General features: G+C 40.8%; 1 protein-coding gene and 1 long non-coding RNA gene across 3 annotated transcripts; both read left to right on the forward strand.

Moving 5' to 3' along the window:
- Window positions 1–1,254: 1,254 nt before the first annotated feature.
- Window positions 1,255–1,938, forward strand: LOC126202880 (uncharacterized). Its single transcript, XR_007540194.1, has 3 exons — window positions 1,255–1,313; window positions 1,468–1,579; window positions 1,740–1,938. It is a non-coding gene; the product is annotated as an uncharacterized LOC126202880 (long non-coding RNA).
- A 4,353-nt stretch (window positions 1,939–6,291) lies between these two features.
- On the forward strand, window positions 6,292–36,743 carry LOC126203058 (uncharacterized). 2 transcript variants are annotated; one of them, XM_049937296.1, is made up of 3 exons: window positions 6,292–6,427; window positions 33,637–33,792; window positions 34,630–36,743. In XM_049937296.1, the coding sequence occupies exons 1-3, from the start codon at window positions 6,422–6,424 to the stop codon at window positions 34,867–34,869; spliced, it is 402 nt and encodes a 133-aa protein (XP_049793253.1). In that variant the 5' UTR covers window positions 6,292–6,421; the 3' UTR covers window positions 34,870–36,743. The 2 variants fall into 2 exon arrangements, 1 of the variants encoding a protein (XP_049793253.1); XR_007540222.1 differs by having other exon boundaries at window positions 6,314–6,455.
- The last annotated feature ends 35,346 nt before the right edge of the window (window positions 36,744–72,089 follow it).

Raw genomic sequence — 72,089 nt, forward strand, 5'->3', positions numbered from 1 at the left:
AAAACGCGACTGCAAAACTTGCATTCATAAATATTCGTGCTCATGTGCCGATTCGAGCGTAAAATGGAACATGTGCAGGCATGTACACAGCGTATGCCAAATGAGGGGCCAGTCGTTCTCAGCCTCTGACGTTCAAGAAAAATGACGAAACACATGCTGTAGCAAGCAACTATCTTTCCGCTCTGAACGAATGAGATACAACACTGGTGGATGTCAGCAAACATCACACCAGTAGTAAGGATGTGATCGTGAAGGAACGAAAAGACAAAATCGCTTCTGAGCTATTAGGCTTAACCAGCGAAACGTAAATGCAATCGAAAAACATGCAGCTTCCATAAAAGTAACGTTAACTGCTCTTCATTCCGAAACATGATAAGCACTTCATTCCGAAACATGTCAGACGAGAAAAATCATTCCTCAACGAAGACTGTTTTCATCAAAACAGAAAACAGCTATCCTGCACATCCCGTTCGCAAGGCCTAATACAACGGAGAGTCTATGTTGAATTATCGGAATGAAGCAACAGATGTTTCGCCGGATCACAACACGGAGTCGATGACTTTGTTTTGTACACTATCCATTTTCTCATAAACTTTAGTTGTGATAAAACAGCCTGGAGCAGTATTATCAAGTGTTTCCTATTTTACTTCTGTATTATTTACATTATAGTTAGGCATGGATGTTGGCGGGGGGACAGGGGGGGGGGGGGTGTCTGTGCCAGGCGTCAATTTCGGGGAGGGCCAAATTAATATTTTTGAAGAAGAAAACTTTGTTTCACGAAGCGCCTAGCACCCAGCGCACGTTGGTCTATCGATCATTCATATGATTTTGAAATGCATCCCATTGGGTTTGAAGACATTGTGAGTTGATTTCTCAACGATTCAAAAGTTACTTTTTGAATGTGTGCATAGTGTACGTGATGTCTCTGCCGGGGGAACCCCTGTCACATCTAGGAATACAAAGTAGTGATGGGCTAAACTGCGATTATCCGATATCAGTGATTTCAGTGAATGCTACTTTTCAGTATCTGTTATTCTTAACTGCGATTTGTCGCAGTTAAGAGTCGCAGTTAAGGAACATAGGTCGTGTATCCCTCCGCCACTGCTATTTCTGCGATTTCTGCTACTTCCGCGATTTCTGCTACTTCTGTGACTTCTCCTACTTCTGTGACTTCTGCGATTTCTGCTACTTCTGCGATTTCAGTGACTTCTGCTACTTCTGCGATTTCTGTGACTTCTGCGACTTACCACCATATGAAAAAGTTACATCTGTCAACACAGAAAATTGCATCGCAACAAACCTGTCATTGGCAAGTATGTTTTACGTTTTTTCTTCTGTTGGCTTTAATTTTGTATTAAAGAAACAACTGTGAAAATATTAATAGTGTAATTAATATGTAAGTAGCCGTACAGTACCGTAATAGTTCGTGTTTAGAAAATGAATTCTAACGTATTGTTATGTTCACAGGTACCTGAACTACATTTCAGTCACTCAGTAAAGTGATAACTCAAAATATCATTGTCAGCAGATCTGAAGAAATTTGCCACTGCGTCTTTAGACCGTTTTCGTCAGACGAGAGGTTAGTTTCTAAGCGTTTCGATGGACTTAAATTACTTCAGTGAGATCGTTCTTGCAAACGTGACATTCATTATAGCAAATATTAGCAATCTACTCTGTCAACTATATTGCTAGTAATTAGTGACAGCAAAAATTGTTTAATAATCCTTGTGTTTTTGCAGACGCAGTTCTGACTCTGATTACTGGTTGCTGTACGTATCTATCCACATCAAGGCTGTTGAGAGAGATTCGTGAAGATTCAAGACAGCTCTTAGAGGATTTGCTGTTTAAAAGTGAAATAATTGTGAAATAAGTGTGTGAATGATTAAACTGTGTTTTATTGAAGTTGTTGTGCGATTTTAAAGGCATAATAAATGTTAAATACAGTGAGTGAATAATAAAAATCTCATTTTCCACATGTTAAGCCGTCCAATACCCGTAATTTTCCGCCACTTACTTATTGGTAAACACTTGTTGGAGAGTGACATGCCGCCCCCCCCTCCCCTTTCTCCACAATCTTGGTGTGACATTGACCTGTAACATATCCCGAAGTCTACAATATGCATTTTGAGGCTTTTGATGTGTAAGTGGGAAGTACAGATCTTCCAGTTAAATCGGGAATAGCTTAAGTGCATTACTAGAAAGTAACACAGGAAAAGCTTACTTATGTAGGTGGTAGTAGTGTCGGCAAAAAGTTCTTGTGTGTGAAGTTGCCATGTAGAACACCAGGTGTAAAACTTTTCTGCCGAGTCTTGAACTGTGTCGGAACAAAAGTGAGGCATTCATATGACTGTTTTCATTTCACTACACTTATACAGATGTCTGAGTTCTGCTGTGTTAACATTGCAAAGTCCTGTAGGCATGTGGAGTATTAACCAAAACTGTTATTGGAAGCAGAATCAAACACATTTGTTACGTTACTTGATATTTTCAGGAGAAAAAGGCAATGTTGCTTCTTATTAATATAATACATTCAGAGTCACAGCAGTATTTGACCAACCATAACTGATGCTGAATGTGCATGTCGTCATATAATATGAAAGGCTTATTTCAATAGTGGTACAAGTCCATTACCTCCACTTTTCTGTCTATAATGCTTCTGAAATTAATGATCCAAGCAAACATAAATAAAGGTTCATCTCTAGCAAGAAGCCATATGCTTGAATATTTCTGGTATCTCAACTGCAGATTTTTCAGTGCTCATTTAACTTTACGACTCTGTATCTCAAAATGAACAAAAATGGACTTGCACCACTATTGAAATAAGCCCTTCATATGCACACATAGCACATCGATCTCGTGAGGCACAAGGCTCTCATTACGAAGTACGTCCGTCGGTCAATAGATGACACTAGGAAAAGTATGTTAACTGCGCTTTTTAGTTGCTACTTGCGACTCTTAGTTGCGACTTGTCACGGAAATCGCAGTGTATCGCAGAGATGGGCGTAGTACGAACTTTGACCCACAGATGGCACTGTTAACCGCGCTTTCTAGTTGCTACTTGCGACTCTTAGTTGCGACTTGTCACGGAAATCGCAGTTAGACTCGATACCGTATCGCAGAGATGGACGTAGTACGAACTTCGGCCAACAGATGGCACTGTTAACTGCGCTTTTTAGTTGCTACTTGCGGCTCTTAGTTGCGACTTGTCACGGAAATCGCAGTTGGACTCCATCGCGTACCGCAGAGATGGACGTAGTACGAACTTTGGCCAACAGATGCCACTGTTAGCCGCGCTTTTTAGATGCTACTTGCGACTCTTAGTTGCGACTTGTCACTGAAAACGCAGAAAGCAGTGCTAAATTCGACCAATAGATGTCTCACGTCTTTGAATGTGAAATACTACTTGCGACTGCTAACTGTGACTGAAATCGCAGTTAGATTCTGTAAAGTTGCTACTGTGATATCTGTGACTTCTCAGTCACTGTGATTTCTAACAGATACGCGATTTCCTGCCCACCACTAATACAAAGCATTACCGTAGACAAAAAGGGGATGGGACTATACGAACTGAACCGAATAAACCGAACGTGTGAATGCCAATCGCTGTTTGTCTCTATGGTTAAGTGGGTGTGCGAATGATCATCGTCGTTATAATTATTAGTGATATCGATAAATTCAGACTACCAGGATGGAAATAAACGACTAATAGGAATAACGGGTAAGAAAGATTACATGTTATCTTCTCGGTGTATTCAACACAATGAAAGCCTGTCCTTTTTTTCCAGATCGCTACACTATCAGTTGTACAGTCCCTGGTTAGCAGCCGCTAGGTTCTGTTCTCGGAATAGCGAACACGGAAAAACGCCCTACCGGAGAATAAACGAGGGATACCTGTGATTCTGGTGGGGTTAGTGAAATTAACTGGAGCATAAGTTTTGACAATGGCAGGAATAGTTACAGAATTAGAGATGCAAGGATTCACGGTAAATGATAAAGAATTTTTTGTTCTTTATTGAGTTTCGATTCCCACCGAAGGGGGCTGGCTGGCAGCGGCATGCTCTTCAGCCTACAGACTTTGTTTTAAAAAGATGAAGATAATAAATAATAAAAACAGGCGATAAAATAGGAGACTTAAATGGTGGAACTTAAATCGTGGAACTTAAAACATAGAACAAAGGGATGATGATGCTAATAAAATACATATGAAGCAGAGAGGTAAAATAATAGACAGACAATTAAAAAACACAGCGCCAGACAGGTTTCTGTTGGCAAAAGACATAAAATTCACACCCGGCGACAGCATGGTGTCTGTTCACAACACTTTGAAAAGACGAAAAACATTGAACATTCACTTGAACACTGCACTAAAAAGTTGGCAAATATGACATACCACAGCCGAGAGCAGGTGGGGGTAAACTGGACAGATGATGGGAAAATAAAAAGGGGGGAGGAGAGGAAAAACGAAGGGGGGAGGGGGGAAAGGAGCCGATGGAGGATGAGGACCCAGATGATAAAGAAAAAACACTATAGCTTGAGTAACTGTAAAATTACCAGAGTATTACATGCATAAAAACTTTTAGTCACTTACTAAAATCACATCCTGCAGTGGAGATACATAAAACAATTGTGCCAAAGGCATCGTCGTAGTTAAAACATCATCTCCATTTATACAACATAATTATGGACAGAAGGTTGATGCGAACACAGCATAGCATCATTACCTCGCCTGTGAACTAGCGTGAAGAGGGTGTGAAAGCCCTAGGGCAGACAGTTTCAACGAGAGAGGGCACTTGTGGTTCTTTCTCAGTTCCGATGCTAAGTTTTTGCTAATGAAGGTGTCTTCCTGTTCAGGTGTATTTTACTTCTGATGAAGGTATATTTAGATATACCGAAACCGTGGTCAAGAATTTTAATAAATCTTTATCCTGCAACTGTTTGGCTGTTATTATTTACTGTTAAGAATGTCAACAGTTGCTGTTTCAGCCATGTTTAAAATCTTGATAGATGCAAAGATTGTTTGTTAGAACGAGGTAGGAGAAGAAACGGAGACATCACACAAATTATGTGGAAGAATATAACGATTACAAATTTTTGTGAAAATTTCGGACTATTACTACTTTTCGATCTCATGTTTCAGAGAATGGAGTTTATGAACGAAATGTGAACTATTTCCTAACGTAAAACTTTTTGCTTGTAGTAGGCCTAATAGGCATTTCATGTTGGTACTTTATGAATTGTATTCTCTCGTGTTATTTATGTAAATGAGGTAGTTAAAATGACCTGTGCCAAAAAAAGTCTCTCTTATTTGGCATGTGTTACAACTGCTGCGATATTAGAAAGACCTGTTTCGTTTTATCTAGCAGACAGTGACAAAATAGACGTAATCATATCGAGAAACCACATTAGTTCAAATGGTTCTGAGCACTATGGGACTTAACATCTGAGGTCATCAGTCCCATAGAACTTAGAACTACTTAAACCCAACTACCCTAAGGACATCACACACATCCATGCCCGAGGCAAGTTCCAACCTGCGACCGTAGCTTTCGCGCGGTTGTAGACTGACACGCCTAGAACTGCTCGGCCACATCGGCCGGCACTGCACTTCTCTTGGGTACGGTTTGTATTAACAGCTTTTACACTACTGGACAACGACCTAAAGATTGAAGAAATGTGTACTGTCTTGCTTGTCTCTTGTCTTTACTGGTTTTATGTTTCTTATATTTAATTTTATGTCACACAAAAGAGATTAGCTAACAGACAATAAAGAGTGATCGTGAGGTTTCTTTTTTTATTATTTTTTTAAAGGGGTGGTAGGATGTCAAACCGGTTGACTGGCAGCAGGAGAGGCACCACAGAGGATATTTTAATTTCCACTGTCCTGAATGTAGGTTTGATGGCTTCCATTACGAAATATGAACGTTTGAATTCCACAGAGCGAAATAAGAGTGTCGTGCGATAGAAGAATATCGTGTGAAGAGCCGTGGCACTGCACTTTGGCACACTTAAGACCAAATGACATGACTAACATTTCCTCGATCATAGCTGTTTTATACAGCAAACTCTTCAGAAAGATGTGCGCAATAAAACGAAAATATTTTGAAAAAATCGATTTTTAAAATAATTTTTGATGTACCATCTCAAACGCTCCGTTTCGGAAATATCGTAGATCTGGGACTGAATATAGTATGGAAACCCATGAACGTCTCTCCACACGCATTAGGTATGGTACAACATCGCAGGCCAGCTACATTGATTCCAGGTGCGCTGTCGCCACCAGACTGCGCGACTCGTAACTCTTCGGCTGTCTTCGGTGAGGTTCGCGAGCGGAGCCCAGGACGCCGTCCCGTCTGTCAGTAATCAATAGTGATACCCTGCTGCTATGTAATGATACACGTCCGGCTTAATTCGACAGTGAAATATGGAGGTGTGGCTCTAATCCATATGTCTTCTTTGTAAGTGAACAAATATGTTCTTGTAATCGGTGGGACAGGCAATCGCTCGCATGCAATACCGCCCGTTTGTATGTTATATTATGTTCGATCGATAGCCACACCAAGCGGACTTGCACCTGTTGTGCATCAAGACTTTACGTCGTTTTTGTAAAATGGGTGTTGAATACATATACTGAAGCTGTAAGGCTTTTCTTTAGCGTGGTGGTGTAAAAAGGGGCCACGAAATCAGCTGTTTAGAAATATTGGGTACAATATCCTTGATCACAACTAACAGTTCCCAAATTTCGCTGTATATTTACTTGGAAGAGATATATTTGAACTGTAGCCCGAAAATCGCTGCAAACGTACGAAGCGTTTCAAAGTATGCCCATTACACTAAAATGTGTAACGAAATTTGGGAACTGTTAGTTGTGAACGATGATATTGTGGCCAATAATTCTACAAAGCTTAGCCTTACAGCTGCCGATACAACACTGCACAATATAACACATTCCCGAAAACCTCAGTTTATGTTTACAATTCACGTGTATTATATATGAACTGAGAAAGAGATTTATATGGACAAATAATTAAAATTTACTACTACTACTACTACTACTACTACTACTACACAGTATATCTCGACACTTGCTCAGATTAGATTAGATTTACTTTCATTCCAATTGATCCGTAGTAAGGAGGTCCTCCAGGATGTGGAACATGTCAGAAAAACAACAATACATGACAAATATTTACAACTAAAACAAATAAGCTAATGTACCATTCCACAGGTCCCAAGTGGAATGATCGTCATTTTTTAATGAACACTAAGAGTCATTTTACAAATACTAATGCACTGAATTTAAAATAAAGTTTTTTATTTATTTATAAGGTAATACAACTACTGTGATACTTATTTTCAATGAACACATTACTGCACTGAAATTGTGCAGAAGTTATGTTGTACTTATATACAAATCAGTTGGTTTTACTAATAAATTCATCAATGGAGTAGAAGGAGTTGGCCACCAATAAATCCTTTAGGCTTCTCTTAAACTGAATTTCATTGGTTGTTAAGCTTTTTATGGCTGCTGGCAAGTTATTGAAAATGTGTGTTCCTGAATAATGCACACCTTTTTGTACAAGACTAAGTGACTTTAAATCCTTGTGAAGATTATTCTTATTTCTAGTACTGATTCCATGAATTGAGCTGTTGGTTTGAAAAAGTGATATATTTTTAATGACAAATTTCATTAAGGAATAAATATATTGGGAAGCAGTAGTTAGTATCCCTAGTTCCCTAAACAGACTCCTGCAGGATGTTCTTGAGTTCACACCACATATAACTCTCACTGCACGTTTTTGTGCCCGGAAAACTTTAGCTTGGCTTGATGAATTACCCCAAAAAATAATCCCATATGACATTATGGAATGAAAGTAAGCATAGTATGCCAGCTTTTTCATTTTTATATCCCCTATGTCTGACAAAATTCGCATTGCAAACAGAGATTTGTTAAGGCGCTTCAGCAGTTCTGTGGTGTGCTCCTCCCAGTTGAATTTATTATCAAGCTGTAATCCCAAGAATTTAACACTGTCCACTTCTTCTATCTTCTTGTCATCGTATGTTAGACATATACTCTTGGGACACCCCTTACAAGTTCTGAACTGCATGTAGTGTGTTTTTCAAAGTTTAGTGACAAAGAATTGGCTAGGAACCAGTGATTAATGTCCACAAATATTTTATTGGCTGATCTTTCTAAGACTACATTTGACTTGCTATTTATTGCAATGTTTGTATCATCGGCAAACAAAACAAACTTGGCATCTGGTAATGTTACTGATGAAAGGTCATTGATATACACAAGAAAAAGTAAGGGGCCCAAAATGGAACCTTGTGGGACCCCCACATGTAATTAGTTCCCAGTTGGATGAGGCCTGATAGCTTGATACATGTCTCTTTCCTAATAACACCCTTTGTTTCCTGCCAGAGATATAAGATTTGAACCATTTTGCAGCATTTCCTGTTATACTATAATATTATAGTTTACTTAAAAGGATATTGTGATTTACACAGTCAAATGCCTTTGACAGATCACAAAATATACCAGTTGCCTGCAATTTTTTGTCTAATGAATTAAGCACATTTTCACTGTAAGTGTAGATAGCCTTCTGAATATCAGAACCTTTTAGAAATCCAAACTGTGACTTTGACAGTATGTTAATTGAGATAAGATGGTTATAAAGACGACTGTACATTACTTTTTCGAAAATTTTTGAGAATGCTGGCAACAGTGAAATTGGACGGAAATTTGATGCTATTTCTTTATCTCCCTTCTTAAACAGTGGGTTAACTTCAGCATATTTCAGCCATTCAGGAAATATTCCACTAATAAACGACTGGTTACACAGATAGCTTAATATGTTACTTAGCTCAGAATCACATTCTTTAATTAACTTTGTTGATATTTCATCATACCCACTAGATGTTTTTGATTTTAAAGATTTTATGATGGACATTATTTCTGTTGGGGTAGTGAGGGTCAAATTCATATTAAGGAAGTTACTTGAAATGTCTGGTCTAAGGTAATCCATAGCAGCATCTACCGAACCTGACAACCCCATCTTTTCAGTAACAGTTATAAAATGCTTGTTAAAAAGTTCTGCAACACTATACACATCTGTCACCAATGTATCATTTACTCTTAATGCTATTTGTTCCTCTTCATGTCTGGTTCTACCGGTCTCCTCCTTCACTATATCCCATATTGTCTTTATTTTGTTATCTGATATGACTATCTTTTCCTTGTAATATATTTGCTTTGACATCCGTATTACAGTCTTTAATATTTTGCAGTATTTCTTATAATGTGCTATAGCATCAACATTGGAAATGTTTCGGAGTGACAGATACAGTTTTCTTTTTGTTTTACAAGATACCCCTATTCCTCGAGTAATCCATGGCTTCTTTGTAGACTTTGCTCTAACCTTGGTAAGTTTTGGGGGAAAGCAGTGTTCGAATAAGGTAAGCACTTTATTAGCAAAAATGTTATATTTTTCATTCATGCCATGAACGCTGTAAACATCAGTCCAGTGAATGTCTCTGAGGAGTGTCCTAAAATAATCAATTTTTGTCTTACTGATTACCCTTTTGAGCTCAGATTTAACAGATTTTATATCCTGTTCAGTATTAACATTTAACAGAAGGAACTGCATGTCATGGTGTGAGAGGCCATTGACTATTGGTTTTGTAATATAATTTTGTTCATTGGACTTTTCTATAAAGATATTATCTATGGCTGTTTGTGAGCAAGTGGCTATCCTAGTGGGGAACTTTACTGTGGGAATTAAGTTGAATGATAGTGTTACTAACTCAAACAAGTTCTTATTGGGAGAGTCTTTAAGGAAATCTACATTGAAATCACCAGCAACCACTATTTCTTTGTTTTTGGTTGTTAAATGGGCCAGTACAGCTTCAAGGTGGTTGACAAACAGATTAAAGTTACCTGCAGGTGCTCGATATACACTTAATATGATGAAGGATTTTTTGTGAAATTCTAATTCTGTTGCACATGCTTCCATATGCTGTTCTAGGCAAAATTTATGAATGTCTATGTTCTTAAATTTATGACAGTTCCTGATGAATGTGGCAACTCCTCCTTTCTCCATTTCTGATCTACAAAAGTGAGATGCTAACCTAAACCCTGCAACACTTAAAAGTTCTATACCAGTGGTCACATGATGTTCAGAGAGGCAGATTATGTCAGCTGGGTTTGAAGACTCTAATTCATCTATGCAGATAGTTAATTCATTAATTTTATTTCTCAGTCCTCGAATATTTTGATGCAATAAAGATAGCTGACATTTCTCATTGACTGAGTTAAAATTGGGTGGAGTTAAAATATCTGCTGACAGTTGAAAATTCTTAACCAATGGCTGTTTATGCTGATGTAATAATCTGGAATTATGTTTTTTGATTTCTTTCTCAAACTGAAGATTTGTCTCAGTTCTAACCTCTCTTAAAATTTGCTTTCTTTCTGTCCTCCCTACCCTAAAAAAGGGTCTTTTCTGAATCCTATAACCACTGGTATTTTACCACTCATGACAGTGCCTCCCCCCTTGAATTTTCCTGCTATTTCCCCAGCCAATTTACCCTTCCCCTTCCTGTTGAGGTGAAGGCCATGCCTAGTATAATCCCACCTACTGAGAGAATCAACAGGAACCACACCAATGTGTGACCCCGCACCCCACATGAGCAGCCGTTCCAGCTCCAAATTAACTCTCTTGACAGAAGAGTTCAAATGAGGTCGGTCATGGCGCCCAAGAACAGATACAAACTCAACACTAGTATGCTTTGATGCTGATGCAATCTTCGCCAGGTCACACTCTATACTGTACCCAGGATCTCTGTCAATACTGTTACCTGCCCCACCCACTATAACCACGGTGTCTTCCTTAGTGAAATCTTTGCAAAGTGATCCTAAATCCTCTGTCACCTGCTCCAGACCAGCACTAGGTTTAAAAAAATTGGTGACCTGGTATTCTGATCCTAGTTCATCCTGCAAAAGTTGGCCAACACCTCTTCCATGGGAACTACCTAACAACAACACTTTCTTTCTCTTTACTGATTTCCCTACATTCTTACTTTTCAATTTGCTGCTGAAAGTTTGTTGTGCCCTGTCTACACCTGCAACTGCTTGAGGCTCACCAGCTTCTAACTGAAGCAACAGGTCAAATCTATTTTCCACATTCACCATAAAGCTGTCAGACAAAGTTCTAGGCCTGTTCCTCCTGTTGCCTGTTGCCACTTCCCACCTCTCTTTACCCTTCTCCCTCCTTAACCTGTCAAGATCTCCCCTGGCCTTGTCTAACTCAGCCTGAAGGGCGGCAATTTTCCCCTCCTGTTCTAGTATCTTCCTATCTCTACTACAAATCCTACAAAACCACTGATGAGTCTCATTTACTTCCCCTATCCCCACGCCACTACAGTCACCCACATGGAAAAAACTACAGCACCCATCACACCAAAGCCCCGACCTAACAATTCTACGGCAAGTCAAGCACTTTTCACTCATGATAAACGTAATAGTTTATTAAGAATAAGTCAGTTAAATTACAGATAAACACGAAAATATGGTTACACAAATTTGGCCTATACGCAACTGTTTACACAACTGTGTGTGAACAAAAACAAAAGTGCAAAGTTTCTGAAACAACAACTTAAACTTTACGCTACTTTCCGGAAATGCTAGTTAAATAATGAAGAGGTACGCTAAGTTAAATTGCTGGAGAGAGCAAGGAACAACTAAACGAAATTCTATAGATTTGCTTCAGCAGAACGTAAACAGAAAATACGACTGTACGGTCTTTTCGTGTTTTCTGCTATATTACGTAAAGAAAAATGAAACCTTTAATGGTAGACTTAAACGGCACACTAATACAATTATTTACCACGTATTCAGTACTAATCTATATGTTTTATAATCTAAAATGACTTATCTTTACGAGAACACCAAAACTCGCGCTAGTCGCCTGGCTGCAGGGCTCAGACTAAAGTTATGTATTGGACCCCCCCCCCCCCCCCCCCCCCGACTGAAATTTTTGTTTTATCTCGGTTTTGGCCATAAATGCCAAAAGACTGCTGATAGTATTTGGGATCAAGCGGAAACTAGTATTGAACATTCCTGTGTATCCAATATTTGTTTCTAAACAAACCCATAAACCGAAAGAGAATCAGCAGGCTTAGCATAAAGTTATTTGTTTACTGTTCTGTCTTGTATAACAACTTGAACGTTGGCAAATAACATCGTGTTAATATATTTATTCATCCCATTATTTATACCTGATAAGTCTGCCCAGTTAGCCATGCAGTCTAACGCACGGCTTTCCGGACTTCGAAGAAGCGCCTGGTCCCGGACACGAATCCGCCCAGCGGGCTTATGTCAAGGTCCGGTGAGCCAGCCAGTCTGTGGATGGTTTTTAGGCGGTTTTCCATCTGCCTTGGCGAATGCAGGCTGGTTCCCCTTATTCCGCCTCAGCTACACAATGTCAGAGGTTGCTGCGCAAACAAGTTCTCCACGTATGCGTACTCCACCATTACTCTACCACACAAGCATAGGGGTTACACTTGTTTCATGTGATACGTTCCCCAAGGGGGGGGGGGGGTCCGAAATGCACAATAACCCTGAAGGAGTGGTCGGTGTGGGGTGGCGGAAGGGTGAAATGGACTGCGGTAGTCGCTGTGGGGTTGTGGACTACTGTGGCTGCAGTGGGAACAGAAAATATATATATATATATATATATATATATATATATATATATATATATATATATATAAAAACAAAGATGAAGTGACTTACCAAATGAAAGTGCTGGCAGGTCGACAGACACCTGTCGACCTGCCAGCACTTTCATTTGGTAAGTCACATCGTCTTTGTTTTTAGATATATTTTTCCCACGTGGAATGTTTCCCTCTATTATAATCATATATATATATGCTAGATACTGAATAATTTTGGTGACAAGCTACACCATAATTGTACTCTTCAATTTGTTTGTATTTCAGATGTTATCACTTTACTCGTGTCAGTGCTAATTCTGATGTTCACATACAGGCTTTTTGCGACTTGGATCATGTGTTTAGGGTTTCCCATTATTGCTCATAGCTTGTCTCTGTAAATTCTGTCACATGCTTTTTCATAATACACAAATGCAGTTCAGTTTGGAACCGCGCGACCGCTACGGTCGCAGGTTTGAATCCTGTCTCGGCCATGGATGTGTGTGATATCCTTAGGTTAGTTAGGTTTAAGTAGTTCTAAGTTCTAGGGGACTGATGACCTCAGATGTTAAGTCCCATAGTGCTCAGAGCCATTTGAACCATTTTTGAACAAATTCAAGGTGAATTTCCAGATTAAATTCTCATCTCTCTTCAATTACCTTTTTCAGTGCAAAAATGTCCTGTATACATGATCTCCCCATCTAGAAACCTGCGTGTTCCTCCACTAAGATCACACCAGTGATACTTTAGAATGTTTCATTTATTATTTTGCTGTATAGATTTTATAAGCAATGTTCTGATTACTTGTGCCCCTGTTGGTGGCTGAGTTACTTCTTTCATCTTTCTTACATATTGAAATGACCTTAGCTATTTTCTATTCTTTTGATACCTCATATTTTACCCAGCACCTGTCAGAGGTGTAGTATACTTAATTCTATGAGACATTCTCTGTGTTTTTAATCGGTTTGGTATTTATTCCATCTAGTCCTGGTAATTTTTGGTTTTTCATTTATTTTAAATTGTCTTCCACCCTGTCAGATCAGTGTAGTCTGTTCCTTGCAGTTGTTCGTTTTTATTTGCTTCTTTAATTTCTGGTTTGTACCAGAGTTCTTTATAATGTGAAACATAGTCAGACGGTTGTATTACATTTAGATTTACAGTATCTCTTTCTTCTTTGTTGAAATGTTTCATTAGTTTGTATGCTGTTTCTTTTCTCCCATGGATGTCGTGTTCAGCTCTGCTTGCCGATGTGTCCCACAATCTCCTTTTTTTGTTCGTTTATATATTTAAATTTGTTCGTTTGTCTGTAGACAAATTTCTTTATATGGACATTGTCATTACACACACACTTATATGCATCATTTATAACAGAGGCGTGTAAGATAATGGATAAAACAGAATATACATGAGAAATTCATTATACAAAAAAATAAACATGATTGATCACTGAATTATATAAGGCAGAAAGAATGGGCTTCAAACAAGAGAAATGAATCATAATACTCCTCCGATAAAATACTTTGGCTTTAGATTGTGGGGAGTAAATTACAAATTAAAATTTTTTGTGTTGCTTATGCATTTACTCAGTCGTCTTTGTCTACATTGTAATTGGTCAATTTAATTATTTATTTGTAATAATTTTATGATACATAAATTCTTTAATGGATTAAAAACTATTTTTAGTAAGTATCCTTTAAGATATGTTTTAAATTTGTAGAGTTCCTTTTGTCTTTGTTCACTGTTGATAGTTTATTATATATCTTGAATCCTTGGTAAAACAGAGTGGTTTGACCCTTTGCTCCATTCATTCTGTCTAGGTAAAAGCAATCACTTTATCTGGTTTGATGATCATGTATGGAGCTGTTGCTGCATATTGCTTCTATTAAAAAAACTTCGGTTTGAAATATGTATTCACTTGGAACTGCCAGAATACCCCATTTTTTGAATAGCTCAATTCAGTGGGCCCTTTTTTGACTCTTGCTTATTGTTCTGATGGCTCATTTTTGCAGTTTGAGCACATTTTCCACATTCATAGCATTTGCACCTCAATCCCATGAGCCATTATTTTGTGGAGAGCTGGGGAATTACCCCAGTTACAATACCTTAACAACCACTTATCTCAACAACCAAATAAGTGACCAGTACCGACACCCCACTTGGCCCACTAGGAGACACACTAATTGCAGACAGACATATGCAAGGGTGAAGGATATACTTGTCACAGCATTCTACACTTATCATCCAGGCCTTCCAATGCAAATGGATTTCAGTATGCTAATAAGGGACAATTTCATAATCCCTGAAGTATAAAGTACGTGCGGTCCAATGCTTATTACTACTGTGGCCTTAACAGAAATGGTAAGTATTGGCATTAGCTCCCTTCAATTCACGACTACCTTGAGGACCACCAGTGTCAACCTGTAGCCTCACTAATCAACTCCAAAGCTGTTAGCTTGAGCTACCTAGCAATTAAATTCACATTAATATATAACAAGCAGAATATGTGGCATCATCAACCCTGCCAGCAGTTGCTTGGCTAATCTGTGCAGTATGTAAAACCCATGAAAATTCAGTCAATAAGTACAACTCAAATGAACTCAACAGCAGTCCAACTGATTGCAGCAGCACCTAAAACCACTGGTAAATTTAAATGACATACAGCTACAATACAGACGAACACAATGGATACCCAGCTGATCTATGCAGCACTTAAAACTCATGAATATTCAATCAGCAACTGCAAAGACAACAAATGAATTCAACAGCTACCCAGCTGATCCGAGCAGCATCTAAAACTGCTGGTAAATGTAATCCACAAACAGCTAAGAAGCTAACAATCATAGTGGCTTCCAGCTAATCTGTGCAGCACTTAAAAATACATGAAAATTTAATCACAACTGCAACAACCCAAGCGAATTCAGTAGCTGCCCAACTGATCCTTGCAACACTTAAAACCACATTAACATTTGAACACAAGTCCAAAGAATTCCCTTAAAGGAAATGAAAAGCCAGCACAACCACCTCAAGGTGGCCCACAGCACAACCCACCAAAGCACACTCTCAACAACTTTCCGCTTCCGTGCCACCACCGGAGCTCCACATGTCCTATGACCAAAACAACAGGATATCACCTGTTTGCCCTGTGTGCAACAACTTAAACCAGCGGGTCTTTCAAATTAAACCTGTAGTTGACCTGTGCCAAAAGGTGAGAGATATGCTTGCAGCAAGTACCATATGGCACAAACTCCAGGGCACAGAATTTTTGGCCTGGCTAACTTAGGTACCCTAACCTGCCGCAACCAGCTTTAACTGAGATATATGATCCTAATTACATCACTGTGCTGCAGTCCAAGCAATTGAACTTTTGACAGGTGTCAAGAAATTGATTATTGGAACGGTTTCCTGAACTGCAGTAGTGGCTTCTTCATGATCTAGTCAATAGCCATACTTGTTGCTTGATAATTCTTAACGAACACCACCCGATATGGATTTACCTTCCACCCTACAATGTATTTCTTACATTGCTATCAATACACACTACGGATGTTAGCCTTAGCTGCCTTCAACTGCTGTACAGTTATGCCAGCACTAATTGTATCCGGCAATGAATCTGCTTTGCCTAAGAGGTTGCTGAGGGGCGAATTGACAGTAAAAGTAAACATCCATTGGGCTTAAATACAACACATATTTGTTGCAAACCCTGCACCGTGAGTTCGGTAATAGCACCCTTGGTGGGAGATAACCAAACAAATCTGGAAAACACATAGAAACACCAAAATATACTTGTGCCCATTACAAGTCGTAGGCAACAGCTCAACAAAGTCCACATATAATATTTGAAAGGGACTGCGTCTGGGTTGAATGCCAGAAAATGTACCTAGTGTTTTGCACTGGCTTACTCGTAGCACAAATCTGACAATTTCTTACTTCACCATTAATTTCTCTATCCATTCATTTCCAAATAAACATGTTGTGATTTTTCTGAGTTCTTAAATGACCAAAATGTCCACCTACCAGACATTGACGAAAGTGTTGAAATATGTATGATATTTCCATCAACTCTTGCTGTACAGCACAACACATGTTCCTTAAGTGAATAGGGTGGCACCGACCCACTGTTATGTAGCTGATCCTTAGCACCTTAATGGCTACAGCTTGGTCTAGATACTCCCCAATCCCTTCACACAATGGCAGAAAGTCTATTAGAATTAAATTAAGTTGTGAGAGGGCATACTTGGTAACATACGCTGTTCAGTTGTTTCCTGGTTAATCAATCTACTAAGACCGTCAGCAACATGATTTTCAGTCCCCGTAATGTGCACAAAATCAAACCTAAATGCTAATATCCATGTAGCCCATCACACTATTCGCTTGTTCTTAGTGTTTTCCCAGGATCCAGCTGAATGCCTGGTTATCTGTCTCAAGTTGAAAAGTGGTATGTTTGATATAATAATGAAACTTCTCCAGTACAAAAAGAACTGCCAGCACTTCAAGCTCATAAAATGAGTATTTCCTCTCTGTGTCAGATAACCCCCTCAATGTGTATGCAGCGGGTTGTTTATCTTAATAACACATACAATGATTTTTTTAAAAATTGAGCAACGCTGATATTGGAGCCGAGGTGAAGGCCTGAAACACAGGTTTTTGTGCTGGACACCACTCGAATTTCTGCTCCAGTCACCTAAAGTGATTCAGCAGGGCTGCCTTTTGGGCTATTTGAGGGACAAATTCCCCCCCTCTCCTCCACAGAAAAAAAAAAAGGCAAGCTAGTAAAACTGGGAATGGCTTTGACGTCAGTAGTTCTTGGACGACTGGGAACCTTGTAATATCTTGGGGTCGACAACTAGTCCCTAGACAGACACTATATGGCATAGAAACTAAATTGGTCTCTGTGCAAAGTTCACCTTACTGGATTAACAGTCAATGCTGCAATATGTAATCTACCAAAGATGTGGTTCACATGACCCCAATGCTCCTCCACAATCCTACAAACAAGCACATCATCCAGATAGTGTAATGTGAACTTAATATCTGAGAAGATAGAGTCCATGAACTGTGATAATTCTGCTGCCCGAGTGGTGAAACAACAAAGTGGCATCCTTGCAAAGTCAAGTAAATTCCAGTCTATAATAAATGCAGTGATTTTCATAGAGTATGTTGGTCACTTGCCTCAGGGCTTCTGAGGAGGAGGAGGAGGAGCAGGGGGGGGGGGGGATGGAGGATGTGAGAGGGGAATGTTTTATTGTTTCTCTTCCAATACTTCACAAGTCAGAGGTGTGCACGGCTTGTACTGATTAGCTGCTATGATACAAATTTTGACACGGAAGTAACATGGATTCATGAATGTGCATTGTAGAGACAGTCATCTTCAGACACTGTCCATATCCATAACAAGGAATATAAAATTAAGGATGATAATATGCAACACGGTGAGTAGATGAAGAATGACATACAAAACATTTAGAAAACATTTGTGCCTCATATTGTGTAATATGTTTGAATATAAGTACAACTGCAGTTGTTAATCAATTAATCATCCCCTCCCAAAGGCAACACAACAGTTCATCAAGCAGTTACTATGTCACAACTTTGTGGGCAGTGAGGGTGGCAGCAATCTGAAACAGAGAACATTCTACACATCAGAGTCCACCAAACAAGCTGATCGCTCAGCTCTGTTGGCAGGTTACATAAAGATTTAACTACAAGAATACTTTGTGCTTGATGGGTAGCACATTTGTTGAATACTCGTTAAATGTGAAAACAAATGTTAGCACCATTTTAAGAAGAATACAAATGATTTGTTGCTGTGGGTGAAACTTGAGTTTGTGAATACACATTAGAAGTAAAACAATGATAAAAGCAGTGTGTGTAAGCTAGTCGCCCAGCATGAAAAGAAGGCCAAGTTGATTTCACCTCCTTGATTTGATGGCCATGTTTTCTGGGATGTAAAAAAGGAGCCTTGTGGATCAACAGAATGAAACAAATAGATAGACTTCCATATGCAGCAAGATATCGTATGGTTTGTAGTGGGGGTACCTGTCATTTTCCCACTTGCTGTTCTGTTTGTGAATGGTGTGTGGGAAGGTTGATTGCTGATAAATTGGCCAGAATTATGAAAGAACATAATAAAATAAAGTCTTCATTATACATGTATGCATAAAGTTGCTTTGAAAATTGGGATTGAAGTATGGATACTTGGAGCAACCTCACTATTATTGACTAGAAGTGTCCATAAATTCTCATATCCAAATAAATGTGTTGCTGGAAAATGTTTTTTCAATATGTTGTAGCAGCTGTAAAGTAATATTTTGCAGATCAACCAGAATTCCATTTCAGGAATGGAACGAACACAAGTGAAGAATAGGCTAGAGTTTTACAGTGCCCCCCCCCCCCCCTCCCCTTAACATCTTTACAATGATCTGTAACATAGTCTTAGGTCTAAGAGCATGAAATGTGCCAGCTTGGTTGGGAGTTAGCAAAGCTTATGAGTGGGTATGCAAAGTAAATATTTTGGTAACAGCCTTATCTGTAGTGTAGTTTGATGTTTATGTTTGTGCCATCTTTAACATTCTTCTCATAAAAACTGAAACTGCAAGATAAATTTAGAAAATCTTTATAATGGTCTAAAATCCAACAAGTTTTTTAGTGTATATTATGTACACATATTGCACATCAGCTGTGAAAAATGTATAGGGTGTGGCGACATTACATAAGTTGTACCAAAAAATGTTGTGAAAAGTAAACTGACATGAAAGGACACTACGTAACAAACTTGGTGTATTGTTTTTCACCAGAAGGCACAATCTTTCACTGCAAAGTTGACAGCTTGTCAAATTTCTCTTGTAACCACAAAATTAAGTAACACATGAAAATTTGTGCCATGGCTGACTGAAATAATGCTATGGACAGCACAATGGACTTGCATTCAGGAGAACAATGATTCAAGTTCCTGCCTGGTCTTAGAGACATAGATTTTCTGTAGTTCCCTTAAATTGATTATGATAAATGCTGGGATAGTTTCTTGCAAAAGGACATCCCCACCCCGATCAACCAGCCTTTAACTCTCTTCACCACTTCATTGTGTTCCACAAACATCTTCCTCTGCCTGCACTAGAGTGAATTTACTTGTGCCACATTCCATCAAGTTCCCTTGCCACCTCTCCCTCCTGGCCATCAGCCTCTCTTCCCTCCCAACCCTCCCTTCTCCTCCCTAACTGCTTTCTCCTCCCACCTACTCCACTCACCACAATCCTCCTCCTCACCCCCCCCCCCCCCCCCCCATTTTGGGCTGATATGCAGTGATAAAGTAGTTTTTCTTTCTTCCGTATGAGTGTGACCGTGACTGTCTGGCTGCGTGCCCACCATTTACGTATTTAACCCTGAGGAGGACATTGTCCAAAAGCTTTGCAACATTTTTTTGTCTCATTCATGTGCTTATCGAGTGTTCAATGCCTCAGTTGTATGCTGTATGGTTACCTTTACTTGCTACTGTACAAGAACCAATTAAGATGTGTATCAGCAAGGTCACTATGGTATGAGGCAAAATTTACAGAATTCTTATTTTGAGGTTTGAGAAGCTGGAAAAGGTGATTTAAATAATTCTACTCCATACTGTTAGGTTGCCAAGAAAATGACATGCAACTGTAATGGGATGTCAGCTGATAAACATATGTTGTGAAGACTGACAATGAATGTGGTGGCTAGGAAAGTTAAAGACAAAATACATTTAAAGCGGAGTCCTAGTTTTTATATTACTAGGATGGGGAGGGAAATTAGGCATACAGTTTTCAAAGGAATGTTACTGACATTTACCTTAAAGCAATTGGATGGGACTTGAATCCAGTTCTTTGTGAATGTTAATCCATTTCATTAATCATTGTGTGAAGCAGAAAACTGTTATGCTGTTGTACACACTTCTGGAATTTACAGAAAAAAAAAATTCTGGAAAGATATCATTGTCATATGGGTATAGCTAAACTTCAACAACTGTAAGTAGAAGTCAAGGTCTTTTTCTGTGTAAAGAAACATAATGGCAGGGGACAAAGACTACAAGCAAGACTCTAATTGATATATTGCCAACATACAATATTATAGCAAAAATGTGATACAGTTAACAACAAGAAAATATTTTCTCACTATTGGTTTGTTATGTGATAAAAATTAAAAAGTTGTGTTAAATGAAGAAATGTCTCTGATAATTCTTAGATTCCATTTCTGCAGCCCAAATATGCAGTGCTTCAGACTACTAAATTCCTATCTGGGATTGTAGTACATGGACAAAAAAGCCAGTGGAAAACTACATGAAAATGTGAGAGCAGTTGCATGGAATTAATGTTCAGTTCCCAATCTATGAATGGTTCATTAAGGCAGAACTAAACTCCTGTAGTTTTTTAAAAATATATATTTTCTTTCATAATTTAAAATAGATGCTCACATTAATAAGTATATCCAGATGTGGGAATAATTTAATATGCAAATTTTCCAGTGTTTTCAAAACTGGCAGGCAAATATACATGAAATTCAGATAAGCCAACTTCATAAAATTTTGTATTGAAATCTGAATTGTATAGGAAGGAAATTATTGCCATTTGCATTAATAACTTACTGATTTAATATTTAGTGCAGAAATTGAAGAGATCAAAGAAAACTAGTTTTTCAGTAATTTAAAATCTACAAATGCTGATTCAAACTTTCAGAGACTCCAAATTTTTTTTATGTATGTGTTTTGTATGGCAGCGTTTCACGTGATAGGAATGTGAACACTATTAGGAAAAAAAGTTTGCTGCTCACTGTAAAGATGACATGTTGAGTTGCAGATGGGAACCTTTTATTAACCTGACACGTTCCACATCATTACGAAGTGTCGTATTCATGATCTATGGAACAAGTACTAATTTAATCTAATCTAAAAAAGACTGTTGCACATTTGGCTTTTGGTCAAAGTTCTCATCACACACCTCACACACACCTAATTGATGTTTCTGGCAGCTTGGACTGGAATGCAGCTGTTTAAGGAGTTGGGCATTCTGACTAATGATTCACAGTACATTATCCTCTCACAGAGTTTGTTGTAAATAGTCCATGACAGTTCAAAAGGAATAGTGAGGTAAGGTAAATAATTATAATACCAGAAGGAAAAATGAAATTTCATGTTAAGGTTGTTTCTAACATAAAGGGGTGCCGGTGCTGCAACAAAAATTAGTGATCACTTACCCAGTGATATAAAATGTCTGACAGAAAGCAAAGAAAAATTTGTAACAAACTGAGAGAGTTTCTACTTAACAACTCCTCCTATTCCATAGAAGAATTTCTATTACTGTAATGTGTAGAAGATGCTGGGTAGGAGTTGCTAACTCATCCGCATATCTTTTTTCTTTGTGGGAAAAAAATCTCATAGAAATGTTCAGAATGTAAATGTATGTACAAATTAATTCGCGATGTAAATGACTCATTCCACATCATTACGATCTAACATGTTAAATGATCTATGGCATGTAACTAACCAACACCTGTCACGTAGAATGAAAGTAACAATCTGGAGGGGGTGGGGAAGGGGGAGGATAGCAGGGTACAGGTGGGGGGGGGGGGGAGGAGAGCTGCCTGGCAGAGCATGCAGGATTTAAATGGAGCCATGACAAGACTGCTAGGAGCAGCATTGGGGGGCTGTAAGGCAGGTCAGGATGAGGGGTGGAAAAAGAGAGGAGTAAGGGAGGAGAACGATGGGAGGGTGAGGGGGGTGGTTTGCATTGGCAGAGGGTGGCACAAAAAAAGGGTGAGGGGACGTGAATATGGAGGTGGTGTTAGGACAGAAAGTGTTGGATGGAGGGTGTGGGGACAGTAGGTCACTGTAAGTTGAGGAGAATATGTTCTGTTAACTCCCATCTGTGCAGTTCAGAAAAGCTTGTGGTGGAGCAGAGAATCCAGATAGCCCAGGTTGTGAAGCAGCCATTGAAACAGTATGTTATGTTCAGCTGCATCTTGTGACACAGGTTGGTATACCATGCTGTTGACCACAGTTCAGAAGTGGCCATTCATCCTGGTTGACAGCTGGTTGGTAGTCATACCAATATAAAAATCTGTGAAATGATTGCAGCAGAGCTGGTATGGCATGGCTGTCTTCAGAGGTTTCTGAGCTTCTGATAGAGTGGGATAAACCTGTGACAGGACTGGAACAGGGTGGGTGGATTGGGCTGGTCTTGCACTGGGTCTGCCACAGGAATATGATCCGTATGGCAAGGGGGGTTGGGATTGGGAGTGGCATAGGGATGGACTAGGATGATGGGCTAGGATGTTATGGAGGTTTGGTGGGTTGGAACACCACTAGTAGTAGTGGGAAGGATCTTGGGTCATAGGTCCCTCATGTCGGGCCATGATGAATGGAATCAAAACTGCAGGTCAAATCCAGTTAATATGGTGGATGTTGCAGTAATTGAAACATCAGTTCCAAAATTTTGTCCACTGAAACTATGCAGGTGGGCACCCATGCATTGTTGTGATTGAGGAGGATCTTTTTATTTTTTAAGCCCTTAGAGGGTCACGGCTCTTTCGTGAGTTTGTGTGTGGTGCACAAGAGGCCCCACGCTATTGCAGTCCATTCTTCCTTCCCATGCTGCATTTCTTTCCACGTGCTCTTCCCTCCCTGTTCTCGCTCCTTCACCTCTGCCCCTTCCTTCCCTTGCTCGGTGTTCTTCATGATGTGGACCTGGCTGCCCACCTGCTTTCTTGTATCCCTTTTGGATTTTGTTCCTCTTGCCTTTTCTTTTTCACCTTTTCTTTTGTGGTATTTTTGGTCTCCCTTTGTCGTTTGACCTCCACTTCTAAATTTTCTCTCTGTACTGTGATCCATGTGGGGAAGAACTCACTCCCTAGCATCTATGGTGTGCATTCCTCTCCTTCCCTCCTTCCCCTCTTCCTTTCCCGCAGTAGCCCTGTCCTCCCTCCCTCCCTCCCCCTGCCCCACTAGGTCACCATTATGTGTTGTAGCCAGTACATGTGATGAGGTTGTTATGTACCCATCTGGCTGAGCCCGCTGACAACTCAGGGATCACACCTCTTGATACCTGAGCTGCTGCCACCCTTTGTATGCCTAGGAATGGTTGCTCATCATTCTGGGGCATCAGAACTCCTGGCAACAACCACCATGTTGGATGGCTCTTTACTGCAGCTGTGTGGCAACCACAGGAAGAGGACAACAGTTCAAACCTGTGCCTGGCCGTCCTCATTTAGATTTTCTGGAAAATGCTGGCATGGGTCCTTTGAAAGGGCACAGCTGACTTCCCTCCCCATCCTTCCCTAATCCGATGGGACCGATGACCTCACTGTTTGGTTCCCTCCCCAAAATCAACCGACCAACCACAGGGAGAGCCCCTTATCAGAGTTTATAGTATCAGGGCAGATACTTTGCATATGAAAAGCATTAAGCTCCAAAAAACTGGCCATTCTTGTATGGTTGTTTCCTCGGTTGGCAGTGGATCATTTAATACTGCTTGTCTGGCTGCACCCTGGGAGGAGGGCCAGGCTCACTGTCTTGGGATGAAACACTTTCCTCGCTACCTGGTGTGCGCTAGGACTGATGGGGTCACTTTCATCACCACAAAGCCTTTACTTTCTGTGGAAAATATCAAAGACAAGTTTGGCGAAGTTGAATCTCTCAGTAAGATGTGGTCGGATCTTTACTGTTGATCAAAACTTTTCCTGCCACCTGATCTGCAGCCATTCAAACTTTGACCATCTTGGCAATGTCTTGGTGTCCATTACTCATGACCAGTCTTTGAATGTGGTTCAGGGAGCCATTTTTCATGGGACCTCATCCTTAAAACTGATGAGGAACTCCGGGCTAATTTGGAATGACGGGGCATTCATTTTGTTCAGTGTGTTCAGAATGGTCGTAAGGACAATCGTATCAATACTGGCATCTCTATCCTGGCATTTGAGGGAGATAACCTCCTAGAGGTCAAGGGTGTGTGTTAGAAGTGTGACGTGAGTGTGACGTGAAGTGATATGTCCCGCCACACGTGAGACATTTTCGATATTGGTATTTCACGTATGTGTCTTCCTGCTGTATGGAGGACCCTATATGTAGTGAATATGTACACCCACTCCATGAGGGGAGGCAGTGTTGTGCCACCCGTGTATATTAATTGTCACAACTGTAACTCTCCGTGCTCGCCAGATTGCCCAATTTATAAGAAGAAAAAGAAGGTACAAGAGTATAAGCCCCTTGATAATTTATCCTACACTGAGGCTCATCAGAAACATGACCATCATCAGCCTATGTCAGTGACATCTAATTTTCCCTCTATTATGTCCTTTCCCCCTACTGCCTCCTCCTTACCCCAGTCCCACTCCCCTCTTCTCTCCGCTTCCCTTGTAGTTCCTGCAACCTCCACTCCCGATGCCACTCCCCCTGCCCAGTGTCAACTTCTTCAGCACCTGCTGGTGAGGAGGCTCCCTCCCAGGACCCCTACTCCGGCATCCCCCAAGCTGGAGGTCTGTTGCCACAACTCAGCCACGGTACCAATGGTCCATGCACCCCAGGGACGCCTCCTCCCTCCCTCCCTCCCTCCCTCCCTCTCTCTCTCTCTCTCTCTCTCTCTCTCTCTCTCTCTCTCTCTCTCTGTTTTGGATCTTGCAGAGGCTTGTTCTCTCTCTGTGCCCTGTGCTCCTCAGACTATGAAAGAGGAGGATGAGGAGGAGGAGGAGGAGGAGGAGAAGAAGAAATATAAGCCCCAGGACAAGGCCCCTCGAGTCCCCCAAGTGGTACCATCACCCTCTTTGCAACTTGAGCCTGATCTCTTATTTACGGATGTCACGTCTTCTCATAGGTGACTCAGCAATGCAATTGACTTCAGCTCATTGACCTCACATTTGGATCCTCATTCTATGCTTATTCAATGGAACAATAATGGATACTACTGTCGCTTACCCAAGTTGCAGTCCCTTATTTCCTTTTACTTGGCAGCTTATGTTGTTCTACAGGAATCTCATTTTACTGATAATCATCGACCCTTTGTGGGTTCTGTCGGAACCCGGTCAACCCTTTGAGGGCTTTTGGTGTCATTTGCATGTTGGTCTGTACGGATGTTGTTGGTACCTGGATCCCCCTTCGTACCACATTGAAAGCAGTTGCCATCTGAGTCCACTTGACTGCGGTCACGGTTTGCAATCTCTTGTCTCCCTCCTGACCAGCCAGCTACACCCGTTACCCTAATTGCTCTCCTTCAGCAATTCCCCCCTCTGTTTCTCTTCATTGGTGATTTAATGCCCATCACCCTTTGTAGGTCAACGCTTTCTCTTCTAGTTCCTTACTTCTAGTTCCCTTACTCATTTTAGTGCTGCCTACGTCACTTTCTCTGCCACTGATCTTTCACTCACTTCCCCTCCCTTGTTCTTCCCTTACACTAGTTGCCGCATTGACCTCTGTGATAGTGACCACTTCCCATTCATCGGGCTTTCCATTGAGCTGATTGGCCTCTGTGTGCCTCCCAGGACATGTTTACACCTTCTTTGTCAGGTTGTATTGATATTGTTCATGATCTGTCTGATAATTCATCCCACCGCCACTGCCTTGCTCGAAAGATCCCGTTCGCCATTGGCCAGTCCTGTGGCGGAGCACGGCCATTGCCAATGCTGTCCATCTTCACCATCGTGCCTTGCAACATCTTAAATGGTACCTGTCCTCAGTTGGGCTTATTACCTTTAAACGTCTTCTCCTCAAAGCCTGTTACCTAATCAAACACAGCAAGTGGGTGTGGTGGGAATGCTTTGTCTCCTCTCTAGGTTCTTCTATCCCTTCCTCTATAGTTGTAGGATACACTGCACACCCTCAGAGGTTGTCAGCGGAAGTCTTCCATTCCAGATCCTGCCCCTCCAAGTGGCCTTTGTACAGATCTATCCGTTCTTGCAGAACACCTCGTGACCCATTTTGCGATGGCGTCGGCATCGGCATCCTGTCCAGCCATCTTCCTCGCCCGGAAACAGCAGGCTGTAGCTTCCCACCTGTGTTTTACCCCTTGTCAGGCAGAATCCTACAGTGAACCTTTTACAGAATGGGAACTTCTTCTGGCCCTCTCTTCTTTCCCCAGTTCAGCCCCTGGCCCTGATTCCATCCATCACCAATTGCTTTAGCACCTCAGTACTTCACAACAACAATCTCCCCTCCAGGTGTTAAACCTTATTTGGCTCCAAGGCATTTTCCCCTCTCACTGGAGAGTCAGTATTGTGGTTCCTGTCGTTAAGCCTGGCAAGGTTGCATTGTCCTTGATAGTTACTGGCCAACCAGTGTGACCAGTGTCCCATGCTAGTTATTCTATCAGATGATGGCTCATTGGCTCAGTTGGGTCCTGAAATCTCGGGACTTGTAGTCTTGTTACCAGTGTGGCTTTTAGGAGGGATGGCCTCTGATCGGTTGATTGGAAACCACAGTTCAGCAGGTCTTTCCTTAGTGACGCCATCTTGTCACAGTTTTCTATGACACAGCTTGGCTCCCTCACATCCTACTTCCACTACACTAGGGGGTCTTCTGGTCCCCCCCCCCCCCCCCCCAATTTTTATTCACCATTTTCTTTCCCACCAATCGTTCAGAGCTCAGGTTGGCGGCACCTTTCTCAGCCCTCTGCAGACGCAGGAGAATGGCATTCCACAGGGTTCTATATTAAGTGACCGTTTTCTCATCTCTATTAATGAGCTTGTGGCCTCTGCGGGACCGTTGGTCGCCCCTGCTCCATATGTGGACTAGTTCCCATTCAGTGGCCTCTGTGGAGCCCAGCTCCAAGTTCCCATCTGGCGGATGCGTGGACGCTCTTGCACGGTTTTAAATTCTCACCCCTGATGTTGAGGGTGGAGCATTTCGCCACCCTACTATGGTCCATCCTGATGTAGTACTCTGCCTTGATGCCCAACGCTTGACTGTGACCCAACACTTGACTGTGACCCTTAGGTCCAGTTCTTGGGTCTTCTTTCTCGAACAAGCTGAATTGGTTGCCCCATATTCGCCTTCTGAAGGTTGGCTGTTTTTGTAAACTCAGTGTCCTTTGTTTCCTTGCCCACGCCTCTTGGGGTAAGGATTATTAGACTCTTCTGTCTGTATTGGGTGTTAGTTCTGTCCCTTCTGGACTATAGTTGTTAAGTTTATGGGCCAGCTTCTCCTTCCACACTGCTCCTCTTGGACACATGATTCACCATCACAACTGCTGTTTAGCCACCGGTGCCTTTCAGACTGGCCTTGTCAATAGTCTTCTGGTTGATCTGGGATCCCCCTTCCCATTTCAGTTGAGTGGTCCCAGCTCCTGGTTTCCTGTGCCATCACTACCTGCTTTTCTCATGCTCACCCCCTCCTATTCTATTATTTTCATGGCTTGGGGACATCACCCACCCTCTGCACGCCTACGGGTAGGTTTACCAGTTGGGCTCCGCCTTGCTTCTCTCCTCCATGTTTTTCATCTCTCCTTGTCCCATTCCCCACATTCTCACTTGACCACCGAATCTTGGTTAGTTCCTCGGCTCCAGATTTGGTTGGATCTCTTCTGGGGTCCAAAGGCCTCCATCATTCCAATGGTGTTCTGTTGATTATTCCACCTGCTCCTGGAGTTTCAGGATGCCATTGTTTTTACATCAATGGCTCTAAATCCACCAATTACGTGGGATAAGTCTTCACATCTTCTGTTGGCATGGAACACCATCTCTTGCCTGTCACGTGCGGTTTGTGTACCGCAGAAGAGATCACCATCTATTGGGCACTCTGCTTTATTAAACATCCTCCCTCACTTGAATTTTATTATGTACAGACACAATGAATGGCCTTCAGGCTATCGCTCGGTGTTTTTGCTGCCACCCCTTGGTCCCCATCATTCACAACTTTCTCGCTGATCATGGTGCTGCTGCTCCTTCGGGTTTATTTCCTTTGGTATCGTGGCCTAATGGGTATCCCAGGTAATGAAATGGCTGATTGTCTGGCTGGGGGGGGGGGGGGGTGGTCCACCAACCCCCATTCTCTGTGACCCCTCAACAGATGGATTTGCGGCCTTACGTCGAATCCCTTTTTGCTCAATTGTGGGCTGACTCTTGGCGGCGGGGTGGGGGAGTGGGGGTGGGGGGTGGCTGTCCTCAATCCCTGTCTAATAAACTTCATGCAATCAAGGAGAATCCCACCATGTGAGAAGTGGGATTCTCTCTCTCTCTCTCTCTCTCTCTCTCTCTCTCTCTCTCTCTCCCTCCCCCTCCCTCCCTCTCCTGGTGGGAATCTACCATCCTCTGCTTTATGTCAGCCGTACTAGATTGACGCGTGGTGATTTACTTCACACTGAGTGGCCCCCCCATGTAGCTGTGGGACTTGTCATAGTGATTTGTATTTTGCTGAACCGTCCCCCCTTTTTGACCCTTCACACTAAATACTCCCTCCTACCTTTCTTGTCCCAGGTGTTAGCAGATGACCCTTGCATGGTTACGTCTGTCCTTGGTTTTCTTCAAAAAAGTGGCCTTCCAGGTTTAAGTACCTGATTTTCCCTGTAGAATTGGATTCCCTCTGTTAGTGTTGGCATTGGTTATAGAGGCCTTATCCTTGCCTCCCCGTGCATCAGGTTCCCCCGCACCTTTTCTCTGTGTTTTGTCTTGTCTTTTGTGCTGCTTTGTTTCCCCTTTTCTTATGTCCTCTTCTCCTGGAGTTGCTCCTGTTGTCGTGATTCTGGTATGATGGAGGGATCAGGAAGGGTCAGCAGCGGTGCTGGTGCCCCAATGCACAGAGCATCTCTGGGGCATACTTGCTCTTGTCGTACCCCCTGCCCCCTCTCATCTCCTCTCCTGTTATTTCCTCTTACTGCTGCCCCAATGTTCTTTTTACCTCTGTGTTTGAACGTTTTCCATTACCCTTGACTGGACTGTGCTGTTTGTGTAGTTCCTCCCTTGGTTCGTACCACTTCAGATCGTGGGACTGATGACATCACTGTCTGGTCTTCTTCCCCAACCAGCCAACTGACCAAGATGTCTTTTTTAAATAAGTATGTTTGTCCTTGAGTTATTCAATCAACCAGTGCAATAATGATGCATAATATTTGCCAGTTATTGTTTGTTGTCCTTTTTCTAAGTAATTGGCATAGATGATACTGCGAGCATCACAGAAAGCAATAGCCGCCACCTTGCCAGCCAATTTCACTGTCTTTGCCTTTTTTTCGAGCCTGTTTGCTTTCAAAAACCCACTGTTTTGTTTGTTTCTTAGTCTCTGAAACATCTAGTGTATTAATGTTTCGTCCAGAGTTATGTATCAGTGCAGAAATCCGACAGGATTTTGATGGAAAAGTGCCAAAAATATCTCAGCATTGACCACAAGTTGTGTTCATTCTCCACTAAGAGTAAACGTGGCACCCATCTTGCCAAGATTTTTTTTGCACCTAATTTTTATGCAAAACTGCCTGTGGCTTCAACTATTTCGTGCACTTGATTTGTTAATGTCCGCCCCCGGTAGCTGAGTGGTCAGCGCGACAGGCTGACAATCCAAAGGGCCCGGGTTCGATTCCCGGCTGGGTCGGAGATTTTCTCCGCTCAGGGACTGGGTGTTGTGTTGTCCTACTCATCATCATTTCATCCCCATCAACGTGCAAGTCGCCGAAGTGGCGTCAAATCGAAAGACTTGCACCAAGCGAACGGTCTACCTGACGGGAGGCCCTCGTCACACGACATTTCATTTTCATTTGTTAATAACTCAAAACCATAGTATATATTTTGAAACCATTTTGAGGGTAGTCACTCGCACTGGATGTCCCAAACACTATTCTTTTGTGGATGTATGACCATATTTAAATTCATTTACCCAGTTGTAAACAGTTTCAAACAGAGGGGCAGATGTGCTGCGAACTTCATCCAACTCAGCTTTTATCTGCTTTGTTGTTAAGACTCTTAAATACAAGTGTTTCATCACTGATTGAAACTCAATTTTTTCCATGTTACAAATTAAATATGAGCTTGTTGTTTAAATCGGCTGGGACAATGAAATCAAGCAATGGATACGGCTGCAACTTTACCTGCCCTCTAGTGATGGATGATGCTTAGTACCAACGAACTGTTTCAATATTATGAGTGGCATCTTTTGGATTTTCTAGGGGTTTATGAACGATCCCCATAAAAACTGAAAGCCAGATCAGGAAAAGCCATACACCCAACCATATCCAATATTCTGAAGGTGCTAGTTTATAGTGTATTGGGAAAGACTGAAGATTCTTGAAGAATGGGGAACTCTTGTAGTGAGATAGAGCTTTGAGCTTGAGTGTAGCATAATTGTTGTTTCATTTCTTACTAAAGACACGCATGGTCAAGGAGACAAGTTTAACTTGTTACACAGTGACACTCTGCTAAAGAATATCTTAATTCAGTCTCAGCTTCTGAATATTTTTACACTGTGAGGAGCATTGTTTATTACCATTTTAAAGTGTGTGACAGAATATTAATTCCTGCTGTTTATAAAATTAAACTTTACATTAAAGCATTAACAATTAAGTTTTATGCAGCAGTATGTTGTGAAACCCTTAACTAAGGAAATAATGTGATTGTGGAGGGAGAAGTCTCCCCAGATGCAGCCAACAAATCAGTTCTTATTAGGGGAGGGTGGGTGTAGATTAATTGGCTGAAGCGGGACGCAAGGGTCTTTGGTGGAGGTGAATTTTGGATAGGAGCTAACAGAGATTGAAGCCAGGATGACTGTGAGGTCGAAGTGTTTGTTGTAAGGACAATTCCCATTTACTTAATTCAGTGAAGCTGGTATGCGGAAGGTGAGGGGATCCAGATGGCAGGGGTTGTGAAGCAGCCATTGAAATTCAGTCTGTTGTGCCCAGTGGCACGCTGTGTCACTGATTGGTCAACTTCGCTTTGGGCTGAGGTTTGATATTGGCCATTGAAGCAAATGGACAGTTGGTTGGGGGTCATGCCCACATATAGGCTGTGCAGAAGTGACAGTAGAGTTGGAATATGACAGGAATACCTGCACGGGTGTTCTTGCCTATTATTGGGGACAAAATGCTTGAGGCAGGAATGGAATAGGCCAATAATTTTCCCTCCTCCGGGGTTGTGCATCTCCCAACCATCAGCAAGGATAGTGGGTCTCTGTCGTCATAATTACTTCTTGAATTAAAGGTGGTAGATGACATGTTAGAAACTCATTATGCCAAACAAGTTTACTGTTACCTGTCACTGTTTATTTCTACAATACATTTCGAAGACGTAAACCTCCATCATCAGGTGGATTTGAGTATAAGGGGCACTCAAACGACAATGAGAAAGATGAAAAAAAAGTAAACAGCAGCAGTTTACTTTTGAAATAATAATTGCCATAACTGCTAATACATTTGTCCCACTGTGAGACAAGATGGTCAATGCCTTCACAGAAAAATGTTTGTGAGTGCCTACAGAACCATGATTGTACCCTGGCATGTATCTCTTCATCTAAGCTAATCGACTGCCACTAATGTTTTTCTTCAGGGCACCTAAAATATGGGAAACACATGTTTTGACTTTGTTACAGAAGTTTTGCGGAAATCCCTCACATGTTCTCCATACAGTCAGAATCTCTCCCTATGCGATTTCTATATTTGTAGAGCCCTGAAGAAAGGCCTTTGTCACCGTCGATTTGGTCTGGACAAAGAGGTGTGTGTCTGATACAGTGGTTCACTCATGGTTCCATAGGCAGCCGTAAATATTATTCTATGAAGGCATTGACCATCTTGTTTCATTGTGTGATAAATGTAGTAACAGATATGGCAATTATTTTTGAAATAATAAGTAATTTACTTTTTTCCCATCTGTCTTGTTTTCATTTGACTGTCCCTTATAGAGTAATATGGCATATATGCATTGTGTTATAACTTTGTAGTAACCTGTGAAACTGTCTCCAATGGTCACGGGCTCCTCTCTCTGTCATGGTACCCCACGGACACCCTCACACTTTGCAAACACTGAGGGAACAAAGATGGCATCTTGAAACTAATAAGTGCACTTATATTAGCTTTGTTCCCCTCTGACTTAGGCAAATAATTTTAGAATTTGCCTTTAACCTGTGGAGACAACCTGCATGCTCAGTATACTTCTGTGTTTCAATACTGTTCACATTGTTGTATTTGGATGAAATGCAGTTCATATAGCGGAAATAATGCAGCCGTAGCTCAATGCATCAGCAGAATTAAAACTCATCTCCCAGATTTCACTTTCTCGCATTTTAGTGCTGCTTCACAAGAAATCTATTCAAAGTCCTTCCATTTGCTATCAAATCTAGGATCCCAAGAGATTTTGCAAATTCATTTTGAGAATTCAATCAGTTTTCCTTCTACTTTCATACGCTTTGCAATTTCGCAGCAGCTGAAAGTGGTTTCTTTTGCTTTCGTGTGCATCCTTTGTACAGATCACTAAACACTTTACTTTGCATGAGTGAAAATATAGTTCCTTCACAGTGTACTTTGTCACAACTAGACGGATGTGTAGAAAACACAGGCTACTACGCTGTCCAGTCACTTTAATGTTACCATCTGTCAAAAGCTTGAACAACCACTTTTTGCAGTGTCGGACATCGAGAAACAGAACCAGTGAGTTTCTGGAAGGTACCGACTAGGATCTGGAGCCAGGCTGACTCCAGTGCCATAGTCATCTGTGCTATGTTTCTGGTTTAGAATCCATGGCACGAACAGCCCAGTCAAGGCGGTCCCACTGATTCCCAATTGGGTTTAAATTGGGGAGTTCGGTAGATGGTAGATGCCATGGTCCGGAGGAAAAACAAACTGCCTGTAAGGCTGGACATGATCCCCGTAGATGTGTGATGGTGGATAACTTACAGTGCTTAGTCACTCAGCAAGAGAGAGTACAGAACTGAGCTTCATGAAGGTAGTTCACACTGCATTTGTATTAAGTCCAAAATTCTCTCATCCTCAGCATGTGATGTTATTTCTATTCCAGCTGTCTGAAGTAAATGTCCAAGCAGTAGCTGCAAGGGCAGAACTCGGAGAGGAACACCAGATGGGAAGAGCATTTTGGGAAAATCAGAATGCCTGGCAGGACAAATTCCAACAGCTAGAGGAACAGTTTTCTACTTACCGAGAAGAAAAGGACAAGGTTTGTTAAGTTACCTTGCCAGCTAATTTTTAGGCTAGTAGCACTTATTTTTGTTTGGGAATGGTTAGTTTTTTTGTACTGTTTCTCCTTTAATTTTAATTTCATAAAAGTATAATATTCTTGGTTATTTTCATTCAAAGAGTGCTTATGCAAAGAATCCACATGTCCTTTCTCTTTTCAGGAATATTTTAAATACAATTTAATTTCCAATGTGTTCAAAATAGCCATTCAGGTCATGAGACGTGCATTTCTTTTATTCATTCCAAAATAAAAATGACATAACATGTTTGTATCAGCTCAACACAAAATTCTGTAACAAAACTGAGCTGGCATTAAGTTTTTAACTGAAAGAAGTCCTTCACAGTTACTGTTTTCTCTGTGGTCTTTTCCTACTGGGGGGGTTGTAGCAATTGATGGATGATGTTAAGCACGAGCTGGACACACATCAAAGACACCATCATACTGCATTGCTGGAGGCACCCGAAGCAAATATGAAAATTTGCCAACACCACTGTATTTACAAATATCCCCCTAGATAGGCAGTCAGTCTAACCATTTATAAACCAAGTGTTTGAACCTTTTCGACTCGCAGATGAGATGGCCAGCGAATTCTTGAAAAAAAATTGAGCACTGGATCCTAAGTTTCAATTACATTCAAGCCCCCATAATTGTATGGTACTTTTGCAACCCCCAGATGCCTACCCTCTTTAATTGTACTGTACAATATTTAAGTGAGTGATTAAGAGATGAGTATTGTGAAACAAATGCGAGTGTGTACTACACAGTGATTATTTTTGAAGTGTAATTTCACTTGTAATACTAATTTTATTGCAATAGTTACAGGAACTTCCACAGTTGTGTGAGCAACTGAGGGATGAAATGTTCTACCTTGAGCCCCAGAAGCAGATATCAGAATTATCAGACCATCACAAAATAGCAGAGAGGCAAATAGTCGGCACAAGCCATCCACGGTGGCTTCTCATGGAGGAAGCACAGCTGGCCAACATGGTTGCCATAGGTGCAAGCACTGTACTACATTATATTTCATCATCATATTCTAAGTGTTGTATCGGATGACGTATTTATAATAGTTGAAGATGATACTTGTTGATCTTGTATCCCTTCTTTTGCTACAAAAATGAGGCCACACAACGAAATGTGATTTATTTAGGTTTTCATTGGGTAATCAAGTAAAACTGTATCTTGCAGTTTGAAGGCCTGTAGATTGTATCCGATTATGCATATAATTTCCAGCCTTCGTGCATGCTGCAGCGTGCTACTTGATATTATGAATCTGATTACAGCATTACAATTTTTTTATATGACAGGGGAGACTACACACAATTGTGGGAGGAAGCACTAACATTTGTGTGGAAACAGTATGTAAAATAAACAAGAAAAACATTATTTTACTCCCTGTCAGTATCCAAATTGAAGTTAGGACAGTTGTTGGTGTTGCAACAACTCTACTTATCACAAATTTCATTTTTTAATGCTGTGATAAAAGCTTACTCTTGTATATTTATTGATCAGCTGTTGCTGGTCAAGCACTAGTAGCTGGAAAGGGCATGCTTATTATGATACAATGTATATCTAAACACAAGTGTTAAAAAAATTATGTTAAATGTTGCAAAGATCTAGATTGTTGGTCGAGATTTGTTCTAAGTGGAGGAACTGTTAATCATTTTTGTAACAAATTGCAATCATTATACAAATATACATTTACCTAACTTTGAGTAATTATTTATTTATGTATTCTGCATGGACAAGTACAAGGATTTGTTTTGCATAGTTTACATATTGATCAATTCCCCTTATAACATTGTGGGAAACAATTATATACAATAGGCCTACAGATAAAAAATTATGTTCCTTTTTTTGGGTACATGTAAATACTATTTATACAAATGAAAGTATTCTACTCCTCTGAGAGGAATTCCTTAATACTATATAGCACACTGGACTCGCATTCGGGAGGACGATGGTTCAATCCTGCGTCCGGCCATCCTGATTTAGGTTTTCCATGATTTCCCTAAATCTCCCAGGCAAATGCCGGGATGGTTCCTTTGAAAGGGCACGGCCGACTTCCTTCTCAGTCCTTCCCTAATCTGATGAGACCGATTACCTCGCAGTTTGGTATCTTCCCCCAAACAACCCAACCCCTTAATACTATAAAAACACTTATCACTGAGGAACGCCTTCAAGGCAATTTCAAAGCAGCTCCTACTTAAGCTTTTTAATTTTTTTTTCGAAATTTGTTATAAAATTTGGTCTCCATGTAATAGGGGCTCTTGTCAGCACTTTTTGTATTCTTTCTTTCCAAGTGATAATCATGGTAGCTCCTAGTATTGTACATGTGCACTTCTCTATTTAGATGATTGTACTGCTTGTATTTTAGCATCAGCTGAACAGTTTTATAAATATATAGTGATGGTAGTGTTAGTAGTTTCTTAATTTTGAAATTGGCTTTGTAGGACTCATTATATCTAAGCTTACACTGAAAACTCCATAGGCACAGAGAAAAATCTAAACTATGAAAACTGCACTTCATGTCCATAGGATCATTCAGTTAGGTTGTCAGTAGCAAGTGCTGAATTTTTTTGAGAATGTAGGATTGTTGTCCCATTTAACTTTGTTTCCTATTAGAGTACAGAATGCAAGACATTTAGACTCTTAGTCTAGTTTATATTAAGGATTGTTAATGTGCTTTAAAGTAAGGATGTATAAGCCCATCGTATTTGTGTATTGATGTAGTAATTTATATCTCCACTGAAATAGGGTTTACCACATCAGAAATATTATGTATTGTGCACATAAAGATAAATTGGTTTACTACAGGTAGTTCTGTTAAGGATTGTGTAGTATAGTTCTATTACTACTAGAGCTAATTTTAAAAAAGAAATTGTTTTATGTCACGTGTAAATATAATGATAGCCTGGGTGTTTTGTACTTGCGAAAGTTTTAGAAAAAAATAAAACATTGTTGTCGTAAGTTTGCATTCATTTCTTACAACTGTTATTATAATGCAGATGAACATTGAAAGCTTTGTTACAACAATCAAATTATTTCCCCATTCCATTTTTATGTATCTCCTGAACGTTGTGATGTGTAGTCACAGTGCTGCTGCAACCAGCAGAAAGTTAACTGCTGACCTCCTGGCAACAGTCAGTCACATGAAGTACATTTGCCCTGATGCTCAATATAAGCTCCTAGTAGCACTGTTAACAGGTAAGCAATGAAAGAATAAGTATAACCAGAAAAAAAGGCTCTGTTCACAGCTATAGAGCAACTGAATAAGTGCGTGCGTGCGCGCGTATGTGTTATTAAGCTACTCAAAGCTCCACCTGTACAGCAGCAGACTAGCTCGCAGGTGGCCAGACCGACCTTGTCTGAAAACTCAAGGCAGTTCCTTCCTTTGTGCTTTTACTTCTATAATAAATGAGCTTCACATTATTGGCCTTGTCAAAATAATATGGACACAAACTTGGCATTCAAAACAGCAAAAGTGCTGGTAATTATCAAGCCATACAACAGTAAGTAATAGTCACTAAAATTTTACAGTTATTTGTAAAACTATTTCAGTTCAGATATAGATGATGGAAAAAATAATGGGCTCTTAAATTTTCACCCAACCTACTTTTCGAGGGTAGTTACAAGATGTTAGGCTTCTTTTGCTAACAAAACCAACCTTGTTGTAGAATTAAGGCTTTCACGACCGGGTGACATGGCTGTTGATATACTTTCCAGGATGTGGGGTCGTGGTCCAAGAACTTTTCTGCTCCTTACATTTCGTCCAGAACTGCGCTGGACTTCCTCAGAGGTGCTGCTCCACTGAGTCTTGCCGACTTGACTGGTCGGGTGTCTGAGAGCGACTTATATATTGTGAAAAAGGGGGGCGTGGTTCAGGTGACACATGATGAGCAGTGATAATCCATAGCAAAGATAAGGTTGACTATCGATTACCACCTTGTCAAAGGTTATTAGTGCTTTAAGGCAATTTTTACAGATGTGATGAAAATGTACACTATTTTTTTTTAAACCTCATTTGTGTGAGCATTCAATTACTTGATTTACTGGGTTACTGTTTAGATGACTCACTTGAAGGGGATAACACACCGTGTTAAGACTATCTGTTCTTCCAGTCTGTTGTCTGTCCATCTGAGAATAAGCTAATTTTGATTTTATTTGTAACAACATACTAAACTGTTTTACTGAATGTACTAAATTATTTTGTCACCAGGCAATTTACTGCAGAAGAATTTCTTGCAAATGAAGTAGTAACGTAATAGAATACGCTGAATTAAAAGCTTTCAGAAATTTTCACAAGGGAGAGAGAAAAATAAGGCGACACAATTTAATATAACTAGGGATGAAGGCAAAACAGAAACTTGTGTTGGGCAGATACCACCTGTCTGCAGTTAAAATCGCAGACAGTGAAATAAATAACAGAGAAAAAGTTGCAATACGAGAGAAGGAAAGTTGCTACTCACCATATAGCAGAGATGCTGAGCCGCGATAGGCACAATAAAAAGATTCACACAATTAGTTAGATAGATAAAAGCTGAAGGAAAATTAATACAAAATGAATTGCAAAATTGTTTACAGAACGCCTGCAGAGGAACATAATTCTCCAAAATTGGAATATCACTATAATTATTATTACAATGCGAGTGTACACCTGTCCCTTCTTCCCCCTAAGGTAAGTCTTTCCGCTCCCGGGATTGGAATGACTCCTTACCCTCTCCCTTAAAACCCACATCCTTTCGTCTTTCCCTCTCCTTCCCTCTTTCCTGATGAAGCAACCATGGGTTGTGAAAGCTTGAATTTTGTGTGTGTGTGTGTGTGTGTGTGTGTGTGTGTGTGTGTTTGTGTTTGTTAGTGTGTCTATCAACATACCAACACTTTTGTTTGGTAAGTTACATCATCTTTGTTTTTAGATATACTATAATTATTATACTTCATAAGAAAGGAAACTCTAAACTCTGTCTCAACAGACCCTTAAGGGACACCGGTAACAACCAACCACTGTGTCATCTTCAGCTCAAGGAATCACTCAATGTAGATATGGAGGAGCATGTGTTCAGGACACCACAAAACTGTCACTTTTTGTGACCTGAAAGAAAGAACATAGGCAAGACAAGCTACAGACCTCTCAGCCTCTTGTCTGTAATGGACAAGGGATTCACTAAAACTGTCATCAACTTTGTAGAAACAATAGTAGATTTTAACCAGGCAAAGGAACAATCTGTCTTTAGAAGATAATAAATCACAATGGACCATTTGCTAACCACAAAATTATGTAATGTAGCTCTGAGCATGAATTATCACCATGTCAGAGTTTGATAGATTTTTGAGAAATCTGTACTAACAGCCTAAGAAAAACATGGTACTGATTCAATCTGTGTGAATATACAGAAGAATAAACATATCAGTGCTTACAGCTTCCATTTGGCTTCATTAGGATGGAAAGAAATTTAAAGTTGAAGGATTAATAATCTGATGAATAAAGGCAACAGCCTGCTGAGTAGTGGAGGTACTGAATCATTGACAAGCATATCAACAAGAGTGAAAATTATGGTTGGATTGGAGAAGCAGGAAGTGCACAGTGCAGGGAGTGGCACTGGTGATCTGGTTCCATTCTCATTCGGGAGCAGGGGACGGGCACAGAAAGAGAGTGATTATAGAGAGGCGGGTGTGAGTGATGGGCAGTGGGTGTATGGCAGTGGCTAGTGGAGATAGAGGCCAGAAGAATTACAGGATCGAAATACGTCTCACAAAGATAATTCCCATGCACGTAATTTATGAAGCTGGTATTGGAAGGAAGGAGGATGTTACAGGCTGTGAAGTAGCCTTTGGAATCTAGCGTGTTGTGCTCAGCAGCATGTTCTGCCATTGGGTGGCCAACTCTGTTCTTGGTTGCAGTTTTGCGGTAGCCATTAACTCACGACAAGCTGGTTACTCAATGTGCCAGTATAAAATACTGTGCAGAATGTACAATAGAGCTGGTATATGATGAGACTGTGTTCAAAGGGGCCCTGCCTCTGATAGGATAGGATAAGTGAGTGAGAGGACGAACAGGATGTGCTGGGTGAATGTATCAGACAGGTCTTGCTCCTGTGTCTTCCACAGGAGTATGATCCACGTGCCAAGGGGTTGGGCATAAGTGTGGCATAAGGATGGACTATGATTCAGCATAGAATGAATGAGCAGTGTAGATCTAAAGGAGGCAAAATTCCCTCTTTTTCTTGTGTGCCTGTAGACAACTTGGGGACTCCATTATTTGCTGAGTTGTTACCTTAACTCCTCTATTTATTTCCACCAAGGACTTCCCAGTACTGAATGGAAAGATGAGTCCGGCACAGATTTTGGAAAGTACATTTAGTTTCAATCTGTCAGTCATTGTTTTATCATGTTATTTTGGGATAGTTAAACAGTAATTAACACTCTGAAAATAATTTTATTTTCTAGAAATAAGTATCACGTATTGCTCCCTACTGACAAGCAGGGTAAGGATATTTATTACTGAAATGATTTTCAGCAGTTGTAGAGGAACTTTTCAGGTCTTTGATCTGGGAGAACTGAGTACATCATAATGGAACATATCTGTATCATCTTCATTTTGTTGCTAACAATGTACTTAGTCTGCTGTTGAGTTAAACTGCAACAACAAAGGAGTATCCTAATATAGAAAGTTCGAAAGTACGTATGAAAATCAAAGTAAGACTAATATAATGTGCATCCAACATGCTAAAAACAAAATAGTAGCAAACACTGAACCCGTTTAGTTTTTGTATTTAGAGCAGTTTAAAACCACAACTGTATGGACAGTGAAATACATGACAGAAGGGTAAAAATGGCCTGGAGTGTTTGTGGTTAACTAGATAGTTTTTTTCTAAATTAAGCTTCCATTGTGTCTGAAAAGAAAGTTTACAGTCAGTGTATTTTACTTGTTTTGACATTAGGAAGTGGGGTGTGGATTTTTAAATGAAGAAGCCATTCAAAAAGTGTGTCAGTCAGCAAGGTGCATGTTGGTAATTATTAGGAGAGACGGGAGAACAAACTAGTGGATGAGGGAACACATTAGAATGGAAAGTGTAATTATGACTCAAATGAAAATTAAATGAAGGTATGTGGCACCAAATATGTGCTAGATGGCCAAAGGATGTTCCAAGAGATAAGGAAACACTAAGACGACAACTTAATGGAAGGTGAGTCCACGATGATAAGAAATATGCAAGAACAACATGGGTGCTTGTAGCTGAAGAATGTAATCCACATATGAGTGTTGAGGAGGCCTTTATATAGCAGTGGATATCATGTAGGTAATTATGAACTTCCTGCAACACATTCTGTTTAACCACAGATGCAAACAGAGGGATGTTAAAAGTTTAATGTGTGCAGCCGTTTAAATTTCAGTAGCTAAATTTAGTAAAAATGATTTCTTCCTGTGCGCTATCTTGATGTATGCTACATAATAAAGAGGGTCTCGAAAGTTTATATTTGATGTGTCAAAATAAAATAGAGGCTGAAATTATCAACAAAATCTTTATTACTGAAATATACAGTATAGGAATTTATTTCTGAAAAAGTCATTTAAATGCAATCCAGCATGTCTACAGCACCCATTTAAATTATGAACAAAACTTTTCATGGCAGCTCGGCATGTAGACACTGGGATGGCTGCCACTTCATTACTTTGAAATTAATGAACTCTCTACAGATGTGCAGCATGGTTCCTGGAAAAGGTACTCCTAAACAAGCTCAGTAAATATGGAGTTGGAGGCAGTGTTCTGGCAACCCTCAAATCTTATTTGGAAAACAGAAGGCAGATTGTATCAGTCCAAGGAGCACTATAATGTGAGTGAAAGTTTGAATATGCTGTGCCACAGATATCTGTAACAGGCTGCCTCCTGTTCCCAGTAATGGACACTACATGCAGTTCACAGATGACACAACTCTGTACTCAAAAGGTATTGATATCAGCAACACTCAATAAGTATATGCTTTGTTTTGAGACTACAAAGGAATGGTTTGCTGTATACAAAATGGAAATAAATGAAGAAAAAACACAAAAAAATGGTTTGTAGACTCTGTGACAAAGGATACATAAAAAGTGCAGGGACTGTGAAGCTTCGGGGGGGGGGGGGGGGGGGGGTCATGGTGGATAGTAAACTCGCTTGGCAAGAACACACTGTACATTTATGTGTAAAACTGTCACGAGTCATAGCTTATGAGGAAACAAGCATGTAATAACTCATCGGTATCTGCTGGTGGTATATTATTCATTGTTCCCCAGCCACATTAACTACAGCCTGTTACTATAGTGTCACTCTACAGGCTGCAAAGCAATAAGGATCATAACCTGTCTCGTTTATGTGGAAGAAAATCATGAAACATTCACCAACAGGAGTGATGTCCAAAATTATAATACACATAGTAAGGGAGACAGACATCCCAAGCTGTCAACTCTATGCCATGGGACAGTTTCCCACTGGTAGCTATTAACATGTTCAACCATCTACATACTAAAATGCAATCCTTGGACTTTGTGTGGTTTTGAGGAAAGACATCACATCGTCGTCGTCTATCATCTTTTATCTCCTCCTTCCTTTCAGTCTTCTCCAACAAACCAATCCCTCCAAAACATCTGCTAGCAAGCACTCCCTTCTCAATGAAAGTCCCAACCAGTTTGCTTTCCTTTCTTGTACATCCTGCAGCAGACATCCTCTCTCACGAAACCTTTCCAATACTTTTTCATTACACACTCTTTCCATCCAGCTTATTCTCTCCAGTCTCCTCCACATCCACATCTCAAATGCTTCTAACCTTTTTTCATCCCCTCATTTCAGTGTCCATGTTTCTGCCCCATATAGTGCCACACTCCAGACAAAACATTTGCCAAGCCTTTTCCTTCGACCTTTATCTAATTTACCACAGAAGAGTCTCCTCTTTCTGTTGAATGCCTCCTTAACTATGGCAATTCGAGTTTTCACCTCTTGGTCTTCAGTTATTGTGCTTCCAAGATATTTAAATGCACTTACTTGGCTAATGGTGGACTGTCCTATTTTAATATTGGACAGTCTGCATCTTGTACTGATGACCATACTCTTTCTTTTATTTTATTTTTTGCTGTGTTTATTTGCATCCCATATTCGACACAAGCTTCATTCAGATCTTATAGCATGTTATTCACTGTCCGCTCACTTTCTACCACTAATACCATGTCATCAGCAAATCTAACACATTCTATTCTCTTTCCACCAATACATATTCCTCTTTTCCCATCTAAGCTTTTCACATTAATCTCAAGGTATGCATTAAACAACAGTGGGGAAAGGCAACAACCTTGTCTACCACCTCGTCCAATTCTCCTTCCTTCTGACATTTCATTTCCAATCCTTATCCTTACTTTCTGGTGTAAATATAGATTCTGTATCAGCCGTCTCTCTTTCCAATCTACTCCTGTCCTCTTCAAAATATCCATCAGCTTCTTCCACTGGACTCTGTCAAAAGCCTTTTCTAAATCTATAAAAAAAAAACAGCAAAGTTTTCTCTACCTTTTTCCATATATCTTTCCCTTATAGTTCTTAACAGGCCAACGGCATCTCTTGTTCCTTTTCCTCATCTAAGTCAGAACTGTTCCTCTGCAATCCATTTATCCAGCTTGCCATATAGCCTTCTATTCAACATTATCAGCAAGACTTTAGCTGCATGAGAAATTTGACTGGTGGTCCTATGCTCTTCACACTTTTTAGTGTTTCTTCTTTTTCTCTATTTGTATCACAACTGTTGCAAGGAAGTCCTGAGGCCATTCCCCTTTGTCATATACCTCGTTACAGAGGTAGACTATTTCTTTTCTTGCCTTGTTTCCAGGACTCTTCAACAGTTCTGCTGGCAAATCATCAATTCCACATGCCTTCCTATTTTTCATCTCCTTCTGCACCTTTTCTACTTCTGCTTCCAAGATGGCAAATCCCTTTCCATCTTCCTCTTCAACCTTAATTTTGCTTTGTATTTCATCCCCCTTATACAGACATTCAATATATTCTTGCAATCTTTTCAAAACCTCCTGTGGTTGTTCTGCTAGAGTACCATCCACTCTTTCTATTTTATGTTATTCCTCTTTCTTTTACATTCAAAAACTCTCTCAGTAGCCAGTCTATACATCATTTCATACTTTCCTCCTTTCTCCATTTTCCCTATTTGGTCGAATTTCTGTTGAAACAGATGTGTCAAAACTGACACCAAAAACCACTCTACGGTTTAAGTGAGTTCTTTGACAGTGAAACAGCAAATTGGACTCCCTAAACAATGCACTACCATGTGATATGAAGTTATACTTGTTAAAAATTCCTCACTATGTGCCATTAAGTGTAATACTATACTAAATGCAAATTTGTTCATCATCATGTACACTTAATGCCAATTTGTTTTTGTATTATAATGGTTGTGTAATCTTCATGGTGTAACACTGACACAGTTTACCCATTCTTGACTGGCAAACTAGATAGCTATGCTAATAAATGTTAATAATCCTGAAGTTTTTAATTCTTCCACCAATTGTATTTTGTAAGGGTGTAGTTTAAGGACTTTTTACAGAATCTGGTGCAATGATGGTTATGTACATTTGACGACTTTACACATTTACAAATGGAGACGTTAGGATGGTCACAAACTTACTCTCTTTGGATTTGTCCCGTCATGATTACCTTGGTAGCTCAGATTTTGGTTTTGCCAGCGTTGGACCAGTCTCCTCTAAAGTTTTGATCCATTTCCGGATAAGGGGAACAATTTGAGCATCTTTCACATTATGCAATCCTCTGTGCCAAGCAAGTGATGCGTGTGTGTCACCCACACAGCCGAGGTGCTACTGATCTTGCTGCACTCATGCCTGCACAAGACACTACTACCAGCATTGCAGCAGGCGTCCAAACCACACGGGCCACTGCATCTGTGCAATTGCAGTTTGACGATACTGCATGTGACTTTCACCTCTAGTGACTACTCAATAGTGCCTGCAACAAGTTCATCCTATTCGAGAAGACTTGTCACCTCAGTACGCTGCATGCCAGTGAACCTTCTCTTATTCCACCAACAAAGATTGCTACAAGTCTTTACACCTCTGACTGTGCACACAGATGTGATCACTTTGGACAGACAAGTATTCCAAGTGGCTTCTTCATTCACTGTGCGAGCTAACACCCTAAAGATGTTTGGGCTCACTTGCGCTTCCCCTTCATTGAAATATCTTGGCTCATACTCATCTACGGGTTGAACCGCATGTGTCGCATTACACGCCCTAAATCCTAAATTAGACACTTGTGACCCTTTGGTTAAATTTTCTGGCTGATGGCAAGTTTGCGAAACACACACACACACACACACACACACACACACACACACACACACACACACACACACACACACACACACACACCTAATAATAATAATAATAATTCCCGTGGAGGCCCGGGAAAAAAATAGGCCTCCGGTATGTTCTGCCAGTCGTAAAAGGCGATGAAAAGAACAAACCACTAATAGGGCTAACCCCCCTTTTAGTGTGATAAGTTGGTTCAGGACAGAACTAAAGAAGCCTCGGACAAGCGCCGTCATGGTCGGGGACGACGCTTGAACCCTATGCCCGCCCACAATGGTAATGACACTGCTAGCCAACTGGAAAATGATTCAAATCCAAATAGAGGTGTTTTGCAGGATACGCTTCCTGCAACCACCCTAGAAGGAAAACAAAGACAGAGGATGAGATGGTCAGATGAAGTTAATCGACACCTCATGGTCTGTTATTACCAAGCAACAAATCTAGGAACCAACACAACTGGATACAGATCACAAGTATACACAACATTTATCACCAGATACCCAGAATTAAAATTTTTAACAGAACAACGACTAGCTGATCAGATCCGTGTAATAATCAAAAATAACAGGATACCCCAGTCAGAATTAGAAAACATCAAACAACAAGTTCAACAAATACTGGAACAAAATAATGTGCAATCAGAAGAAGAAGAAAATACAGTAATGGACTCAAACATCCCAGAGCAAACAAACAAAGAACAACACGCATCAATTAAACAGTTGGAGGAAAACGAAATCTTAAGACAGCCACCAGAACAAGCACAAATAGAACACGAAGTGACACACATGTTAGATATAGAAGAAAAATTTCAGCTGACATATATAGAATACAAAGACACATATACAGACATTAGACCATTCTTGCATAGACCGCCAAATAACCCACAAGTCGAAACAACAATAAAAACTATCAACACAATCATACACAAAAAAATAAATGAAAACACAACTATGGAAGAGTTACAACTACTGGTTTATATAGGAGCACTCACTACACTAAATATACACACTAGGCAGAGATCAGAACCAACCAACACACAGAAGAAACCCACAAAACCAGCATGGCAACACAGGCTACAGATCAAAATAGAAAAACTGAGAAAAGACATCGGACAGCTAACACAATTTATAAGAAATGAAATCTCGGAAAAAAAACGAAAAAGGTTAGGTAAAATCTCACAACAAGAAGCGACAGAGCAATTAGACGAAAAGAAGCAGAAATTACAAGCATTAGCCAAACGACTCAGAAGATACAAAAAAAGTGAAAAAAGAAGGAAACAAAACCAAACATTCAACACAAACCAAAAGAAATTTTACCAGACAATAGATAACACACACATTAAAATAAACAATCCACCAAACATAACAGACATGGAACACTTCTGGAGCAACATATGGTCAAACCCGGTACAACATAACAGGCATGCACGGTGGATACAAGCAGAAACAGACACATACAAGATGATACCACAAATGCCTGAAGTGATAATTTTGCAACATGAAGTCACCCAAGCAATTAATTCTACTCACAATTGGAAAGCCCCTGGAAAAGATAAAATAGCAAATTTCTGGTTAAAGAAGTTCACCTCAACACATTCACATCTAACTAAATTATTTAACAGTTACATTGCAGACCCATACACATTCCCTGATACACTTACACATGGAATAACTTATCTGAAACCTAAAGATCAAGCAGACACACCAAACCCGGCTAAATATCGCCCCATAACATGCCTACCAACAATATACAAAATATTAACTTCAGTCATTAAACAGAAATTAATGACACATAGAACACAGAACAAAATTATAAATGAAGAACAAAAAGGCTGTTGCAAAGGAGCACGAGGATGTAAAGAGCAACTGATAATAGATGCAGAGGTGACATATCAAGCTAAAACTAAACAAAGGTCGCTACACTACGCATACATTGATTACCAAAAAGCTTTTGATAGTGTACCCCACTCATGGTTACTACAAATATTGGAAATATACAAAGTAGATCCTAAATTGATACAGTTCCTAAACATAGTAATGAAAAATTGGAAAACCACACTTAATATCCAAACAAATTCAAATAATATCACATCACAGCCAATACAGATTAAGCGTGGAATATACCAAGGAGACTCATTAAGTCCTTTCTGGTTCTGCCTTGCTCTGAACCCACTATCCAACATGCTAAATAATACAAATTATGGATACAATATTACTGGAACATACCCACACAAAATCACACATTTGCTATACATGGATGATCTAAAACTACTGGCAGCAACAAATCAACAACTCAACCAATTACTAAAGATAACAGAAGGATTCAGCAATGATATAAGTATGGCTTTTGGAACAGACAAATGTAAGAAAAATAGCATAGTCAAGGGAAAACACACTAAACAAGATGATTACATATTGGATAACTACAGCGACTGCATAGAAGCGATGGAAAAAACGGATGCCTATAAATATCTAGGATACAGACAAAAAATAGGAATAGATAATACAAATATTAAAGAAGAACTAAAAGAAAAATATAGACAAAGACTAACAAAAATACTGAAAACAGAATTGACAGCAAGAAACAAGACAAAAGCTATAAATACTTATGCCATACCAATATTGACCTACTCATTTGGAGTAGTGAAATGCAGTAACACAGACCTAGAAGCACTCAATACACTTACACGATCACAATGCCACAAATATAGAATACATCACATACATTCAGCAACAGAAAGATTCACATTAAGCAGAAAGGAAGGAGGAAGGGGATTTATCGACATAAAAAACCTACATTATGGACAGGTAGACAATTTAAGAAAATTCTTTCTAGAACGAGCAGAAACTAGCAAAATACACAAGGCAATCACTCATATAAATACATCGGCTACACCACTGCAATTTCATAACCACTTCTACAACCCTTTAGATCACATAACATCAACAGATACGAAGAAAGTAAATTGGAAAAAGAAAACACTTCATGGCAAGTACCCGTATCATCTAACACAGCCACACATCGATCAAGACGCATCCAACACATGGCTAAGAAAAGGCAATATATACAGTGAGACAGAAGGATTCATGATTGCAATACAGGATCAAACAATAAACACCAGGTATTACAGCAAGCATATTATTAAAGATCCCAATACCACAACGGATAAATGCAGACTTTGTAAACAACAAATAGAAACAGTAGATCACATCACAAGCGGATGTACAATACTAGCAAATACAGAATACCCCAGAAGACATGACAATGTCGCAAAAATAATACATCAACAGCTTGCCTTACAACATAAACTTTTAAAACAACAAGTTCCTACATACAAGTATGCACCACAAAATGTACTGGAGAATGATGAATACAAATTATACTGGAACAGAACCATTATAACAGATAAAACAACGCCACATAACAAACCTGACATCATACTCACCAATAAAAAGAAGAAATTAACACAACCAATCGAAATATCCATACCCAATACAACAAATATACAAAAGAAAACAGGAGAAAAAATTGAAAAATACATCCAACTGGCTGAGGAAGTCAAAGACATGTGGCATCAGGATAAAGTTGACATCATACCAATTATACTATCAACTACAGGAGTCATACCACACAATATCCACCAGTACATCAATGCAATACAGCTACATCCAAACATATATATACAACTACAGAAATCCGTAATTATTGATACATGTTCAATTACCCGAAAGTTCCTAAATGCAATATAACACATACCATACAGTTAATAGGAAGTGACGCTTGATCAAGGTCCGCGTCACTTTCCATTCTTAACCAGACTCAACGTCTGAGAAAGTAAAGAAATAATAATAATAATAATAATAATAATAATAATAATAATAATAATAATATTGGGAACCAAATTAATGACCCATAACTGATGTAGGCCACACAGTTGTGATTTGGTTAGAATAAAGTTTATCCAGAAATCAAACTAATAGCAAAAGTGGTGGTATTTATAGTTACTGTTACACTCTAGCGCATATCCATTTGACACAGTTCGATCATTCACAATCTCAAGGCAAAATACAAGTTATCTACGCAAAAAGTTACAGTTCACACCAGAAACATGGCTGCTCACTGCTCAGAGACTAAGTCCCGCAATACCACACAACACAAAGTTTTCTAAGTCGTTTTACTTCCTAGTTGCCTAAAGACCAACTGTCCACTTTTGCGTTTCAATCCAAACTGTACCCTTTGGTGTCTCCAGCCAAAATGCCCACTTTCCTGTTTGCACCAATACTTCCTCTGCCCATCCCCGGCTGCGTTTCCCGCGCGCCGAGTATCCTCGCTCAACTGACTAGGGCAGTTCCCTTTTCTGAAGCTGTCCATCTGATTGGCTACAGCTTATTCTACATTACTTTACACTTTATCATATTCAAATAATCAAAGCTTGACCACTTTCACATTCTAAATAAAGTAACAATAATATCCATTGTTAAATTCTTTAATGTAAAACCAATAGTTTCCCTCTTAGCTTTGAATGCCAGGGCTAGTAGCATTGCACCAATGTGCTTTCTGATAAATAAAGAACAAAAGTAACTATTATGCACTAAACTTTACAACAAATGTTCTATTACCTAATGATTCAATAAGGTGTCATGCTGTCATCGTTCAATGAGTTTTGTGTGGAGGAAATGATGATATAATGCTTAACTGGAAATACTGATAATTTAAATTTGTCGTCGTCAGTCCTGAGACTGGTTTGATGCAGCTCTCCATGCTACTCTATCCTATGCAAGCTTCTTCATCTCCCAGTACTTATTGCAACCTACATCCTTCTGAATCTGCTTAGTGTATTCATCTCTTGGTCTCCCTCTACGATTTTTACCCTCCACGCTGCCCTCGAATGCTAGATTTGTGAGCCCTTGATGCCTCAGAACATGTCCTACCAACCGGTCCTTTCTTGTCAAGTTGTGCCACAAACTCCTCTTCTCCCCAATTCTATTCAATACCTCCTCATTAGTTATGTGATCTACCCATCTAATCTTCAGCATTCTTCTGTAGCACCACATTTCAAAAGCTTCTATTCTCTTCTTGTCCAAACTATTTATCGTCCATGTTTCACTTCCATACATGGCTACACTCCATACAAATACTTTCAGAAACGACTTCCTGACATTTAAATCTATACTCGATGTTAACAAATTTCTCTTCTTCAGAAACGCTTTCCTTGCCATTGCCAGTCTACGGTTTATATCATCTCTACTTCGACCATCATCAGTTATTTTGCTCCCCAAATAGCAAAACTCTTTTATTACTTTAAGTGTATCATTTCCTAAAATAATTCCCTCAGCATCACCCGACTTAATTCCACTACATTCCATTATCCTCGTTTTGCTTTTGTTGATGTTCATCTTATATCCTCCTTTCAAGACACTACCCATTCCGTTCAACTGCTCTTCCAAGTCCTTTGCTGTCTCTGACAGAATTACAATGTCATCGGCAAACCGTAAAGTTTTTATTTCTTCTCCATAGATTTTAATACCTACTCCGAATTTTTCCTTTTGTTTCCTTTACTGCTTGCTCAATATACAGATTGAATAACATCGGGGAGAGGCTACAACCCTGTCTCACTCCATTCCCAACCACTGCTGCTCTTTCATGCCCCTCTACCCTTACAACTGCCATCTGGTTTCTGTACAAATTGTAAATAGCCTTTCGCTCCCTGTATTTTACCCCTGCCACCTTTAGAATTTGAAAGAGATTATTCCAGTCAACATTGTCAAAAGATTTTTCTAAGTCTACAAATGCTAGAAACGTATGTTTGCCTTTCCTTAATCTATTTTCTAAGATAAGTCGTAGGGTCAGTATTGCCTCACGTGTTCCAACATTTCAGCGGAATCCAAACTGATCTTCGCCGAGGTTGGCTTCTACCAGTTTTCCCATTCGTCTGTAAAGAATTCGCGTTAGTATTTTGCAGCTGTGACTTATTAAACTGATAGTTCGGTAATTTTCACATCTGTCAACACACGCTTTCTTTGTGATTGGAATTATTATATTCTTCTTGAAGTCTGAGGGTATTTCGCCTGTCTCATACATCTTGCTCACCAGATGGTATAGTTTTGTCAGGACTGGCTCTCCCAAGGCCGTCAGTAGTTCCAATTGAATGTTGTCTACTCCCGGGGCCTTGTTTCAACTCAGGATATAAAATGAGATCGATAGGAAAATTTATATTTACTGTATCTTTTAAACAAATGAAGTTACAGAGTTGATATTTACGACATACGACATTTGTCATTTTAATGATGCGCTTCTATATGAAATGTTGATCATTAAGATCGACTAAAGCGTTCAGATTTTAGCATTCATGTCTTTGTTACAAAACTTGTGAACTTCACTTTAACAGTAAATCCTAAACTATTATAGATATGATCAATATTCAAGTTTTATTGGGATCACCATGAAAATTTATGAAGGATAGTAGATTAAAATTGCTGTGGCTTCATTCCGTGCACTACTAAAGCATTAAATGGTTTCCATAAATGTTCCCCTTTATGACCGATCTTAGGTCCGCCATATTCAACACTGCTATGTCTTCCTGGCCACAAACATCTTCTCCTGGGTTTCCCTATGACATAGGTTCTCGTCTCACTCTCCCACTACAGTGCTTAGGGCTCAATAGACGATAGACACCTGTGAGTTTCCCCATCTCGTGGTGAATCTGTGCCCTTTGTGGCGAACGGTCCTCGACGACAGGGTTCGTTTTGCAACTCCGGTAGGCTGCATTAACTCAAAACTGGTCCCTTTTCTGGGAAACATGTTTTCAGCTGTACCATCTGCCTCCCTCCCTCTGATGAACCTCCTTTCAGTGGACTCTACTTCTGACAACTCACTACCGTCTGATAGCTCGACAGGACAAATGCATGTCATTGCAACTGCGTAGGGCTATCAGCTCGATCACAGTGCATGTATCCATGCCTCACACCGTACAATGGTCACTGTCTCGATGCCTCACATGGATATTTTTACAGACATACAACTGGACCTGGGGATGGACTTCTTATGACACCTCCACCTCACTCTGATCTTACAAAACACCACGCTCCTGCACTTTGACATGGGCCCCTGTATCCCATGACCTTTTAACCTGATGCCCCCTGCCCTACCTGGTACATCAACTGTTCAAAAGACAACAGGTAGACAATCTTACATCCATTGGCAGAGTTAAGGAATGTGCCACCTCAGCTGATGAGTTTTTAGTGGTTCACCAACACCACATACGGAGAAAATGTTTCATGTGCAATGTAATAGTGCTACATCTGCTGCCATGGTCCTGGCCCTCGAGCAGCTCATAGCCTTGATACACAACTGCCATAACAAGAGCAGGACTGACCAGTCATGCCCACCAGACATCTCGTGGTCATGCGGTAGCGTTCTCACTTCCCACGCCCGGGTTCCCGGGTTCGATTCCCGGCGGGGTCAGGGATTTTCTCTGCCTCGTGATGGCTGGGTGTTGTGTGCTGTCCTTAGGTTAGTTAGGTTTAAGTAGTTCTAAGTTCTAGGGGACTTATGACCACAGCAGTTGAGTCCCATAGTGCTCAGAGCCATTTGAACCAACCCACCCGACATCCGACTCTACACAACAAAGCACACACTTTGGTACACTGTGCCCTGCCTCACCATCTGGCTATCACATTGCTGGCATCATTGGTCGCACTCTTCTGGCTGTGCAACACGTCACAATGTCTTCTGTATGACTCCACTGCACAGCTCAACCACCACCTGCTGATCACGCAACACCGACCTCACCGTTCAACTACCACACACCTACCGTGGACTGACTACTAAAATGCACATTCGAGACACATGAAAGGAATCTAATGTAACATATCTTTCTGACCACTTACAATTGCACAACTTGCCTCCAACCGTCATAGGCAACTTTGGCACCTCTTTCCGACACAAGTTATTGAGCACAACAGCATCCAACTCTGCAATAGCACCTCTTCCTGCATCAACTGCAACCACTACCTGAAATGTTTTTGTATCCAGCATTCCTGTCTCCCCATGGCTACTTCACCACCAAATCCATCAAAGTTCACTCTGGCCAAAATTACTGGCTTGTGTCAACCACACTTCTTTCGATAGATCAAAGTCTCTCTAGCAGATGTGATCTTATCTCTCCAGTTGTACTACACTACTGGTGATCTGTGTGGACACTCCCCAAGGCAGCTACAATTGTACTACCAGCTGTGCAGCACTCCTACCACATCCACCTTGACTTTGACTTTGAGAAATGGTGCAATTATTTCTTGCTTAAGTTCTAGCCACACAACAACTAGTTTACATTCCTGGATCCACCACTTACGGAGTTGACGATCCTGCTTCTTCTCTTCTGTCCTCCACAATCCATGGGGCAGGGTACGAAAAGGAAGGGGGTGGGGGGTGGAAGAGGCAATCGCAGAATTCACTCACATGCACACATGTAGAGCAAATACAAATATTGTGATAAGTTACACTGATTTATTTCAAGTGTTTTATACAATACTTTAACATTTGGACAGCACTCTTTCAGGATGCGAGGTGTCAGCAATGAAAACCCTTCCAGTTTTAAAAGGACTTTACAGGATGAATAAAATAAATTATAAAGACATCTGATGAAACACTTTAATAATGTCAACATTTAACAAATATCCTTTATTACAGCAATACAGGAACAGAAGCACACTTTAGACATAAAATCTTTAAGTGAATACAGTTGTCTGGGGTGGGGTGGGGGGGGGGGGGGAGGAGACAAAAATTAAATTATAAGTAGTTATGTAATAATATTTGCTGTTCTAATGAGAATGATTTATCACATGCTTAAATATTGCACAAGAATTGGCATGCAGCTCTCGTATCAAGTACAGGATGGAGGAAAACTGCAAGTTCTTCCTAACATAACATAGCTCATCAGCTTTTATGTATGTCAGGAATGTGGCTAGTGAAGCTCCCAAGCAAAAACACAATTTCACTGACTAAACAAAGCTAACAAGGGGACCCATAAGAGAAATCAGCATTATCACATGTCACTATTGCATGTACTACAATTTCTGATGTGAATACAAGCCATTATTCTTCCTTCCAGCTAGCCTCAAAATACAATAATTTCACAGTTCACATATTGTTAAACCTGGTCTTTATTTACTTAGTGTGAAAATACCTATGAAGTTGAAAGATGCAGGAAATGGCGATTCAAAATGCTCAAAATTTCCTTGTGACAAATTAAATGTTACAGTAATAGTAATCAAGGCAAGTGTCGGAGACAAAGAGTTTCCAATCCAACACACTTTTAATATACAGAAAAAAATTTGACACCTTTCAAGATTTTTAAATAATCCAATGGCTGTAAAATTCAGTAAAAATAAAACTTCAAGACAGTAATCTGATAATACAAAAAGCTTCAAAAATTATACTTGTAAATCTGCAGTCTTTTAGAATTTGATCATCCTCCGCTGTATCCTACCTGCTGTCATCTCTTAAAGATGTGCAAAAATATGTAAAATAAGGGAAAGGCAACCACTTACCCATAGAGGACTGGTGTGTGGTTGCCTTTCCTTTATTTTACTTTTTTTCCATCCAGGAATTTCCATGTTTGTTATTCATATACATGTGTGAATCACAGCAAAGAAAATAGTGCACTTCAGTACAGATTTAATCTGACCATCTAAAAAGTTGGTCAATTTTCAGGAAATTTTTATGACCTGCTCTCAAAAATCAGTCAAGCAATTTTACTTTTAACATTGCACAAATTATCTGCAGGATTAGAAGAGTACATGCTAAAGATGTTGACCTGAAGGACCCAAATCTCTAACATTACACATTTTCTCAGCTAACTTTGCATTACAAATTGACAGTAATAGACCACTCCAGTGCAATCTTCTGCATGACAACAGTACCAAAACATTAGCCAGCTTGTCCTTATCTTTCTTAGTTCTGACAAACTAAATGCTCAATACATGTACTACCAAATATCACAATAAGAAACTTGGCACTTAGTGGTTTCTGATGCAGAGTATATCACATTTCCATGCTACTGCATATCCAGCACATCAGGTGGATGTTTTTCCAGGTGATGTTGGGGTGGGTGGGCTTTGAGATGATGTTTTCTTCTTAACTATCACTTTTGTATCAATAACATGTAGGCCATGTCGTGACTGTTCGGCAAACTTTGCAAGAGCGGCATCAGTGACATTCGGTGTATGGCAGAGGTCCAGTCGAACTAGAGCATCACAATGTGCCAAGTGGTCGAGACTTGAATCTGTTAGCAACCTACAGGATGACAGATCCAGAGAGGCTAACGTGGAAATCGTGGTTGCAGGGGGTGTAGCCAACTGCGCTACTCCTGCATCTGTCACACGAATGCACTGCAACACAATTATGGTTGGTTGTTAATACCAGGTATCTTTTTCAGTATTAGTGTAGTAACTGTATGAGGAAAATATTTTTACTTTCAAAGTTGTTCAAAAGGAACTGAAATTTACAAAAAACTGCAGTTTTAATATCTATTGAACTAATTACCCATTAGTGTCATTTTATGTAATAAACTCTATTACAGCCTCCACTCTGCGTCTAAATCTAAACTGTTTATTCTGTTTCCAACTCAATATGTCAGCATTTTGTAACTCCATTTTGCACCAAATTATTTGTATTTGCAGAAATATCTTGCTGCAACATGGGTTTCATTTCCTTTTACTTTTCAGTTCCAGGAATGCAACATAAATGATAATACTGTAAAATCTTGTGAACATTCTATGATTTCTTAAGTAGAAGTATGTACTTTGTGTATAGTAATTTGGCACTGAAAGAGCAAAAGCTATTCAAGTGTGATGCCTGCCCTGTGAGAAAGGGGCAGGGGCATGTTTAACCAACACACCTGGCAGATCCAAAAACTAAGCAGTTATCACTTGCTTACACACCCAGCAACCTCTTCAAGAAGACCAAGGTATGTTATGCTTAAAGTATCTTATAATCTCTTGAAACAGTACCAAGCATGTGTGCACTTGCTAGAAACTGTGCTGGTCACAATAGGAATATCGTCATGATTTAATACTCATTAATTCTTGTAAAAAAAGGGAGAGATTGAAATGGCCAACTGCCACAGTTTTTATGGATTACAGTAACTGCAAAATGCAATTTTAATAATTTTGGAACATGTGAAAACATAAGATGTATAAGGATTTCCTCTAATTCTACATACAGTTCCCTCATTCTTACTCAAAACAAAGAAGAGTTGGAGACAACTACATGTTAATCCCGATCGACAGAAGAGAAGACAGCTAGAAAAAGGGACATAGAGAAAGTGCTATAAAATACGCCACAGATAAACTGAGATTATGAACAGAAAATTAAATGCCCTTCGCCATATTTCTACAATGGGTAAAAAGTAAAACGCAGTCAACAGCCAGCATATCGTTCACAAAAAACGGCTGATAAATCAGATGGCAAACACAAACAAAAACGTAAATTGTTACAAAAAGGGCATTCTGTCAGAAAACCGCAGACCGTCAAAGGTTGAGCGCAATGAGTTCAAAGTGGTGGGGGAGCACTACTTAACAAATAACGATGACTAAAAAAGATAGTGCCCAATGCGCAACTGAGCTAAAATCATCTCACAGCGAGGGCCGAGAGGAGGTCTGCCAAGCTGGTGAGAGAGGCTTAGTTACCCAGAGTTTGTACCCATGAAGGAGGACCAGTGGTGATGCTAAAGTGACACCACCTACTGACAGACTGCAACACAGATCATCGGAGGGAAATGTAAGCACTATTGGACTGAGGTACGACTGCAACCTTGGCAGCAGCGTCAGTGGCCTTGTTTCCTGTCACACCGACATGACTAGGAACCCACAAACATCACAGTGGGCTCCATCAAGAGTGAGCAAGTGACAGCTTTCCTGGACCTGTTGCACTAAGGGACGGACTGTGTACACCACACAGAGGCTTTGAAGGGCACAGAGTGTCGGAGCAGATGACACAATTAAAATTCCTGTGTCACCGGATGTACTGCTTGGCCTGATACAGAGCAAAGAGCTCTGCTGTAAATACTGAGCAGTGTTCTGCAAGCTGGTACCAAAAAACATTGTTGCCAATGACGAAGGCACACCCGACACCATGGTCAATCCGAAAGCCGTAAGTATACACGAGGTACTATCAAATGGTTCAAATGGCTCTGAGCACTATGGGACTCAACATCTTAGGTCATAAGTCCCCTAGAACTTAGAACTAATTAAACCTAACTAACCTAAGGACATCACACACACCCATGCCCGAGGCAGGATTCGAACCTGCGACCGTAGCAGTCCCGCGGTTCCGGACTGCAGCGCCAGAACCGCTAGACCACCGTGGCCGGCTCGAGGTACTATCGTGAAGTTCTGTGCAAAGGTTGTGAAACTGAAGGCAATAGTGTGAGGTTGGAGTAGTGTCCCTAGGAAGTGAATTAAGGCCAAGATGAACACAGGCCGCTGCATGAAGCCAAGGTGGTGAAGGGTTTACACCCACCGGCAAAGTTGCAGGTACCATGAAGTAAAGGTGCCGGAGCAAGAGATGGAAGCAAACTCCAGGAGGTAACAAAGAAGAGGGGGACACTCCATACTGATGATCAAAGGAGTCACTGAAGGAGGAGGCGGCATAGCATGGGTGGCCACGTGGGGCAGACAAATGGCTTGCATATCTGCTGAGGAGAAAGTCACGGCAGTAGGACAGCAGTAGTTCAGCAGCTTCTACATACAGAGACTCAACCAGGTTAGTGTGAATGGCACGAATGGCCAAACAGATGTCACAATAGTGGATAGTATTGAGATGGCATAAGAGGGATGGATGTGCAGATGCATGAACGAAACACCCATAGTCTACTTTTGAACGGACAAGGGACTGGTACGAATGGAGGTGGGTGGCTCGATCTGCTCCCCAAGAAGTACCACTAAGGACACACAGGACATTGAGGGACCATGTACAGTGGGCTGCCAGGTAAGGCATGTGGAAGACCAAGAAAGTTTCCTATTGAACATGAGCTCCAAAAAGAGCAACAGGTCCAAGATGTGAAGATTGGAAGAAACCAACTGTGCTGCCAGAAATTCATACAAATGATTTCAGTGCTCCATGAGTAAAGTGAAGATGATCGAGATATCACTGAAGACACTGCTCAATGAGACAGGTCCATGGAGAACTGCAATAGATGGCAAAATCGTCAACAAAAAGGGAGCTGGAGGTGCCCAGTGGGAGACAGGCCATTATAGGGTTAATGGTGACAGCGAAGAGGACGACACTCTGGACAGAACCCTGAGGCACGCCATTTTCCTGAAGAAAGGTGTGACCAGGCAGAACCCACACACACCTTGAAAACTCTTGTCATTTATAAAATGATCACTGAGCAATTGCCTAGGATCCTACAAATTTTGTGCATTTCTCTCTTTTCCGGGAGTTCTTGACAATTTCTCAGATGCATGTTTCTTCTTACCAGTTCATGCATTCTCTTTTCACTGACCAGTCAAATTCTTACTGTATTTAAGTGTTCATTTTGAATACACAAGGCAGTTTGTACAAAGTGGAATTCACCTAACAAGGAGACCTCCCGTACTCACATTTCTTTGTTAAACTCCAAAGGCATGTTGGTACAGTGCCCCAATTCTTGAAGTAGTATGGCCCCATTGTTTGTAACGGAACAAGTCCTTGTCCCAACTGCAATTTTATCAAGTAATCCAAATTCAAAGCCACCTTCCTAGGTGTTTTACTCCACCTGGTTAGGTTCACATCCAAAATTCTGTTCTCATGAAACAAGCCAATGAGCAACACTGTCAGCTGTCAGCTGTCAAACCTTTCACATTAAATTATTCTTGCTTTACGGTCTAGTAAACAAATCTACCCCAACATTAAGTTCCTCAAGATGTATGCCAATGAATTCCATTAAGCTTTCCACTCCTCTAACCAACCCACTGACTTGTCCTAAAACAAGAAGTTTATTGGCTGTGTCTTCTTTGTCACTACTAGCAGAAAAAAAAATGAAATGATTGTATGGCATTTATTGGCCAGGAGGGAGGGAGGGTCAGGACTGGGTTGGATCACCACCTAGTCCAGGAAGCTGCAGATCATTCTGGGCAGATGTGGCAACAGAGTTTTCTGCCAACCACTCATTGGGCCAATATGGTTAAGCAGCCCTCTCTTAAAGAGAGTGGTAAAAGCACATTTCATGAATAAAACGTAAAACTAAGTCAGCCATTGGGACACAGTCTCCTAACACCAGGTGTAGCGTGTCAGGGAGGTGATGATTCTGACACAGGGAAGCTAGGTTGGGACAGTCCAACAACATGTCGACTACCATCAAACAGGAACCACAATGGCAGTGGAGTGGGTCCTCAATACAGAGGACCTGATCATGAGCCAGGCAAGTATGGCCAATGCAGAGCCAGCAAAGGACAGTAAAGTCATTGCTAGAGGCCAGCATGAAGGATTCATAATATCTAACTTCACCAAACTAACTACAGGTGATATAGAGTGTCATTCTGTGTTCCAAACACCTAGAACTTTATGGCATAATACCAATCTGAGGTCTGTTTCCAGAAAAAAAAAAAAATCTTATGAATATTTACTTGTAGCCCGTTTGGCCATGGTATCAGCAAGTTCATTCCCAACCTGGCCCAGGGTCCAGATGAAGGTCACTGAGCGTTCACACTGTTTAAGGGCTTACAGGAAATCCTGAACAGCAATAACCAAAGGATGGCGAGGGCAGTATTGGTTGAGACCTTGCAAACTGCTCTACAAGTCACTGCAGATGAGAAATCAAACATCTGCCCAAATCAAATATCTCCGGTGACGAGAGGTTGGCCCTCAAACAACTCTGGGAAGATGACAGCATTGTGTCGTTACCAGCAGATAAGGGGAATGTGACCGTCGTCCTACAGAAGGCAGATTATGACAGTAAGGTGCAACAACTTCTAGATGATGCAGCATACAGACAAGTAGAAAGGGACCCCACAGACAAGGTGGATAATAAGACCAGGGCTTTTCTAAAATTAAGTTTAGTTTAGTCATGTCATGTTCCGTAGATAATTTTCATGATTATTATATCAGTATGATGTGGAACAAGTCAGATTACAAGAGATATATATAAACACACACACACACACACACACACACACACACACACACACACACACACACACACACACACACACGAATAGTGCTAATGTTAATATTACTGAAATTTTTAGTTCTACACATGCAACTACATTTAGAAGTACAGTTTTTTTTTTTTACCATTTCTGAAACAGAAACTCGTCCATGGAACAGAAGTAGTTGTCCAAAAGAAAGATTTTAAGCTAAATTTAAAACTGATCTGCTACCTGCCAGACACTTTACGTTGTTGGGCAAATGATCAAAGATTTTTGTTGCTGAATAACTTATTTCTTTTTGAGCAACTGACAGCTTCAATAACGAATAGGAAATGTCATTTTTCCCCCTCCAGTGTTGTACATATTAACATCGCTGTTCTTCACCAACTGAGATGGATTATTTATAACGAATTTAATTAGTGAATGTATGTACTCTGATGGTTCAGTTAAAATACCTAACTCCTTGAATAGGTGCCTACATGACGTCCTTGGCTGAACATCACTAATTACTCTCACTGCTCTCTTTTGTGCAATCTATAATTTATGCCTAAGTGGTGAATTACCCCAGAAAACTATTCCATAAGACATTATTGAGTGTAAATATGCAAAGTACGTTAGGAGGCTGATGTGTTTATTACCAAGACTAGTGATTATATGAAGAGCAAAAGAAGCTGAACTTAATTGTTTGAGAAGCTCAGTAATATGCTTCTTCCAGTCCAAGTTATTTTCCATGTGAACACTCAAAAATTTGAAGAAATCTATCCTCTTAACTGAGCCCTGTTCATATGCTACTTCAATTGTCGGTATGACTATTCAGTTTGCAGAACTGGATATACTGAAGTGAGTTTTTTCAAAATTAAGGGAGAGTCCATTTTCTGAGAACCACTTCATAATTCTTTGAAAGACATCCTTAACAATATCTTCAGCTGCTTTTTCTGAAATGGGATTTATTATAACACTCTTGTCATCTGCAAAAAGTACTAGTTCTGCTTGCTGAATGTTAAGTGAGAGGTCATTCACATGAATAAGGAACAGCAGATGACCCAAAACTGAACCCTGTGGGACTCCCTTTGTGATAACTCCCCATTCACTAGAAATTACCACCCTCACAACATTATATGAGTTATTCAGCACAACTTTTTGCTTTCTGTTTGATAAGTATGATTCAAACCAGCTCTGTGTGTAGCCTTCAATTCCATAAAACCAGAGTGGAACATGATCCACACAGTCAAATGCCTTGGAAAGATCACAAAAAATACCAACTGGCAATAATTTGTTATTTAGGGCTTGTACTATTTGATGGGTAAATGTGTAGATAGCATTCTCAGTCGAGTAACCCTTCCGGAATCTGAACTGTGACATGCTGAGTAAATTATTTTCACTTAAATGTGAGACTACTCTTGAATACGTAACTTTTTTGAATATTTTAGAAAATTAAGTCAGCAATGAGATTGGTCTATAAATACGTAATTCACTCTTATCCCCTTTCTTATGAAGAAGTTTGCCAATTGCGTATTTCAATCTGTCTGGAAAAATTCCCTGTGCCAGCAAAGCATTAGATGTATCTCTAAAGACTCCACTTATTAAATTAGAACAACACTTCGAAATTCTGTTAGAGACTCCATCAACACCTCATAAGCTCTTGTTTTTCAGTATATTTATAATTCCCTTAAATTCAGTGGGGGATGTTGGTGCTATTTCTAAAGGCCTAAAAGTCCTGGGGAATGACATTTTTAACATATTTTTTGCTTCTTCAACTGAACCCTTCAACCCTATTTTTGCTGCTACATTCAGCAAATGCTTGTTAAAAGTACTTGCAACTTGTGAATTATCACTCACATCATCATCATTTAGCTTTATTGCTATGGTATACTGTTCACTGTCAGGCTGCCCTGTCTCCCGTTTGCCAATATTCCATATAGTTTTAATCTTATTGTCAGCATTATTAATTTCTGTCAGAACACATAAGCTTCTCAACTTCTTAATGACTTTCCTTAAAATATTACAGTATCTTTTGTAGTACGCAAGTAACATCGGATCCTGACTTTTATTCTGGCCTGTCCATATATTTTCCTCTTCCTTTTACACAATACCTTAATTTCCTTAATAATCCATGGCTTACTTGACTTTGTAATGGCTTTTTTGGATAACATTTCAGGAAAGCAACTCAAATATTGAGACAAATTTATGGTGGAGTGAGTTGAATGCTGCATCAGAATCATTTTCTGTGTATACTTCATCCCATTCTACGTGTTCTAGGCTGCTCTTAAAACTCTGTACCCTGTTCGCATCAATAAGCCTCCCTGCCTTGTATGAACCTGCCTGAAGCCTGTAAGGTTCTATATGTGTTATTTCCATTAATTGTGCATCATGATCAGGTAGCCCATTAACAACTGGGTACACATTAATTGTTTCTGCCTGAGCACTGTCTATGAAAATGTTATCAATAAGTGACCTACTATCCTGCTGCACACAAGTTGGAAAATTTACAACAGATACTAGATTGTAACAACCAACAAAGATTCTAGCTCATTTTTCCTATCCGTATCTTTTAAGAAGCCTACATTAAAATCACCACAAACCACTAACTGCTGCTTTTTGTCTGACAGGTAGCTCAATAATGCCACTAGATTTTTCATGAATAGCTGAAAGTTACCTTGAGGGGATCTGTAGATTGTTACAATTACTACAGAAGTATATTGTAGTAGCAACTCTCAAGCATATGCTTCAAGGATCTGATCTACACAAAAACTGTGTTTCAATATTTTTGACTGTGTCCAGTTTTTATATAAGTAGCAATTCTTTTTTCCATGTTGACTCTACATGAATAAGATGCTAATCTGTAATCCATTAAATTTAACTTCTCCATCCCTGCAGTTACGGGCGGGGGGTTCAGAGACACACAAAACATCTATACCTTCAGAATTTACCCCATTTTTTTAGGCATACAAGAAGCTCATCTATCTTATTTTTCAATCCTCTAATGTTCTGATGAAACACACAAATTTTATTTCTTTGGATACTGATACAGACATTACGGCACTATTCTGCTTTAACCTCTTTCAATACTATCTGTCTGTGACCTTACTCTAACCTAAAAATGTGTCCCTCTGACTCCTGTAATCACAGGAATTTTGTCTTTTGTGTATGTGGCCCCCTTATATTTTCTGCAAGAAGATCAATTAATCTATTCTTCCCTCCCCTATTTAGTTGCAGGCCATGACTAGTGTAACCCCTCCTCCCAATTGCATCAACAGGCACAGCACAGATATAAAAATGGTTCAAATGGCTCTGAGCACTATGGGACTCAACTGCTGTGGTCATTAGTCCCCTAGAACTTAGAACTACTTAAACCTAACTAACCTAAGGACATCACACACATCCATGCCCGAGGCAGGATTCGAACCTGCGACCGTAGCAGTCGCACGGTTCCGGACTGCGCGCCTAGAACCGCGAGACCACCGCGAGCACAGATATAAGTTTTAGTTTCTGCCAACAGTAACATTTGCCATATGTTGGGCCGATATGTGCCAAAATCAGCAGAATTCTTCTCAAACATAACATTAAAAGTGTGCTCCATCCACCCACCAAGATTAAGGCTCTGCTAGGGAGTGCGAAGGATGACCTGCATCTACAGAAACCAAGCGTTTACCATGTACCATGTGAATACGGGATGGCATACATCAGCCACATCAAGTGCAAAGAGCACCAAAGGCACACCAGACAGGCGACCAAGTCAGTGATTGCCAAGCATTGTTTAGAACTCTTGGAAGTATGATGATGCCAAGATTTTAACACAAACATCGATATACTGGGACAGTGTCATCAAAGAATCTATTGAGATTAAGGTCGCAGAGAATCTTATTAACCAGGACACCAGTTTCCAGCTGAGCTCAGCTTGGCACCCAGCACTCTAACTTCTGAAAACGCAATGTAGACAACATCCAGACCTCAAGAGACCTAAGTATAAAGATCAGGGATAACAGCCCAGTACATGTAACAAAAGGACGTACATGAAATGGTACCTCAGACAACAGACACAATATCTGAGGGCGTTCTTCCAAGTCTTGAGTGACAATTTGAACAGAACTGGCCTGAAAATGACACTGGGGGACAAGAACCTCTGATGGAACACCTACCAAGGCACACCATGGTAACAGAACATCTCAGTTCACAAAAGGACTCAAATGACAACAATCGGCCGATAGAACGTCTAGCACAGCTTGGACGCCATTCAGAACTTAATTCAGCTATACTGACAACAGATAATAGCCATTAAGTATGTGCACAGCTTTCAAAACAGCCGCGTCTGGAAGAAAATGCTACAGCCACTGCTATTGGTCGGTGCACACCACGTACAGAGTGCCAGACGCGTTATGGACCACATAGGGAATGCCTAGCACAACGTAGGCATACCAGTAAATACTGGACTCGTTCCACACTGGAATCAATATCTGACAGCACCTGAAGAAGACTGCGAGTCACACAGTTGAAATATCATGCGGGAAAGACGCAAATAACAGGCAGAAACCCAATTAATCAACATGACCCCAACGCCTTGCCGGGAAAGCCTGAAGCATTATCTTATAACCTGTTATTGTATGTATGTAATTTACTATCCCAAGTACTAAACTTCATACAGTGATGACCCCGAAATTTCAACCGCACCGCATTTAAAATGTGAAATGCCCTGTGCCAGTCAGTTGTCCTACAATGCCAGAGTTACTTTCAGTTCAATCATTTCCTGCTCTGAGGGACATCAGTCTCAGCCCTTTGTCAATGCCAGTGAATTCCACGAACTTTCTGTGCCTCAGTTTGGTACAATTTCACCAAAAACTGGGCAAAGTGTCCAATTCAGCAGTTTAGTGAACCAACAACAATGCTTCCATTGTTTCCATGTCTACCATGTCTACCATGCCTGGCTTACACTACTTCACTCCAAACTGACCAATTCTCTGTGTGACCTTAGTAGTGACAGCACTGTATTGGTGCTGGGTGTCTATATGCCTTTTAACTCTGCAATGACAACAAATGTTATTCCAGGAGAACAATGACTTCCTACCACCCCTTTCGTCAGTACACATAGTGCTCCGAGCTTCCACACACGAAATAATGACACTTGTTCCCATGGACAGTCCTTTAGTGCCAGTGAATCTAAGTGCATTAACATTCCCAGTGTTCTATAGAACTGTACGGACACCCACCCAACTGCTGCAATGAATGATCAACAGTGGCCCCCACTGAACAATCCTCAAACTGTTTGGAACTATTTACCAACTCCCGGAAAAAATACCATGGGTTTGAGTGGTCTTCCTGGACATAAAAGCGAACTACCCAACACAGACTACGTCATTTTGCAGCATTCACCCGCATCATCTGCATCTGACCTCTGACATGTCATCTGAGTGATGCCACATCTCCACCACCTGTCCACACTCACTCACAGTTGACACCGCTATGCACAACGTGCACACACTGCAATTCGTCCACCTTTGTTAACTCCCAGATTCAGCACAACTGCCTTTCCAGATTCATTACCTTGTGAGCATACCATGTACTCCCAGCACATGGCAGCTCCTGTAGACCAGCATCATGCACCACATACCACCCACCTTCATGCTCAGCTCACGTCTAATGTGTCACACATACATTTGTCTCATCGCAATGCACTCCGCCCCAATGCTTCCATGCCATGTATCTCTTCATCACTTTACAGTGTGTCGTTTTACGATGCCTCCACTCCTGCTATGTCTACTGCACTGGCAATGCCCACCTCATAGTGCCAGCCTCACATAGCCATGGCCCTTACCGTTCCACATATCCTTGGCCAAAACTCCCTCCACTTAACATTGACTCTCCTAAGCTGTGATTCGGGCTTAGTGAGTGCATAATGCAGTCTGCCAGCATCACTGAGAACAATGACAAATTTTCAGTACTTCTCAACAACCTTACTGATAATGCCGATCTCATTAGGGGCTTTCTGCTTGATGTGCATGAACAGAAAGCAAAACGTTGTGCTGAATAACACAAAGTTGGGAGGGTGGTAAATTCTAGTGAATGGGGGGGGGTTATCACAAAGGGGGTCCCACAGGGTTCAGTTTTGGGTCCTCCGCTGTTCCTTATTCATGTGAATGACCTCTCATTTAACGTTCAGCAAGCAGAACTAGTACTTTTTGCAGATGACACGAGTATTATAATAAATCCCATTCCAGAAAAAGCAGCTGAAGATATTGTTAAGGATGCCTTTCAAAGAATTATGAAGTGGTTCTCAGAAAAAGGACTCTCCCTTAATTTTGAAAAAACTCACTACAGTATATCCAGTTCTGTACACTGAATAGTCATACTGACAATTGATGTAGCATATGAACAGGGCTCAGTTAAGAGGGAAGATTTCTCCAGATTTTTGGGTGTTCACATTGATGACAACTTTAACTGGAAGAAGAATATTACTGAGCTTCTCAAACAATTAAATTCACCTTCTTTCGCTCTTTGTATAATCGCTATTCTTGGTAATAAACAAATCAGCCTCTTAACGTACTTTGCATATTTCCACTCAATAATGTCTTATGGAGTAGTTTTCTTGGGGTAACTCACCACTTAGGCATAAAACTTTGATTGCACAAAAGAGAGCAGTGAGAATAATTACTGGTGTTCACCCAAGGACGTCATGTAGGCACCTACTCAAGGAGTTAGGTATTTCAACTGCACCATATAGTACATATATTTGCTAATGAATCTCGTTATAAATAATCCATCTCAATTCACGAAGAACAGTGATGTTCATACATACAACGCTAGAGGAAAAAATGACCTTTCCTATATGTTATTTAAGCTGTCAGTTGCTCAAAAAGGAGTACATTATTCAGCAACAAAAATCTTTGATCATTTGCCCAACAACGTAAAGTGTCTGGCAGGTAGCAGATCAAGTTTTAAATCTAGCTTAAAAAGATTTCTTTTTAACAACTCCTATTCCATGGACAAGTTTCTGTTTATTTTTTTTTTATTTTTTCTTTTTCTTTAAAGAAAGTACTTCTAAATGTAGTTGCATGTGTAGAACTAAAAATTTCAGTAATATTAATATTAGCATTATTCATGTGTGTATATACATCTTGTAATCTGACTTGTTCCACATCATATTGAGAATAACCATGAGAATGATCTACGGAACATGACATTACTAAACTAAACTACTAATAAACAAGTACAAGGCTGTCAAGTTGTTTCTACTCAATGCCTCTCCCACTTGCCAGACCGGAAAAGTCATCTAGTGGTAAGTGAAACCTCACTGTCATAGTTTGCCTTCTGCTTTGTGGCACATGCTTTGCTGCAAATTGAGACCAGTCTACTCCTGGATCATGACTTGTATACTTTGTAGCTGTTAAAACTGCAGAGAGTATTCAAACGGTGATGCTCACGTATGAAGACACTCCACTGGATTTCAAACTACGCCTGGTTGACAGAATGCTAGCACTTTCACAGCACCACTCATGGATTAATTCTCATCATGACCTTGCTAGAGCTGGCAGCATCCCCACTTACATCATCAACAACACAACACCGGCCGAGCCTAGCCAACACTCCGCTTGCGCTCCCGGCCACTACCACCGCACATACGCCGGCCTCCCAATGCCTACCGGGACTTGGGAAACCTTGCTCAGATGGCACCTGCTACTGCTCCATGTGGTCTTCCAGGTGACAAACATTATCAATGCAGACCACCACTGGTGTAAGCCCGCCCGGTTGGCCGTGCAGCCTAAGGCATGGCTTTCCGGGCAAGAAGGAGCGCCTGGTCCCAGGCACGAATCTGCCCGGCGTATTTGTGTCTAAGTCCGGTGAATCAGCCAGTCTGTCAATGGTTTTTAGGCAGTTTTTCATCTGCCTCTGTGACTGTGGGCTGGTTCCCCTTATTCCACCTCAGTTACACTATGTTGGCAGTTGCTACGCAAACAAGTTCTCCATGTACGCATACACCACCATTACTCTACCACGCACACATAAGGGTTACACTTGTCTGGTGTGCGATGTTCCCTGAGGGGTCCATCGGGGGCTGAACCGCACAATAGCCCTTGGTTCGGCGTGGGGCAGCGGAGGGGTGAAGTGGACTGCGGTAGTCGCCGTGGGGTTGTGGACCACTGCGGCTGTGGTGGGGACGGAGCCTCTCCATCGTTTCTAGGTCCCCGGTTACCATACAATACAATAAAATACCACTGGTGTACCTCCACATGGTCACCAACCCATGCCTGCCAGTCAAAATAATGCAAGTCGGCTGGTCACTATGGCCACCTACGCGCACTGCCTGTGCTGGTTCCACATTTGCTTCAGCTCCAACATGCTATGTTACAGACAGCCATGCTCCTACACAAATTGATCTTGCAGCCCGATACTTGCGCACCAGGTTGTTCATTCTCTTCAAGTTGCCACAAATCACAATGTCATGGTAGCGTTTGCAGGTCTCATCTGTGACCGATGGCTCTCTCCTCTGTTTATGGCGCTCAACTGAATCATTATTTTCTAGTCTACACTGGAGCTGACTTCAGCACAAACCACAGTTTTTCACTCCCACTACACTTTCACCTTCACCCATAAAACTGCATGCAACTAATGTGTCTGTGACACCAACTGTTGGCACTGCCGCCTCCATCACTCTTGATCTTGGCAAGCATGCACCTATGCCATGGACATTCTTAATGAGTGAAACAGTGGAATCCATCTTAGGAGCAGACTTCAGGCACTACCATTTACTGCCAGACCTGATCTACACTCTGCTCCTGCACCACGATGGCCAACAGCTGATCAGCTTTTCCTTCCCTGCCAATGATATGCTGCCGTCTCTTACTTCAGATGTGTCTTGATATTATCTAGATATGTCAAATGCTTCTGGATGAGCTCCGCATGATATCTGCCATGCACTCTAAACTCTGGCATTCCAACTCACATATGCAAGCAACTAATTACCTCCTCCGCTCGTGCATCGCCAAGACATCTAGTGAGTTTCAAATGGCTCAACAGCAAATCACAATTTTGCAACATCTACACCTACTGCTTGATGAAGACCTTATGTCAGCCTCAAAACACATCAGTCAAGTGGAATTATCTACTTGTGCTTGCGTGACCACACCCTGTGTTACTGACAGTGCCTCTGCAACCGGGTTGTCCATTGACAATGGTGCTACAATAACATTCACTTCACACAAGCCCATCTGGCCACAGACTATTTGTACCATGATGGGAAATTTCATCACAACGCCATCCCCGGCCCGGCAGTCCATCATCACACTGCTCCCTATCTCTCCATAAACTCAAAGTAGCAAGAGCTGCCATGGATGAATTCTTGTCTGCTGGCACTGAACTGCCATCTGACTGCCTGGGTTTCTATAAAGCTCATCCTCCTAAGGGTAGCACTCGCTGATTGTGTGACAATTGTCAGTACCTCAATGCCCGGCCTATGATAGCTACTCTGTACTGAACTCTCAAGACTTTACACATGAACTTGCTGGTGCCAGTATATTCAGTCCTATTTACGGATACCTATGACAGACGAGGATAATACCAGAAACTACAATAATCACACCATTTGATCTGTTTGCATTTTTATTTATGCCGCGTGGGTTAAAAACGCAGCCCAGATCTGGCAGATGTTTACTGACAGCATCCTATTTAACCTATCCTCATGCTATGCTGACCTAGATGGCTTGATAATTTTCTCCCAGTCCCCCACTGAACATGAGATTCATTTACCCATTGTGTTGGTCAAGTTAGCAGCACACTGCATTGTAATTGCAGAAAAGGGAACAAATCCATCTTCTCCCTCCCCACTCAGATTATCGAGAACTATTATGTTTCTTCAGAGTCATCAAGTTTTACAGACACCATCTCCCACATGCTGCTGAAACACACTATTGCTTCAGATTAAGCCGTTGCATGGCAAGAACATTGCCAGCAAACGACACCTGAAATGCCAATGGCCTTTGACAAGATTAAATCCAATCTCACATGAACTGTCACCCTTGTCCTTCCATCACTGGATGCATACCTCATGTGTATCAGACACCAGTGACTGTATGATACTGCAACAAGAGATTGCCGGCACAACACAGCTGCTGAGTTTCCTTTCTCAAAAGTTGACTGATACTCAGAAGACGTAGTCTATTTTTCTTCCTCAGGTAACCTTCCATTTGGAAAGTGGGTGCACTTAGCAACTGTTATGTGACTTATAAATTATAGAGTGAGTGCAGCATTCAGTCATCCTTTTTTAGATTTTATTACGCAAATCCAGATTTCGGCTAGTAGCTAGTCATTCTCAATGCACACTGAGAATAGAAAATAGTGCACTGAGAATGGCTAGTTACTAGCCGAAATCTGAATTTGCGTAATAAATCTAAAAAAGGATGACTGATTGTTGCACTAATTTGTTAGTCTATTTTGATAGATAGCTTTTGGCCATCTATGAGGTGGTCCGCTATTTCTAGGACAGCATTGAAGGACGTCCTCTAATCATTTACACTGACCACATGCCTCATCCATAAGCGATCAAAAACCCTTTTGTTAACACCACACTAAGGCACTTTCTGAACTCTAGCTGGTCTCGCAATTTACCACCATCGTCAGACAACTGAGGTGCGGATAATATAGCCATGGAGTACCTGTCTCACTTGATGGTCACATCTACTCAGCTGGACTTTGATCTGTTCACTGATGCACAGGCCACAGATCCTGACCTATAAAAGCTACTCACCAGACAAGGATCTGCTACAACTACAACAGGAGCCACCAGACCAGTTTGGTGTGACACTTTGCGTGAGAGGATACAACCAATCATCTGCCTTGTTCAATAAACTGTGCCGACTTTGTGGGTGCCATTTTTTTACAGCAACTGCTTACCACCCCCATTCAAAGGACCTAGTGGAATGATGGCACTGCACACTCAAGGCAGTATTAATCTACCATTTAAAAATCATGGACCAATGCCCTTGCCTTGGGTGCTTCTCGGAATTACGACTGTTTATAAAGAAGATGAGCATCTTGCTTGCTGAGGTCCTATGTGGTGAGCCACTCTGCCTTCCTGCAGAATTTGTCACTTAGTGTGTAGTTACACCTGACAGACTATGACCTGCCATAACTAGTGCAGTGAGTGTGTGATCATACACATAACATCCGAATGCCACCACCTACTCATCACACAAAGCCTACGATATTCGTTCACAAGAATTAATGAATGTCTAATGTCCCCATGTTATGCTGTGCACAGATGCCATCAAGACACCTTTGCACCCCCCCCCCCCCCCCCCTCACAGTGGCCCATACCGCATAATCAAGTGGGACACCGACACGTTTGACATTATCTCTGAAGACCTCTATGGTATCAAACAGACTGAAACCTGCATGGACTTAAGGCGACTCCCTGGTGGCGTGCCCTGTGTCAGCACCTTGCAGTCACTCACTTTGAAGTACAACTGAATACAAGTGACAAGATATCTATGTCACCCTATGTTATTCTCAATCATCTCCATCACTTCTGCAAGTAGGCAGGCAGGCCCCAGTGAAGTCTCCAAGTCAAACATGCCGCACCCCTGCCCTCCATCAATACAGCAGATTTAACATGTCTCTTGATGACTGATTGAGCCCTCATTGTCATCACCCCAGTAAATGCTGCTCCCACTGCCGATGCCTAGGACGACACTACCTCTACGGCCACCTCACCAGCCTCCAATCATCAAGCCAGGTACGCTGCCCCCTCCTCCATCACCAGTGATGAGGTCATGCCTCGCGCCGCCTCGCCAGTCGTGGACCAT

Source organism: Schistocerca nitens, chromosome 9 (genome assembly GCF_023898315.1).
Source record: "Schistocerca nitens isolate TAMUIC-IGC-003100 chromosome 9, iqSchNite1.1, whole genome shotgun sequence".
Lineage (NCBI taxonomy): Eukaryota > Metazoa > Arthropoda > Insecta > Orthoptera > Acrididae > Schistocerca > Schistocerca nitens.

Excerpts from the sequence above, each read along its gene's own strand:
- LOC126203058 (XM_049937296.1), top strand. Across the intron at positions 33,793-34,629 it reads ACCGAGAAGAAAAGGACAAG|TTACAGGAACTTCCACAGTT; the intron begins GTTTGTTAAGTT and ends TTATTGCAATAG.